The sequence below is a fragment of the Eptatretus burgeri genome, chromosome 15, assembly GCF_056783735.1.
Source record: "Eptatretus burgeri isolate ZD-2024b chromosome 15, Ebu_testis_v1, whole genome shotgun sequence".
NCBI classification, from domain to species: Eukaryota; Metazoa; Chordata; class Myxini; order Myxiniformes; family Myxinidae; genus Eptatretus; species Eptatretus burgeri.
In genome coordinates this window covers 51847612-51919700 of record NC_140975.1, presented here as the reverse complement: position 1 = coordinate 51919700, position 72089 = coordinate 51847612, and the positions used below count along the sequence as shown (strand labels likewise).

At 43.9% G+C, this 72089-nt stretch overlaps 1 long non-coding RNA gene across 1 annotated transcript; it reads left to right on the top strand.

The window, feature by feature from the left end:
• The first annotated feature begins 32327 nt into the window (after positions 1-32327).
• On the top strand, positions 32328-67464 carry LOC147012156 (uncharacterized). The gene is made up of 3 exons (XR_015051829.1): positions 32328-32486; positions 56586-56711; positions 65671-67464. It is a non-coding gene; the product is annotated as an uncharacterized LOC147012156 (long non-coding RNA).
• Positions 67465-72089: the final 4625 nt, after the last annotated feature.

Here is a 72089-nt window from a genome sequence, read left to right as displayed (position 1 = left end):
CTGCCGGATGGTACCGTCCAAGGAGGGACGAGGTACACGTGCAGCTGCATGACGTCACGGTCAGGTGCAAAGTGCGCGAGCTGTGAGTTGCCGCGCTGGTGCTGCGCATGTAGGAAAAAAAAAAAACACAGCAAGCCTCGCTTTCGGGTGAACAGGATTCCCGGGCAAGGGGTGGAAGACCCCCTTACTTGGGCACAGGATGGAAACTAGTTAGGGGGAAGGGTTAGCATAGCTAGACTGGCTCCATGGGGCAGGGGTAAGTCCTCATGGGGCCCGTGGAATGGATTAGGTAGAGGGATTTTAGCCAGATTTAGGTTGGGATATTGATTAATGGGATTAATTGGAGACAGTGACAGCCTTTGGATGTGTAGAGTTGACGTAGTTTAGCTACGTAGTGTTAAAAGGAACGTGCTTTAGTGTAAGGGATGACGTGGGAGCACGAGTTAGTTAGGGGATGTAGTTAGAAGGATGGCAGAGTTCAGCGATGAGTGTGTTGAAGAGTTGTTGGTGAGTGAAGTGGAAGCATGTGCTTTGTGAGTGAGTGAGGCCAGCGGGTCTGTGTGTATGGAGCGAATGGGGACTGCATGGTGCGATGAGTGATTGGGGGGAGGAGTGACTCCCGCCAAAGGGACCCCGGGGTCAGTGTAGAGTGAGTTAGCTGGGTTAGTCAAATTAACAAAAATGGAGGTTGTTTTGTTGTTGGTGGGAGTGTAGGCTCGAAACCCGTTTGGAGGGGTGCAGGAGCCCTGTTGACAGGCTGGGAGCGTGGCTGCGAGAGGTGAGTATCGCTGAGTGGGTACCCCGGGCACCAGGCTAGTCGGCCGTGGTAGGCCAAGGGCCCATGGGGGGCCGGGATAGCGTAGTGGGCACGGGTGCGCCTGCTTGGTGCGGGGGCCCGGGGCGCCATTAGCCGCGTAGGCAGTGTTGTGGGCACAGGGTGACCCTCGGAAAGGGGCCCGGGAAGCCAGCCTGCCACGTGTGCGTTTCAGGGGAGGTGCCATGGGAGGCACTCCCCGGTGTTAGGGAGCTGGTAGGCTCGGAGGCAGTGTAGTGCCCGGGGGTGCCATAGCTGGAGATTCGGCAGAGGGTCGTGCCTGCCAAGGGGAGCCACACGTCCCAGCCATGAGACCGTGTGAGGGCACGGGAAGAAAATTGAGGGGCGAGGCCCGAAATTGTGAGGACACTAACACAGGCGACGGGAATCTGGGTTGTTAGAACCAATAGTTTAAGCGAGAGGCGCTTGTTGAAAGCCCCGGGGTAATTTAAGAGTTAATGGTTAGGGTAGATTAGGAGATGTACCCCTCCGCACCATCCATCCCCTCGCTCTCGTTGTGGGCCGCTGGACCCACTTTGGTTATAGATCGCTGAACTCTGGGGAGGCCATCTTGAGGCTTGAGTTGGGCCTCGAAACAGGATGCTAGCTCTCCCTTGTTCCCCTCCGGGAAGGGAACGTAGGGGTTGGGAGTAGGCTAGGTGACAGGATAGGTTAGCCGAACAAAGACGATAAAGGGGGTTAGGGGACGATTTATAGTGGGGAAGTAAAAATAAAAAAATAAGTTGGGGCTAAATTGGGGTTTGACAAATTAAGGGAGTGGGTATAGACAATGACAGGCAAAGGCGATAGGTTGGGAGGGAGACCGTAGAGTAGGTCCGAGCCCGCCTTCCGAGTGGCCAGCACCACCGCACTCCCTCCACCAACCTCCACTGAACGGCAAAGGCTGGCCAGCTTCATCTGCTGGCTGCGTTGCTGCAAGGAAAGGCCGGCCCACTTCATCGGCAGCTGTTGTTTTGCTGCGGGGCCTGTGCCGGCTGGATCGTCTGCAGCTGCTGTGCTGCAAGGCCTGTGCCGGTCGGATTGTCTGCGGCTGCTGTGCTTCAAGGCCTGTGCCGGCCAGTTCATCTGCCGGCTGTGTTTGCCTGCAGCGGCCTTGTTCTGTGTGCTGTGTTTGCCTGATCACCTTTGCCATGCCATGCCCACTGCCCCTGTTCACCAGGCCCGTTCAATTTTGCTTTGCCCCCCCTTGTTCATTGCAATGTGCGCCAGGATCAGAAAGCAACAGTTTGCAAGCTGCAAGAACTGCCCTGTTGGCAGCTACAACACGGGCCTGCAGTGGCGGCCCGTGCACCATGTTTGCGTCCATCCATTCATCCATCCATTCGTTGTGTTCATTGCGTGTGCCACTTGAGCTGGCACGGAGACTGCGTTTGTGCAGCCCATGCACCGTTGTGGTTCACTGCGTTCAGTTAAAAAGGGAAGGCCTTGGACTGCGAGTGAGCAGCCGGCCACGTTCCCTGTCACCTGCATTGTTTGAGCCAGAGACTGCATGCGAGCAGCCTGGCTCCCTGCTAACTGCTTTCTTTTTGCAGAGTCCATTGATCCTGAGCCATGGTTTAGTGTAAAATTTGTAAGTTAAGGTTAAGATGTACTGTAAATATGAGTGCGCCCCCGGCATGTCTGTCATAGCGCCGGCAATTTTATTTAAGTCGTCCGTGTGAGTGGGTTTGTTTAGGTAGTTACTCAGCCCTCAGGTTATTTATTTTGGGGACACGAATACCATGAATGTCGCACTCAGGGATCCGTAGGTAAAATGTACTAGGGGAAAACTACACATGATGGCACACGAAAATTTGACGACTCGGAACGAGTCTGTAAAAAGGGGAGGGGGTAGTGTTGTGGTTGACGAAATTCGCATCCATCCATCCATTGGGCCCATACTCTGTGCAGAGCATTGGTGGTGCTTCAGCAATCTCGTTGGCTATTGGGCACAATCGTGGACAGGTGGCCACTCTGACACAGAGCACTCAATTTGCCGACCTCGGAAGGATTACAGGCAGAGTTAACTCCACCTAGTATTAATTCAACAGCTGAGCAGGATTTGATCTCAGGATCCTTGGGTCCCAAGCCTACCACCCTAACCATTAAGCCAACACCAGGCATATATATTGTTGTGGTTGACGAAATTCTCAAACCACCATTCAGGTCCCGTAGGTGAGATATCTCTGTAAGTATATGTGTAGTTAGGCCCAAAACCCGTTGTTTAGAGGGAATAAATGTCATTCATTCGGGCTGCGAGCCTTTTAGATAACCGTTTTTCTTTTACTATCTTTATTTTGGACCAGCCGCCATTACTACCACCACAACCACCACCAACCACGTCTCAACAGCCATCACACAACAACCACCAACCGCAACGCCGCTTCACAACAACAGCCACGACCCTTGCCGTCACATCTCGCTCTCGCAACCATCGCATCACCGCCATTCCCGCGCCGCTTGTGGGCACCGATCCTGGACTCGTACAGGGCGCGCACCGAGCAGCGGGTGCAAAAACACCAGCCTTTCCGAGAAATCGGATCAAGAATCATTCACGCCCACTTTTCCTCTGTCCAATGGGGAGCCAGCCAGAGGTGAAGGGTCGAAGGTGAAGGAGCGAAGCCCCGGGGGCTATAAAGGGCCGCGTTCGATCGCCGAAAAGGCAGTTGTTGAGGGAGTTTCTGAATCGGGAGAGAAAAAGAGTTTCTGAATCGCAGTTGGATGGAGTTGAGAAGAGTGGAGAGTGGGAGAGTTGGAGAGTTGTGGCGGCGGCGGAGGCAGTCGAGAGGGCGCTCGTGCCAGAGTCGGGGAGCTGCGGAGAGGGGAGGCCGGTAACGCGACCGAGGTCGCGGTGGAGTCGCTCGTCGCGGGACCCAAGCCAGCGAGATATCCTCATTCCCCCGAGCATCAACAACCCCCTCCTGTTTCCCCCCGCACTGAGATAGTGTGAGAAGGGGGCCCCGTTCCCACCCCATTCCAGGCAGTGACAGCGAGGCCCGCGGAGTCGGGGCGCCACCGCCATCTTGCGGCTCATCACCAGACGGGTAGGCTCGACGCGGTCTCGGCCCCAGGCCCGTCTGCCCCCTTATCGTTGAGGGTGGCCCCTTTTTCTTTTGCTTTGAGTATATGTGTTCTCGGCGCCGTCTGTGAAGTAAAACTGTATAAGTGTTGCCGTGTGCTCGGTAGTCGGTAGTAGATCTGCATTGTTACATTTGCTTTTTGTGCAGAATTGTTGTGTTTCTTCTACTTTTACATTTGCTTTTGGTGTATAATTGTATATGTGTGCTTTCCGTTTGCCGCGGAATAAATGTGCTTTATGTTGAACTTTTTTTCCCGTTTCGCTTCGTCTTTTCTTTTATTGAATCTCAATCTTACTTCACGTAAAGGGTTGGTCGTGGGCTAAATACGCCCGATAATTAATCGAACCGTCGAGGTTGACGATAACACCGCTCGGTTATCCCGATAGTACGGAACGGGTCGCTTAAAGTGGCCCGTGTCCGAAGTCGACCTGCGGCGAGGTGCGATCGCCCGGTCTACCCTCCGTGTGGGTACTTAGGTAGGTCGAATTTGGCGAGCAACCCTATCCCACGCGGGGGGCTGATTGGCACGATCGTGGTGAGGCCGAAAGGCCCACCCGTGACTAGTTCCCGGCGTTAGTCCGTGAGGGTCACGACGGGATTGTCCGTCCGGTGGGCGATGTGCCGCGATTCGAGTTACGTGGCCGCTCGCACGCCGGCGGGCGCGAATCCGCAACAACATATATATATATATATATATATATATATATATATATATATATATATATATATATATATATATATATATATATATATATATATATATATATATATATATATCGCCAATACTTTTCAATAAGCCATACAGGTATATTTACTCGATATAATAAAGGGCTAATGACATTGTTTTGTGAATTTCCAACTGATTACAGCTCTTTGTTTGTTTACTCATTATCCTTGCCACTCTGCTATTCCTGAGTGCTGTATGTGTGCTGTCGTGTTTGATCAATACTTTGAACCTCATGGCTATTCCTGCCAATAAGTGAAGGTTTATCGAGGCAGCTTGAAGCCAACTTGAAGTTTTTCCTTCATTCTGAGAAAAGCTTATTCCATCCACCAGGAAGGAAACCTATCACCAAAGAAACATTTTGATAACTAGAATGAGCATCCTTTCAATTAATTCCGAAGACAACTATTGCAGCATGTCCTTGGTATGCTTGAAAGATTTTTTTTCGGACATTCGCACATTCTCCAATTAGGAGAGCAGAAGTTGAAAACTTTCAAATCTGAAACATCCTTATTATTCATCAAAGTTGTGAGGCTTACAATGTTATTGGTGATGGGTGGCAGGATTCCATTCGTGCTTTCACATTCCATTTGTCCTTCCATCACTTTTGGCTGTTCACATTACGTTTGGAGTGATATCTAAAGAGAGAGCATTTTGCAAGTCAAGCTGTGACTATATCGGAAATGAATGTACTTAATCAGTCTGTCTCTATCGCAGGCAACAGAAAGGCACACTCTGTGCTTTAGCAACTGCATGTTCATAATTGGCATGCTAATTGCTGACGGAGGTGTATGAACATCTTTTCAGCAGAGAACATACAGTCACCACTCGAAGAGAAGACAAGCCGGACGGTAAGGTTCACAGAATAAAGGGATGTACAGAAGGGGGAGCTGGGTAACGAGAGAGAGAGAGAGAGAGAGAGAGAGAGAGAGAGAGAGAGAGAGAGAGAGAGAGAGAGAGAGAGAGAGAGAGAGAGAGAGAGAGAGAGAGAGAGAGAGAGAGAGAGAGAGAGAGAGAGAGAGAGAGAGAGAGAGAGAGAGAGAGAGAGAGAGAGAGAGAGAGAGAGAGAGAGAGAGAGAGAGAGAGAGAGAGAGAGAGAGAGAGAGAGAGAGAGAGAGAGAGAGAGAGAGAGAGAGAGAGAGAGAGAGAGAGAGAGAGAGAGAGAGAGAGAGAGAGAGAGAGAGAGAGAGAGAGAGAGAGAGAGAGAGAGAGAGAGAGAGAGAGAGAGAGAGAGAGAGAGAGAGAGAGAGAGAGAGAGAGAGAGAGAGAGAGAGAGAGAGAGAGAGAGAGAGAGAGAGAGATATATATATATATATATGACGTGTCAGCCTGCTGAATGTTTGAGAAATGTGTGCACATGGTTGACAGGTTGTAGGTGACCTGAAGAGCTGGCAATGACGGGAAAGTGACCATGATCCTATAGTTTAATAAGATGCTCGATGGATGTAAGGCAAGGAGTCACCGGCTTTGATTTAGATATATCATATGGGCTTCGAGTGAGGGCAAACCTCATTAACCACGGGATGTTCTTGATTGCTGTTAACGTGAATGTTTCATTTTCTGTCGCACTAAACTGCTCAGTACTTCGTTTGTCACCTGGATTTGAGGTACTATCCCAGATGTATTTACAGGTAAGGGCTCTTTCTGCCGGTACATACAGTTTAGGGGATTGCTACTGACTAGTGCTATAACGTGCAAGTTAATACAACCTCCACCCACCCCTTTTTCGTACACGTACACACACACACACACACACACACACACACACACACACACACACACACACACACACACACACACACACACACACACACACACACCTCACACACACACCTCACACATATGAACAATACAGACGATTACACGAGACAACACACAGGACTGTTAGATGAGATAAAATCTACCATTCAGTGCACTCTGGGTACCAGCAACGTCACAACAGTGCACTCAACAGGTCAACAGTGTACAGCCCTGTCACAATCGTAGGGCAGTGCACTCTGGGTACCAGCGAGGTCACGAGAGTGGGGGAGTGGACTCTGGGTACCAGCGATGCACTGCCTAACAAAGTACAATGGCACCGCCTTTCTCACCACACTCAGCAAGGCATTTCCTAAAGCCGCTGTCACACCTTGACATTTTAGCCAGCGTATGGCAACGTATCAAAATGTATGTAAAACGCTGGCGCACACTGAACTATTGATTTTTTTTTGCAGTTTTGGGCATATTCATAATGAGTTGGATGGATGCATAACGTATTAGTAACGTACACAGAACGTTTCGATAACATATAGATAACTTATACCAACGAATGCTTAGCGTGTTGTCGGCGTTCACAACCTATGCCCAACGATAGTCTAACTTATGCATAGCACGGCAGCGTATCGCCGACGATCACGTGGCATAGCCTATTAAAAGGCTGCGGCTCGACGATTCAAATCATAACCACACTAGACATCAAAGTGTCAAGCTGCTGTCACACCTTGACGTTTTTGCCAGCGTATGCCGACGTATGAAAAATTTGCCGAATACGCTGGCACACGTCGAATACGTTATGGGTAAGTTTTGTATATGTTAAGAGCATGCTGGCATACGTTGTCGTACGCCGAGTACGTCGACAAATTTTAAGCATGCTGAAAAATTTTCGACGTATGCCAGCGTATGACGCACACGTTCCGCTATGCTGGCCATAAGTTGTAGGCACGTTATGCGCTTGTTGACACACGTCGACACACGTTACTTGTAAGTTACTCATAAGTCGAAACACGTTGAGGTAATGTTTCGCGTACCCGAAACATTTCTAACCTATGAGTAATGTGCTTTGAAACTATGTGTAACGTATCTCCAATGCATATTGACGTACGTAGATGTATTTGACGTCTGCCAGACGACCACAGAACTTACTGAACGTGTTTCTAATTTACAGCTACCGTATAATGGTGTATTGACAGCATTTAGGGGAATTGGTATATACAAATGGGGTTCACACAGGAGGAACCCGTCAGTGTTCCAGACTCCATGGTTTTTAAATTTAATTTAATTTTTTTTCTTCGGCATGACGGTGATGTTGACACTTCGATTTCCAGTGCGGTTATGATTTATATTGTTGAGCAGCAGCCTATTAATTAATTATATTATATTATAACCACACTAGAAATCGAAGTGTCAACATCACCGTTATGCCGAAGAAAAAAACAAACAAACAAACAAAAAAAACCATGGAGTCTGGAACACTGACGCTAAACATTACCTCGACGTGTTTCGACTTATGAGTAACTTACAAGTAACATGTCGACGTGTGTCAACGATCGCGTAACGTGCCTACAACTTATGGCCAGCGTATGTGAAACGTGTGAGCCATACGCTGGCATACGTCGAAAATATTTGAGCATGTTAAAATTTGTCGACGAGCTCGGCGTACTACGACGTATGTCAGCGTACTACAACGTATGCCAGCGTGCTCTTAACGTATACAAAACTTACCCATAACGTATTCGACGTGTGCCAGCGTTTTAGACAAATTTTCATACGTCGGCATACGCTGGCTAAATCGTCAAGGTGTGACAGCGGCTTAAGGAGGAATTTCCTCCCCCCCCCCCCCCATGGATGCCAACATATGGTTGATTGTCCAAGCTTTTATCCTTTCAAATGCTGAATGTCAAGCAAGGAAGCAGCACGTACCATTTTTAAAGTCTTTGTATAACTCAGCTGGGGTTTGAACCACCGACTTCCCATACTTAGAGCAGATGCTCCAGCAATCACATCACCGAGGCTGGTACAAATGGCGGGAGGAAGGTTATGTGGCAAGGAATTTAGTCCTTTTCTATCACATATCCATGGCTCACAGGGTTTAGAGATACCAAACAATGTACCTTTCAATCTCGAAGATCGACATTTACTTTTTCTCTTATTAAATGGATACACACAATATGTAAGTATTTTTCATTGATATATATATATATATATATATATATATATATATATATATATATATATATATATGTATATATATATATATATATATATATATATATATAACATGGACACATCCAGCTCTTGTCCCAATTCACTGAGTTCGCTCCACACCACCACAACTCAATAACTACTGTCAACAACTACTACTGTTACTACGACTACTCTATGACCTCAATTATCCCCAACTTTTTTCAGGTTCAGCCGGGGAAAGTTTTTGGCCGAAGTTTTTCACAAATCGATTGACCAGGGCTGACGATCGACCTGAAGGTAACTTGGGCAGGAATTTTCAAACCATGCACTTATTAAATACGAATTTATACTTTGGACAGGATGCTGGTGATAACTTGCCTCCTCTTCATGAAAAACAGCGTGGGATCTTTCACGTCCACCAACAACAGGTGCTGGCAGACATGTCCTCTGCATCAACATCTCTCTGATGGACGACGACGCATCGTGATGCATCGCCTGCCTGCAAAAACACCCAGGGGTGCCTGTTTATACGTTATAGCTGGGTCAAGATTCTAACCGAGGCGAGACAGCTCAAAGGCGAGTCGGAGCATAACACTGCCAGCTCTGCATTAACCCTTCCAACTAAAAGTGTGTGTGTGTGTGTGTGTGTATACAGTGTGTGTGTGTGTGTGTGTGTATACAGTGTGTGTGTGTGTGTGTGTGTGTGTATGTGTGTGTATGTGTGTGTGTGTATGTATGTGTGTGTATGTGTGTGTGTGTGTGTGTGTGTGTGTATGTATGTGTGTATATGTGTGTGTATGCATCTGTATGTGTGTATGTGTGTGTTTGTGTGTGTGTGTGTATGTATGATGTGTGTGTGTGTGTGTGTGTGTGTGTGTGTGTGTGTGTGTGTGTGTGTGTGTGTGTGTGTGTGTGTGAGTTCCACGATGAGCCTTTGATCCATTAAAAAGGGGGGGGGGATAACATTTTATAACTGGAGAGTTCATAGACCACGACACCCCATGCAGTGTTAAGCCTGTACATGAATTTTAATAAAATTATGATTTTACAGATCGCTTTAAAAATCCAGAAGTTTAGCGTGACTGTGAAGTAGTCTTATACACCAACCACCCTTACACACCAACCACCCTTACACACCAACCACCCTTACACACCAACCACCCTTATACACCAAACACCCTTACACACCAACCACCCTTACACACCAACCACCCTTACATACCAACCACCCTTACACACCAACCACCCTTATACACCAACCACCCTTACACACCAACCACCCTTACACACCAACCACCCTTATACACCAACCACCCTTATACACCAACCACCCTTATACACCAACCACCCTTATACACCAACCACCCTTATACACCAACCACCCTTACACACCAACCACCCTTACACACCAACCACCCTTATACACCAACCACCCTTATACACCAACCACTATACACCAACCACCCTTATACACCAACCACCCTTACACACCGTAATAAGACAACGTTGAGTCGCATTTTCATGGATGGAGGCTTCATTGATCACCATAGGACGGAGCGTTAGTCGGTATCATTGACAGCCATACTGGCAAAGTCCTCTTCGCCCCGATGCTGAAACCTCTCACTATGAAAGCGATTTGAGTTCCACAGTGTTCAAGTATGTAATTCAATTTAAATAAATGTATAAAGAGGTTTAAAAGCAGATAATAAATTCATTCTGTTTTCCACCATTTTGTTCAGTGTATATTACATCACCCTATCCAACATGTTATATTAGTTTCTCGTGCCTGTTGTTTGTGTCCTTTATGACGTCCTTAAAAAACAGTAAGTTTCCTGTTTGTAAGGATTTTCAATCTCGTTTCACTGTCAGACAGGTAGACAGAGTAAATAAAATATTATCTTGCTCCTCTCTGCTTGCAATGGTGTGCGATCGGGATGGATTGAGAGCCAAAGTACGGGAAAACGACAAACTTGTCTTCTGATTCATGTTCCCGTTCGTGTAGAAAATATAACATTCAATTTAAATAAGTTGTTCCTCGATCATAAACTCATAAGGCAGATGGAGAAACGGATGGACGGATATGAAACAATTGCTTAACCCCGCTTTTCGCTTCACCTGCTCGGGGTAATTATAAAATGGAGTCACCTGGTTAACCTTTCAAGAGCTTCTCTAACAAAGGGAGATAGCACATTACAAAGATGAGGGATAAATCACGTGCCTGAAAAAGCTGAAGACATTTGATAAGAACCACAGTCACCTTGCGCCTATTTATTTATTTTTATGCAGCATGTGGCTGCTTGACTGCATCATTCTCCAGGGGCACATCTGTGCCACTGATGCAGTGCCCCCCCCCCCCCCCCCATTACAAGTAAGCAAGTACTCATTTTGCTGACCTCAGAAGGAAGACAGGCTGAGTCAACCCCACCTGGTATTAATTCAACAGCCAAGCAGGATCTGAACTCAGGATCTTAGGATCCCAAACCCACCACCGTAACCATTAAGCCAACACTAGGTTTGCCTTGTGCTAATCTGAGCAAACTGAGGCAGCCATATTAGCCACAAGAACACGAGAGAAACAGCAAATCATGTTTTAATAACTGCATGGTTTGAAAAGCATCATCTCAATATCCTTCGGTTGCTCTCCTGGATTCTTCTTCTGATGTTAGTTTGGATCAGCAGTCCTCGCTTGGGATAATTCTGCGAAAGGCTTGTGATTGAATAAACATGAAGCTTTTCGCTGCTTTTATCAGACAATGATCGATCTTCCAAATTCTCAACAGTCAGTGCTCTATTAAAGTGCTCTGACTGATGAGTAGGTCAGGTGATAAACTGCAGTATTTTCAAATTGCCTTTCAATTCTAAATTGCCTTTAAACCCATTAAATGTCAACCCCTTGAGGCATGAGCGATTCTTCTAAAGGAAGCTCACACTGTAATCATGTCTGGTGGAGAAAGGTGTATTGTGAGATGGTGCAAAAAACGAGGAATTATGGGAGGAGGTGAGATTAGTAGCACAAAAAGGTGGGTCAAACTTCGAGGTACCCAAACTGAAAGAACAATGCATGAAAATTGTTGTTCTCGCTTGTAATTGGGAGGATTCATACTTGAGGCTGTGCACACCACAAAACATCATCACCACAAGGAGAGCAATTAAACGAGAGGTGGGATTAAATGTCGGAAAATGTAAATTAATGGGATTAGGAAGAGCAACGGAGACAGATGTGTTCTTTTATAATGGGGAGATTCAGTAAATGAAGTTCAGGAGAAAGATTTTGGAATGATGGTACAGAAATCCCTCAAGGAGAGCCAGAACCCATCTAATTTGTCCGTCTCTTGGACATTCGTCGCAATCTTTCGTTTTTCATTGTTCTCCGTAGAGTTGCTTCATGGGATTTGAAAACGGGTGATTCTGATTTCTTCCACCGTCTGCTGCTCTCACAGATTATATTTACAAACAGGGTGCATCACCCATTCACCCTGAAAAGTCTGTCGCCATGGCACAAGGTGATGATCAGCATCCTGAGGTCCAAATATATTGTTGCGGTTTTGTGGAGTCCAAGAGAGATTCTTACATAGTTAGAGATAGTTATTTCATAGGATTATGGTATTGTTTAGTGTAACTGTCTCAAGTCCATGGTGATAGGTCTGCGTTGTGATTGTGTCGTTAGAAATCTGATTCCCTGCTTTCACGCCCTTGTCCTCACTTTGTCAGTTTCATTCTCCAAACTTCAGCGCTTGCATGACCTCTCAGCTTCTTTATGACATCACTCAGCTATATTCCCTAAACCGTATCCTGTCACATCCGGTATCATCCATGGTCATTAATTCTGACAGCGTGGGAAAAGTCGGATAAAAAAACCCAGACACATCCCCAATCGAGAGCACCATTTGGGAGAGGCTACCAGCAGCCGGGACTCGAGCACTCGAGGGACTCGATAGCCAAGTTCTCGAGAGGCACGACTCTGATCCGAATTGCTTCTTTCTGTCACTTTCCTTCATGCTTCACTTGTCCACTCCTTGCCACTTGCTATATTAATTGCTTCGCTATTTGTTCTTCGTTCTTTTCTGCATCTTCTGTCTCTGACCGTTCCTTATTCACCGAAGGTGGATGGACCGAAGGTGGATGGAGGTTATGTTTTTACTGCTGTCTATCTGTTTGTTTGTTACTTTGTGAATTTTTTTTTTCATGAAGTATGTTTGCCTGTTGTGTTTGTCTGTTGGGTCGCCGAAATAGGTGACCCTTATTGTCAGTAATTCTGTCTGTTTGTTTGGATGTTTGTTTGGATGTTTGTTCGTTTGTCATCAGAATAATTGGTCGTAAACGTAGGCGGATTTTGACCAAACTCGGGTGGTTGGTACATCTTATGACCTTGTGCTTTGGAAATTGTGATGGTTGCTAGGGACGCTTTTGTTCCCTAGCAACAACCGAAAAACCTTCAAAATTGGTACCGTTCACGCGAAATCAATTCCGAAAGCCATTATCCCACGTAGGGTTATGAAATTTGGCACGAATGATCTACATGTGATGCTCTATCAAATATATTCCGGTTTTTGTGATATGTGGAATACTTTACCCGCAGCGCCCCCGACAATTAGGGTATGCGCGAAAATTGGCGAAAATTGAAGGCCCCCTAGCGACCAGGTGAGTGCATCTATACGAATGAAACTTTGCAGGTTCATGGTACTCAATGAGTACTACAACTTTGCCTCAGGACATATTGACCGATTTCGCTTAAGGCCCGGTCACACCTTGACGTTTTAGCCAACGTATGCCGATTTTTGAATTTTTTTTCTAAAACGCTGGCACACGTTGAATACGTTATGGGTAAGTTTTGATAACATTGAGAGCACGCTGAAAAACACTGCCATACGTCGTTGTACGTTGGCTTTAAACGTTGTACTTTTTGGTTGTCCTCAAATTTTTTCATGCTTGAAATTTCACGACGTATGCCGGCGTATGACTCACACGTTCCGCTACGCTGGCCACAAGTTGTATGCACGGTCTGCGATCGTTGACAGACGGCAACACATGCTACTTGTAAGTTAATCATAAGTTGAGACACGCCGAGGTAATGTTTAGCGTACCCTAAACTTATTTCTAACCTATGATTAACGTGTTGTTGGCACGTTACGCGATCGTTGCCACACATCGACAGACGTTACTTTTAAGTTACTCATAGGCTGAAAGACGTCGGTATAATGGATCGTCCTTGCATCAGCGTCCACGGCCACGGCCAGGACACTTATTTGCAGCATTCTTCAAACTTTTCTTCGGCATGACGAGGATGTTCACACTTCGATATCGAGCTTGGCTATGATTCCAATTGTCCATCGGCAGCGTCTATTTAAAATAGTCGAGTTTGAGCGTTTTAACACGTTCAGAAGAAACGCTTCAAATTTCAAAACCCCAGCGTCAAAAAACAAAGGCGAGTGACAGCAATTTAAATCGTTCATTGTAAACAATGAAAATAGCTGAGTGGTACCGTTTAAAAGTCGTTGAGTGTAAAAAAATCCAATTGTTGAGCGCAAGCATCTACTTTCAATAGTGGAGATGCAGCCATTTAAATCGTTGAGTTTATCATTTAAATCGTTAAATCGTTAAACACAAGGACGATCCATCATAACCCACACCCTCCCCCTCACACTCACCTACTACTGCCAACATGAACAAACTACTACTAATACTAATACTAATACTGAAACTGATACTGATACTGTTACTGCTGACATGGACATCGACTCAAAAAGGAACTCGAAAACACTGTTGGGTTCCCCTTTTATGAGCACCATTTTTATATACTAATTCCCAAAACCGCTGGGAACACGTCTTTATATGGCAGTTGTAAGGTAGAAACACGTAATTTTTTTTTTTTATCGACCGGAAGACGTCATTGGAATACGTCTACATACGTCGATGTGTGTTGGGACTACGTAAAGAATTGGTTCAAAGCACGTCAAACATAAGTTAGAAATAAGTTTCCCGTAAAAAAGACATTACCGCGACGTGTTTCGACTTATGAGTAGCTTATAGGTAGCCTTTGTGGACGTGTGTAAGCGTCCACATATCGTGTGTAAAACTTATCCCCATCGCATGCGGAACGTGTGTCATACGCCGAGTATGTCGTAAAATTTTGAACATGTTTAAAATTTCTTGACGTACTCTACTTACTACGACGTATGACAGCGTACTTTAGCGTTCTACTCACGTATACCAAACTTACTCATACCGTATTTGACGTGCCCCAACGTTTTAGACACATTTTTCTTAGGTCGGCATACGCTGGCAAGATCGCCAAGGTGTGACCGCGATGTTGACACTTCCATTTCTACGGCAGTTATGATTCGAATCGTTGTCAGTCAGCCTTTTAATAGGCTACGTCACGACATCGTCGGCGATGCGTGCAACGCGGAAAGTTAGACTATGCCTAAGTTAGACTATCGTTGGGCATCGGTTGTGTAGACCGACAACAGGTTCAGCATTCGTTGGTATAAGTTATCTATAACACAACGAAACGTTCTGCGTCCGTTACCAATGCGTTATACATAAGACCAAGTCGTTATAAATACGTCCGAATCTTTAAAAAAAACATCAAAAGTTCAACGTAAGTCAGCGTTTTACATACATTTTAACACGTTGCCATCGCTGGCTAAAACGTCAAGGTGTGACCGGGCCTTTAGGTCAGGGGTCAAAGGTCAATTCGTGCAAAAATCGATAATATGCGACAGCTGGAGGTGCCTTCACGCCAAATGCTACTCCTCCTAGGGTTATGGTCGGATGGTCATGAAAATTCACACTAATCATCTGGAATACATTTTGCACAAACAGTTAAGCTGGATTTTCGATTTAGATCTTTGTTCACCCACAGCACCCCCTCGAACTTTGTGGATTTCCGATTTCAAACCGCATTTTCGGTACTTTTCATTCAAATGGATACCGAGTAGTTATCAGCAGATGGAACTTGGTGAGATTTGATATGCATAATCTTAAGGTGATTCCCTATCTGCTATATGACATCCATTTTGCTCTATATCTTGTAGTTTCCATGCTCGGCGACCCATCGCCACCTACCGGCTTGTCTGCCTGTCTGTCTGTTTGTCACACGATTTTTGGCAACAGTTTTCAAGCAATTGTTCTGAATTTTTTGTGTGTGTGTGTGTGTGTGTGTGTAGGTGACTGGCCAAGGACAGCAACGCTTAATTTTGTTGAAGATCCGAATCCGAAAATAATTTTAAAGTGATTCTTCACCATTGAGAGATTGGGCCAAAACTATATATAGCACAGCATCTCCAAAGTTTATGGATGGATTCACACGAAACTTGGTGGACAGGTTGGGAGTATGACCAGGAAGAATTGTTTCATTTTTGGTGAAGATATGAGTGCAGATCTTTGGACGAGAATTATTTAATTTTTAACTGATTCTTCACCATTGAGAGATGGGGTGAAAAACGATATTGCACAATATCTCAAAAAGTTATGCACGGATTCTACAGAAACTTTGTGGACATGTTGGATGTGTGAAAAGGACCAAATGATTCAATTTTGGTGAAGATTCGAATCCGGATCCGGATGCCATCATTTTTAAAAGTCATTCTTCACCATTGAGTGAATGGGCTAAAAACTATGCAGAGTCTGAGATCACAAAAAGTTGTGGATGAGTTGGTTAAGTGATGAGAATAAGTCGATTCAATTTTGGTTAAGGTCCGGATTCAGATCTGACCTATCAGTGGGATACAAAATTTAAACTGTTCAGCCTGGTGGAGGTATGCGCTCTAATGTGTGCCATTCCATTTCGCAAAGTGTTGCTCTTTGAGTGATTTTTCATTGGTTTGTTTGTTTGTTTGTGAACAAAATATCTCAAAAAGTTGTGGACAGATTTGGGCGAAATTTTGGGGAGAGCTTGGGTATGTGACGAGGACGAAATTCTTAGCTTTTGTGGAAGATCTGAATCCGGATCTATATCTGAGAATTTTTTTAAGTGATTCATCACCATTGAGTGATTGGGCTGAAACGATATATAGCACGATATCTCAAAAAGTTGTGGACAGATTCGTCCGAAATTTGATGGGTAAGTTTGTTCGGTGACAAGAACAAGCCAATTCAGTTTTAGTTCAGGTCCAAATCCAGATCCAGCCTCTCAATGGGATACAAAACATAAACTAATCAGATTGGCGGAGGTATGCTCTCTACCGAGTGCCCTTCTAGTCTTCCTTATTTCTTTGCCTTCTGTCCTTGTGCACCTTCACCTTCACATGCCCACATACACTGGCTGTGTTGCTGAAACCTTCACTTTAGTCATATGACCGAGGCATTCCACCAAGAGCCGCATACAAGCCGTGCCACGAGTGACGTCATTGGCCTGTGGAGCAACACCAGAGTGGCAGCTGTATGAGAAGCAGCAGCAGAGCAGAGCACTGAGGGTTCCAGTATCAGTCGGGATGTGGGAGCTTTAACCATCAGGCAATACCGGCCTCGCTAGGTTGGTGTGAGATGTGCAGGGGACTCTACTGTCCCCATATATCTCTTTATGCCCTCTCTCATCTTATTTGCCAATCCCCCATCTCTTCCTTCCACATCGGATGCATGAGGCCAGCCATACTGGACAGTGATAAGTGAATGAGTAAGGATCCAAAGGTGGGTATGTTGCATAAGGGTAAAGGAATGTCATACATGTTGTAAATAGTTTATTTGATTGACCCACTGTTCTGTAAGTACGTGATTGATTTGTTTACTAAGGGCATGTTCTGAAGAAACTCGTATCTTAACTTATACTGGCTGTTCCTTTGGTTACTTAAGACTGTTGAGGTGTTTGTCCAGTGCTGATTGGTTATCTTAAAGTTAGATCTCAGATGCAGTTATGCAATGTTGGTTCAGCTCCACCAACTGATTAGGGTATGTTGCGTGACTGCTGGCCCGTTACCCGCTCACACTCAGGCTTTTGCATGTGGGAACACGACTCTGGGCGTGGGATCCCACTGGAAATTCTGGGAAGACTGGTGATCATGATGTTTAGAGACATACTGTACACTTTGGAGTTATCCAGAGGTGACGTCCATCACACTTGTGTCAGGAGCGGGACCTGATGTCCGTGACACTGGTGTCAGGAGTGTGGATTGGACCCGAGGTGCGAGCAATCGTGCCTCAAAGATAAACTGCAGAATGCGCCAGGTGATTTTTTTTTTTTAATAGTAGCTATTATGAGCTTTTTAGAGCTAATTATAGCTATTCGCTATGTTGGGTCAAAACGGACAGCACCGGGAGGGCGCAGTCGAGTCATCCCGCTGCCTGATATTATTTCCCCCCCCTGCTCCCCAATCGATTAGCCCACTGTTCCCAATGAGGCAGAAGCTAATGTCATAGGACAGTAGGTCGGCGTCACGTGAGTCAGCAATTAAATGCCATCATGGCCACGTTTGGGAGAATGAGGGTTGGCATGCAGACAAAAGTGGACGTGGTGCAGGCTGAGACGATGACTGTGACCAATGACATGTGAGTTGGGAAGGCTGAGGCGAAGGACGGAATGGACAGGTTAAGGCATGGCCTGAAGGCTGCACAGGTTGACTTGTGCAGGAAACTCGATGCATGCTTTGGGAAGCGGTGAATGACAGAAAGTGTGGCATGTGCACAGCACGTAATGGCAGTCGATCAGGCGACGTGTAACATAGAAGGGGTAATAGGAACAGAACCACTATGGGTAACACAGGGGACATAGCGGAACAGATTAAACGAGAGTCAGAGCCACAGTGAGAGACAGAGATATTTAAAGTAAAAAAACTGGGAAAGAGACGGTGTGGGAATTAATAGCATGAGCCAGGAAATTAAAAAGCGAAATAAAACAAGCCCTGGCAAAGGAAATTGGGGGCACATATGGCGAGAAATATGTACAAGGTGTGCATGGCCTCAGACGTTTTAATGGTAAGTGAAATAATGCTGCAGGAGCCGGCAGAGAAGATCGATCATGAGGTGGAGTCAGCATTTGTTGGCAGCACATGGTATGAATGTACACACAAGGGTACAAATGGGGGAGTGTGGCTTTTGTAAAGGGACTGTCCACAGGGGTGTGTGTGCTGCCTGCTGGTTTGGTTACATGTGGCTGTGTGTGAATCCTCTGGCCTGCAGCACGGGTCGGAGAGGTGGAGATGATGCGGCCATCTCACGAGCTGTGTGCTTTGGCATGCAGCGAGCGGGTGTGCCACGTAGTCAAAGCTGCCTAGTGTGTGCTGTCCGGCACGGGTGTGGGAGAGGGTGATTGCTCGAGTGAGGACGAGCCACTGTCCAGACTCGTGTCAGCGGCCGCTGGTCAGAGATCAAACTGCCGGTCGGTGCACATTGAGCTACCGGTATGGGAGATCGAAGTTGCATGCTCTGTGCGTGTTAGCTCTCATGGGTGTGTGCGTATCTGCGAGTGTGGTGAATATGGGAATGAGTGCGGCACCGGTGTGTGAGGATGCGTTTAGAATGGGCGACGAGGAGAAAGAAGCAATATGTATGGTGAAGCCGTCAGGGATGGGCGATTTTACTTTAAATTTAAAACGGCTCCCACAGGGTTTCAAATCGGGTACGAGTTCGGTTTGGGGTGAGTGAGCTCGAGGTGGACGAGAGCTGCCACACGTGAGAGCATGCAAGCGTGCAGGCTCTCATAGATTAGTGAGCTTGCTGATTTTTAAATACTCTCGTCAGGCACAATGGGGTGCGGGGGTATCCTTGGTGTGTGTGTGTGTGTGTGTGTGTGTGTGTGTGTGTGTGTGTGTGTGTAATATGCATCATTATGTACAACATAATCTCATATAATCACGCATACCCGCGTATTTGGTATCTCTCATGGTGAGGCTGAGTCTTTGGGCCTGTCACTCTCTCTCTCACCGCAGGCAGGTCGGTGGTCTTTCTGTCTTCTACTGTCTCCTCTTCAGTCTGCCCCCCCCTGGCTGTCTGCAATAAGACCTCCCCCCCCCCCCCCCGCTGGGCCATCAAGGTCCGCCAGCAACCCCCTTCTGGTAAAACGACCAAAATCACGAATTGCTGCTCACCTTCACTCTTTCATTCCTCTTTTTTCCCGCCTTTGGAATAAACTCCCTCACTCGCTTCAACCCCATTCTTCCCTCCAGATCTTCAAAACAGTTGTTCACCACCATCTCTTATCTTCTCACATCCAAAACCTCGATCTTTTCTACCCCCGTTAATCCACCCAAACCCACCTCCTTCAAATTCCCTACTTTCCTTCCTGAAAGTCCCTGTAATGTCCATCTTGTTTTCCCCGTGTTCCCCGCCCCATCCCTCTCCCTTCCACAGATCTCCTAATGTCTCTGTTCCCCACTGTTTTGTCCTTCCCATTCCCGCCCCTCTTGTCTCATGCCCCCCTTGCTGAGCGTTGTGTGTTAGCTCTCATATGAGCCTCGACAATGTATACAAAAACAAACTACAATCACGCAAAATATGTATGTATATATGTGTGCACACAATCATGACTCATGTGTGTATGATTGTGCACGTTTGCGTGCTGCTGCCACCAGTCGTCATCTCCACACCTGTTCCCACTGAAGTTCAGTCTCACCTGTCTTTGGCGGAAGGGATTTAGCAAAGCCCACCAAGATGCGGGGCCGGGCCGCTTCGCAAACGCATGTCGAACGGCGTGACACCGGACATCAAAATGATGTCCCTGGTCCCACCGAAGCTGTTGTTTTTCACGTGGTCTTCTATTTCACTGAAGCTAGGTCCCACTCAACCATTGAAATAACACCAGGTGGGTTGACTCAGCCTGTCATCCTTCTGAGGTCAGCAAAATGAGTACCAGCTTACTGGTAACAAGGGCACATTAGCAGCACATATGTGCCCCCAGAAAATGATGCAGCAAGCAAGCACAGGCTGCATACGAATAGAGAAATCACTTATAAATCCATCAGGGATTCCAAACTCAGCGAAGATCTGTCCCAGGATCACAATAGTCATGCGTCTGGGAGAGGACTTGGGTATTATACAAATGATGAAACTTCAAATCATAATCTGTGAAAACATGCTGCTGAGCTGCTTCAAACTAGAAAAGGTCAAATGTAACTTTGCTCCATGATCTTAGGGGAATGTTATATTACCGTATCCTCATTTTCACCAATGCAGACATCATCTGACAGGTGAAGGGAGTGAATAAGGTGTGGAGGTGTGGGGGATGTTGGACAGATTTTATTTAGTAATGATCCTACGTGCCAAAGAGCTTAAGGCCACAGTTGATGTAAAGTGGAATTTATGGTGGAGATTTTAAGTTATATAAATATTTCAAAATCTACACAATAAAAGGGATCAGCCCTGAGATTAACAGCTGGGAGAAGTAATCTTTGGTAATAATTTCAGCCTTTTCATGGAAGCTCAGTCGATGCCACTGGCTATTATAGAATCATGACTGGAATCCAAACTTTCTTTCTGGAATGGCTTGTCCGTTAGCAAGCGGCTTGGCGAGCGGACCACAAGAATTAGCATCTGCTCTCCCCCCCCCCCCCACCCCAAGTACATCTCAGTATAAAAGGCTCCAATGAAGAGTCATCTTCTGCCAGAACACTACATATACTGTAGTTTTACATTGACTTTTGCACTTTTACAAAGCTTTAACATAGCTCAGGGAATATTCATCTTCAAAAAGTAACGACAACCGTGAGCGCACACACGCTAACCCTTACAGCCTTCACACTGCTGCACACTTTCAGGGTGTTTTTCTTTTCTTCATGAGAATGTAATTCAGCAGGAGTGAGTGTGGTCAGGTGATGCTCAAGATGCAACATCTCCTCTTCTCGCCTCTTGACCTCTTTCCCCAGTGTTTTACTCATTCCATATGAGTACTCCTGGCACAACAATCTCAACCGTCACTTCCACACATCCCACCAGACTCCAAGGGAGCAGAAATCCCCTTTTCTGTTTCTCCAAGCTTGCCAAAATTTGTGAAACACTGAAAGAAAAGCTTCATCCTGAATTAAGGCCTTGTTGAAGTGCCAGAGACTAGCACCGCGTCTTGTCTAAACTAGAGAAATCTCTATCTAGGCTAGATCATAATCTGTAAAATGTGCAAATTTGATACTGCAGTCACTGACCGATATTCCTGCACCAACGGTGAGACATAGATTCTGTGCAGTCGAGATTGCGAGATAGTGGTTCATGCAAAACTTGGTCGGAGGGCTGCTGTATGCGCCAAATGGGGACAAGGCGTACCGAGGGCGTGCCCCCCCCCCCCGGTGCTCTTCTCACCTGAGCCCTGGCCTGCAACAATATTATTAAATCACCTTCCCCAGAGCACCTGGTGTTGGCGTAATGGTTAAGGTGGTGGGCTATGGATCCTAGGGTCCTGAGTTCAAATCCCGCTCAGCTGTTGAATTAATACCAGGTGGGGCTAACTCGGCCTGTCATCCTTCCGAGGTCGGCAAAATGAGTGCCAGCTTGCTGGTATACTGTGTCAGAGCAGCGACCCATCCAGGATTGAGCCCAATAGCCAAGGAGACTGCTTAGGCAGCACCAACGCAATGCACAGAGTATGGTCCCAATCTCCTCCTCCATAGCACAACCAGTGATGAGGTGATAAGCCAGTGATTCTGAAGCTAAGCAGAATCCAGTGATTCTGATTCTGAGGCGAGTGATTCTGAAAACACAACAATGAAGTACCGGTACCTCGATATTTATGTGGCAACCCACCTGCTCACTTCCATTTCATGAAAGCAGGTGAAAATACTCAGGGATAATGTGAATAATGATATTACGGGGACTCACTCCCATGTTATTTGAATTTTTTTAAATACTTTTTTTCTGTTGACTTCTGATTCTATTACAATTCATTAATTGACTCACTGGAATGGCAGGTGACTACCTGTTGTTCCATGAGGTCCTTTCTTGTCCCATCTCGTGGACCTCTTCAGCTTGAGTTACTTTTACATATCACGCATGTAGTGGACTCAGCGACGCACTGCTGCGGCACATGCTCCCATACCTGACCTGACCTGACCTGACATATCACATCCAGGTTCCTGTGTATACTTCAGCCTTCAGGTATGTCCAATATTGATCCCCCTCCTTCCCAAATCCGTATAAGCGATAACTGTGAAAACACCAATTCCGTTAAGAAATTTTGATTTCACAGCTTCCAGGAGACATGTGAAATGGGGTTCTCATACTTACAGGAGAGCGACACTCCACTGAGCTACAGACAAAGTGTTGTCGGTTTTGAGAAGTTCTGAATGATTAACGATCCCCCCAGATTTAATATATGGTTTGCCTCGGAAATGTATCTCAAGGTTAACCCCAAAATCTCATGAGACCGACTTTGTTATCATAGCTGATTGTAGAAATAGATTGGTGTGTTCATTTCACAATCATTCCAGAGAGATATCGTTCGAATGAGAACTTGGTATGGATGAAAAGAAACTCTCCAACCTCCAAGTGCTAAACTGCAATCAAATCCTCTTTGGCTCATCAGAGAGAAAATGTTGCTGCTCGCCTGTTGGTGGGATGTGGATATATGAGATATAATGTGAAGTCCACTGCAAAGAGGAAAATATGGTTGACCAGAGCATCAGAGAGGTTATTAATGTTTTCAGAGCGGGAGAGCTCTTCGGCCTTGAGTGAGGCCGCACTGTTTACTTGCCCTGGCAAGTAGAGCCTGTCATAAGACTTGTTGAATAGTCGAAATATTTCAGACACAGCCCTGATTCCTTGCTTTCGATTTTTGGCATCTATTTTGGGTATCATTGAGAGAGAACCAGTGAACGAGAAAGGAGCAAACAATGTGTAATTGTCATTGTTTGAGAACTATAGCTACAACCGTCGACATGTCGATAAATCTATTTGTTCTTTGTTTCATCTACTTATCCTGATGAACGCTTTGCGTCGTCACATATTTCATTATACTCTAATATCCAAATGCAGAGTGTTTATGAATAATACTTATTACGAAACAAAAAGTGTAAATAATTGCTTATAAACATGGAAATTATGCATTTCTTTAGCGATGTTATTGTCATTGTTTCATCCCTCCTGATGTGACGTGACGAGAATCAATAAGCAACCTTTGTTTCCGATGATGTAATTGTGTATTGTTCTGGGAGGTTTGTTTATTTTGGTTACAAACGAATGAGGAATTGTGATATGAATCAAGTTAATTTAGTCCAATTCATCACATATCATTGCTTCTGTGTAAAAGTTTTTCTGCCCTTCATTTAAACCGTGGTCGTACGAAGCATGTGGAAGGGCAATGTAGCCAAACAGCTTGCCTTTGCTTCTTGAATAGCAAGTGGAACATGATTAAACTGTCGCTGTGTAAAGCCACTATATATATATATATATATTTATATCAATTGTAAAGTGAAACAAATGTTAAACTTAAAAACGTTGAATATCCAATTGTGATTTAAATCAAATTTACATTTTGCATGTTTATGTGGAAATTGCATCAAATGGAACCAAAGTGGATTTCCAAAAAAATTCCCAATTATATTTCTCATATCCAGTCATGTCTTTCTCAAGAGATCATTACAGATGCACAATACATGACTTACAATTAATTCTTTCAAACATTTTGCAAGAATCACCAATTTGCGTTTAGCTTGGAAATTTGAGTATATTTCCTTTGAATTGACAATTCATCAATGTATATGATTCTGTGGCTGCTCAGATGAGTCAATGAGATAAGAATGAGATAAGAAAGAGTAATAGACAGAGGAATTAAGCAGGTGGGGTGTGGGTGTTGACCCCAACCTCATCCGTACTTGAGCTGGACTGCTCATATGGTAACGAACATGCTGTGTGGTGTGGGTGAGACGTATGGTGTATGTGGGTGGGTGAGTGTGGTGTGAGTCCTGAAAAGGACTGTTGTGGACTCTGTTATTCCACAAAACCAAGATGAGTCAATGAGGTGCATGTGGTGGTAGGTGCAAGAGTGTAACATGCGTGAGTAAAGTGTGCAAGGAGATAAGTTAGCCCTGAGAAGAATTGCTGTTGATTGTATTGACGCTCAAGGGTTTGTAGTTGGATGTAACGAACTCAGTGTATAAGGTTATGCCAGTGAGGAGGTGGTGACCATGCCTGGGAGCATGCATCTTCATGCTTGTTAAATGATGTTTCCAATGCTCGTTCCATGACGTCCTCAATGCCCGTTCAACTGTCCCCCAGGTGTGGCACTTGGTGTGGTTCACCTTTAACTCCTTGGTTCTCCACTCTCACCACCTTCACTTTGACTCCTCCGACTCAACTCTCTTACTCTCTCTCCAACTGCTGCAGGAACATTGTGGTGCCTGTCAAGGCAATGAATGCTACTGTGGCAAACCGCTGGTGGTGTGGCAATGACATGGCAATGAGCCCAACATTGACATTGCCGAGTCGTGCCCAAATTTGTTTCACTTGCCATCCTTTAAAGGTAAAGTGTAATGCATGCGGGAAAGTGGGACATTTCTCAAAAGTCTGCCACTCTACCCAGAAAGACGTACGTGAGGTTGTAGTCCCTGAACTGACTGCTTTACCCGATTGATGCTATCTCGACAAGAGAAAAAATTCTCTGTCAGCTACAAATCGAGTCGTCACCTGCTGGGTATACCTGCAATGTGGAGCTCATCATCGATACTGGCTCATCAGTCACTATTCTGCCAGAACAGTTGTATCAGAGACATTTTGCTGACTGCCCTTAGACTGAGTCTCATGTCAAACTAGACATCTATTTGAAAGATGCCTTACTTGTACTGGGATGCTGACATGTCACTGTTTTTCATGATGGTGTTACAACTCCAGTCACATCATACATAGTTAAATCTGATTCGCCACTGCTGGGAATGGACTTAATCAAAGCTTTCCAATGCCACATTGTAGGTGATTCATACATGTCCTGTTAACTGAGCGACAAAACTGCAAAAACCTTCTTTGCTCCACTTCAGCCAGTTGACCTGTCCAAGGGATGCTGGCACAAAGTGGCAATATCCATTGTTGGACCATTCTAACAAAGCACTTGGGATTGCCGCTATGCCAACACCCTGGTGATTTATTACAGTAAGTGGCCTGAGGGGGCATTTACTTCTGGTGTCATCACAGAGGTTTTTCCTGCTTTCCAGTTCTCAGTTTTCAATTGACAATGGAATCTCCGCTGGGTTGTTCCCAACAATGCCCCACAATTCATGTCCATTGCCTTCTCTCAGTTCTTGGAAGAAGGAGAGATACAGCAAACTTGTTGCAGCATCTACTACCCTAAAGATAACGGCTCGGTATATCACCTTTTGAGTTGCTTCACTCAAGGAAGATGCGCACCAAGCTGAACGTCTTTCTGGTCGCCGGTGATTCCAAACTGCACCTGCGCGTGAGGGGGGCACTGTCATCAAAAGACAGACAAATAGCAAAGAGTACACTGACCAAAGAAGAGGAGCAAAGATTCCGACATTTAAACCAGGGGATCATGTGCGAGTAACGAAACCCGTGCGGGTAAGTACAGGGACTTCAAAATACAGTGACCCGAGGTTGATTCAGGAGAAAAAAATGGACCGAGCACCTTTGTGCTTAGTGATGGGGAAAAAAATGAAATGCATCCATCGCACCTGACTCTCTATCCAGAATCTGCACGAATGCCAACCAAAGAGGGAAATTAAACGAATGAAACGGTTGCATGTCCAGAGCAAAGTAAAGGGGTTTAAAGACCACCTGCCACAATGAAAGATTTTGAAAGATGGAATGAAACATTGACAGTTATGGCGCTTGGCATTGGTTGAGAACAAGCTAAGTAAATATTCAATATCCATGCACTACAAGGTGTTTCAAATAGACCTAGACAACTTTGGTTGTTAATATATTTAGAAACACAAATGATACAATGAAACCCTTTGGTTTATATGATACAGAAACTCATAAAGTTTTGTGCACACCATCAATATACTTCAATGTGAGCTCCGTTTGTCATGTGCAGGACTCCTTGGTGTTGCAGACATCTTTGACAAACCCCCACAGAAAAAAAAAATCGAGGGGCGTTATGTCTGGTGATCATGGGGGCCAGTCGGTTGGTCCGTCTTGGCCAATCCAGTGACCTGGAAATTTTTCTTTCAGGACGGCTCGAATGACTGACGCCCAATTAGGGGGATCTCTGTCCTGTTGAAAAAGATATCGGGTTGCAGGTCTTCAATTTGTGAGAAGGCAATTCCTTATAACATGTTCATGTAAATTATTGAGGTTTCTGTATCAGGTCAGGTCAGGTCAGGTATAGGAGCATGCGCCAGAGCAGTGCGTCACTGCGTCCACTTTCCGCCGGTACTCCAGCGGCCTCCGTCTGGCAATCCCCAGGCAAATGCCTGGCCCATCCCCATGTCGTTGAGATGCTGATCAAGCTGCTGCAACCACAAGGCATGTGATCATCCCATTGGCCTCCTCCACTTACGAGGCTCCCTCTCAGAGAATCTGGTGAGCAGGATCAGCATCAGAAAAACGAGCAAGATGTCCGTACAGCCGCAGATGACTCTCACGGACTATGCAGGTAACAAATCTTATTTGAGTCTCTCTCAGTAACCGCTCGTTGGACCCAAAGTCCAACCAGTGATAGTCAAGGATTCTCCGAAGAGAAGCTGGTACCAAAGGAATTAAGTCTCCATCTCAGATCCATGGTCAGAGTCCAAATCTCACATCCATAGAGCAAGACTGGAAGTACCAAGGACCTGAATACTCAGACGATCATCCTCCTGCACAGGTACCGGCAGCGCCACACCCCATGATCCAGTGAATACATGACTCCCCAGGCCCGACCCAGATGTCTGTTGACCTCTGGCTCACAGCAGAGACATGAATTTCACTGCCAAGGAAAGTGAATCTCTGCGACCTCAACATCCTCACCACAAACAGTTACAGACAGGACAGTAGCATCCAAGATGTCATGGAAAGCCTGGATCTTAGTTTTGCCCCAAGAAACCCATAATACCAGTGGCTCTGACTCCTCATTCAGCACCTCAAGGGCCCCCAAAAGGATATGTAGAGTCTATGCAAAGATGACTGCATCATCTCCGAAATCAAGTGTAGAGATCTTGACATTCCCAATCGATGCACCACAGCTTGATCTCTCCAACATCCTCCTCAGAATCCAGTCCATACAAGTGCTAAAAAGTGTGGGGGCCAGTACACACTCCTGACGAACTCCAGTAACAACTGAAAATAAGTCAGAGATGGTAGCATCACATCTCACAGCACTCTCAGTACTAGAGTATAGTTCAAACATCAGATCGATCAGTTTTGGTGACACCTCACGAAGACCAAGAATCCTCCAGAGGGCATCCCGATTCACTGAATCGAACGCTTTACAGAGATCAACATAGGTTGTGAGCAACCCCTGACGAAACTCTCGTCTGCGTTCGGTGAGGACATGAAGAGCAAGGATACGGTCAATCGTTGACCTCTTTGGTGTAAAGCCTGACTGCTCTGGACACTGGTGATCAAGCAGATGGTGTCAAATCCTATCAGGAATTATCCGAGCAAAGGCTTGCCCGGCACTGAGAGCAGCGTCACCCCTCGGTAGTTGTTGCAGTCTTGGCGATCACCCTTCCCTTTCCAGAGAGGGATAACAAGGCCCCTCTTCCAATCAGTTGGGATGATGCCTGTGTTCCAGGCAGAGCAGAGAACTGCATGTAATGACACGAGTGCAGCATTTCCACAAGCCTTGAGAAGTTCGGCATGGATGCCACAGATCCCTGGAGCTTTACCCCCATTTCAACCGGTTCACCGTAACCTGTGTTTACTCAAACTAAGGTGGAGCACAGTTGATTGGAAGGTCAGCAATAGGGATTGTAACACCTGATGTGGATTTCTACCCTCGAACCGCGTCGTGATCGAAAGGATTCTTTTGATTGTTGAGGGATCTTGACCTCCTCGAGGATTCAACGTCTAGCCGACTCAGTGTTGCATGTATCGGGATAAAATAAACCACAGAAGTCCAGTAATAATCAATGTCCACAAGGAGTTCTTTCTTCTGTACCATTTATTTGCTCTCCCTCAGATCATCTCCCCCTCCCCATATATCCATTCCATTTTATAAGCAGAGAGGCCTTTGATCGCAAGAACAGAATGCACAGCTTATCAGCCCGGTCACCTTGTACTTTCAGAAACCCAAGCAATGTCCAAAGTGTCAAAGAAAGACAAGATTATAAGTAGGTGGTAGGCCTTAACAACTAAATAGTAGAACAGTAGAGGAAAAACACAAACACTTTGACCTACTCAGACTGAGGCAAAGGTTTCTTGTCTAGAGAGTAATAATTTCCCCAACACACCCCTGACGTCCAACTCGACAGCTGGTGGATCAGCTTGGTACAACTGCTCAATGTAACTGGGCCAGTGGGCCTTCACTTCGGACTGCTCTGTCAAGAGCCTACCACCCTCTGCTCAAACTGCAGTACACCGAGGGATGGGCTTGGATGAACGCAATGCACAAATTTCCCTATAAGCAGGATGAGAATCACTTGACCACAGATGATGCTCTACCCCCTCACAGATTCCTCGCACACAGACCTCCTTGTCCACCCTTAGTGCACCTCGAGTTTTACACCTCAGCTCCCTGAACAGCTCAGCTCTGCCATTCAGCCTGGCCCTGCGACTCTGGGCAATGGTATTCAGTATCCCTTGAGAGACAAAATTCTTCTTCGCCAAACGGTGAGTTCCAAGACATCTATGGCAACATCAAGGACAGTGGTCTTGAAGGCACTCCACAACTCTTCAGTATCCCCCGAGGCACCCAGCCCTCCCTAAATCTACACTCAGCCTGTTTGCAAACTCCTCAGCTACCCTCTCATCCTTGAGCTTGCCAACATCAGGTGGTCACTATTGAGGAACTGAGCATTCCGGTAGATCCTGCAGTTCTGGTTCATCCTCCAGCGACCATCAATGAGCACACCGTCATTCTCCTTTGCCACACCGCCAGCATTGGAAAACCAAGTCCAGCGATGAGCTTGTGGGCGCTGAATCCATGAACTTCTTGGAAAGTCACAGAACTTAGTGCTGTTTTGGTTCTCACTTCCAGACCCATGGGTACCAACACACGTCTCATAAGAATGCCTATCAGTTTCAGTCGATGCATTGAAATCCCTCAAGACTAGAAGAGTATCTCGCTTGGGCAGCGATAAACCACAGACTCAAGCATGGCGTATAATTCGTCCTTCATGGTGAGATCACTCGCCTCAGTCGGAGCATGTACAGAGACCAGGGAAATGACACTGAAGGAGTGGCGAATCCTTAATCTCATAATACGCTCGTTGACCGGTGTTACCTCAATTATCATTGAAGTTAGCTTTTTGAACATAGCTGCAGCATCTCGTTAGTCATGGTAACCATCAGGGTGACCAGACCAATAGTAGGTGTAATCATCTACCATGATCTCGCCGCAATCCAGTCTCTGAACCAGAGAGTGCTGCAATGCCAATGTCCAAATGCTTTAGCTCAGATGATAACAGAGACAGGTGCTCATCCTCTCTTAGGGATCGGACCTTCCAGGCACCCACCCCAATGGACCGCCTCAGGCTAACTCAAGGAGACTGCCGTCTGGTGGATGACACCTCAGCACCACTCCGACACACTCTCCTGCAATCTCACCCTGGAATGTTACCCCGTGGTTTCCCTCCTATCATCAAAAATTGGTGGTCCCGAAGGCTTTTCCCCAATCCCGTAATCCGGTGAGCTGCCCTGCAAAGGGAAGCTGCACAGGAGGTACTCCCACAGAGTGGGGTTTCAATTTTTTTTGATGCTTCTGGAATGTTTTGCTGAGTGAAGGGTTTTAAGGTGGCCAGAGCGCAAATCCTGCCACCACCCTCCTAATAAGAAGTCACCCAACTGCAGCAGGACGTCTGCAGACACATTTTGGCACTAGATATGGATGCCCGTTGGCTCACAAGGAGCTCCTCCGCCCTTTGACTGCATCCTCCACAAAGAAGAACGGACCCATCAAGCGGTCATGGAGAAGGCCACACTACACATTGATGTTTGGACTGTCGCGTGTGTTCCGTGACCACGTGGTGGTTTTCAGAGTCCCAGATCCTCATATTTTGCCGGTTGACCTTTCCCGATGCATGAAAGCAAGCTTGGTTTGTCAACATGACCTTTTCCATGTAATCTTCATCATCCTCTCCTCTATGCGACTGAGCATTTACTAGACAAATGCTTAGCGTTTGTGTGTATCATATGGTTTGAGTTCCAGCAGAATCTGCACATTATCGGCATAAATCTTCAATTTTTTATGCAAAATCCAGTGTACAGTGGTGGTTGGTGCATCAAATTGATTTTCTGGGACTTTGTTGAAATGATTCACGCACTCGTTCAATGTCTGTTACACTTGTGCTTGGTCGACCGGTACTTTTCTGGTTCTGACAACTTCCAGTCTCTTTAAACCTCTTGTACCACTCTCTGATACTAGTCCACAATGGCAGATTCCTTTCATACCTTGTACGGAAATTATGCTGAACTTGCGTGTCGGATCTCGTCTCGATGAACCATTCCATGCACTGAGCTTTCTCCCCTGAATTCGCCATTTTCTTTTAAATTGAACAACCAGAGCTGAAAACACAGAAAACTTCATGAGTTTCTGTATCATATAAAATAAAAGGTATTGTTGTAGCATTTGTGGTTACTAAATATATTAACAACCAAAGTTGTCCAGGTCTTTTTGGAACACCCTCGAGTATTCGTGAAGAATTACAATTCCGTTCCTCATATTTAACAACATTATGAGTGATTGTTGAAAATGTTCTAAAACATAATGATAATTATATATTTAATTGATTCCATATATATATATATATATATATATATATATATATATATATATATATATATATATATATATATATATATATATATATATATATATATATATATATATATATATATATATATATATATATATATTTGATTGCATACAAAGTTAATGTGTGAAAGTACCAAGTAAAGGATCATTCCTGTGTTTGTGTTTTGTTCTACTGGTTGCTTTCCTTGTCATTTCAAGGTTCAATTCTGCGGTACTGAAATGTCTTCAAGAAAAGGGGAAATGTTGTGTCCTGCTATTGCATTGCTGATGTAAATGCTCATGTGAACTTGGACATGAGAGGGCGCTCATGAACGGGGCGGGAAAAGGAGCTGAGGATAAAGAATGAAACACTTTGATTGAGTAAAGAGTGGTGGGTGGTGATCGACAGGTGATTGAGTAAAGCCTGTTTATTGTACTTCTGTGGTCCGGGTCTGATTTCCGACAAACACTACAAACCTCCTTTTGCAAAGGTATACATATGGTTCATCCAAAGTGTCACAGAATGTCATTCCTGCTGCGGATTTGGTGCCTCTGCATCTCATATTCCCCCTCCCCTCTGTCCTTCCATCCCTGAGGTCATGGAGCCTTCAGGCGTTCCATGTCATTGTCACATCATGACATGACACTGACTCTCTGTGTCTGCTTCTCGATCACTACAGGAAGGTTGGATGTCTTGCAGTGTTCCATTGGCTCTATTCTGGCCTTACATTGCCATCCTCTCGTTTTTCTGCTTCCCCTGCATCTTCCATCTTTGATACAGGTATCACACTACAAACAGTTACCTTCCCACTCTTCCCAAGTCTTAGCTTATGAACAATGCCCTTTCATTCCTCCTCTTCTTTTTTCACATGTGGAACAATCTTCTTGAGTCTGTTATCTTGTGCACTTCTCTCCAGTCCTTCAAACTTTTTATCAACTGCCACCTGATTATGTCTTCTATTTCTATCTCGGAGCTTTTCCACACCCAGTGAGACTCCACACCCCTTTAAGTTGCAACTACTTTCCTCATGTTGCGGTGAGTCGGTAACATCCTTCTTCCAGGATATGCATTATGTTGTAAAAAAAAATATATAACGTTCACTATTTATACCTGTTTGGTCCATTTAAGAAACGAATCGGCAGCCATCTTTAGTGAAGTTCTCTTCATTCCAAGAATTCCAGGTTTGTCTGCCTAGGTTGCTTATTCACACCTTTCTGCATCTTTAAATTGACAAATGTAAAACCTCGACAGATTTAAAATGCCTGTCTATCTGCATTAATTGTTGTATTTAAATATCCGTTGACTTTCATGGCAAATACTCAAAGCACCTTTTCATGAGAGAGAGAGAGAGAGAGAGAGAGAGAGAGAGAGAGAGAGAGAGAGAGAGAGAGAGAGAGAGAGAGAGAGAGAGAGAGAGAGAGAGAGAGAGAGAGAGAGAGAGAGAGAGAGAGAGAGAGAGAGAGAGAGAGAGAGAGAGAGAGAGAGAGAGAGAGAGAGAGAGAGAGAGAGAGAGAGAGAGAGAGAGAGAGAGAGAGAGAGAGAGAGATGTGTGGAGAGCTATGTGCAAGTGACAGTTGCTAATGTGTATTGGCCGAGCACTTGTGTGCTACAATCTCCTGCAGAGCTCCTTGTTTCACATATTAAATGCTGTCTCATTACCACAGCTGGGCGGTGGCCCTCCATGAGCAGACGGTCATAGTTTGCCTCTAAGCATGCTTAATATATCTGAGGTCTAACACACTGTTTTGGTGTGTCACCTGCCTGTGACATGTAATATGTCATCTCTTCTGTCTGACAGTCTTTTCAGACAGTTTGGCTTTCATTATAGAAGTGAGTAGAAATAAAGGTCAGGAAAAATGTACACCTTCCAAATCTTTCAAAATTGCCTTAAAATTTATTTCCTTTCTTATATTGGTGAAAATTACACAAAAATAACTTTATACGTAACCAATATGCAATGGCCCAGCAGAATAACAGAGAGGTATACGCACACAGGTTTGATCTGTTTACCTTGGTTGGTATTTCATCCCAGATATAAATTGTGAGCGTGATATTTTGCATGAAGGGCAATTCATCAACATGTGTGCTGACCCTCGGATGGACGTTAATCCGGGTTGACGCACTGGCTGTTGATGGACATTAAATATCCCATGGTTTATTTTGACAAGAGAAGGCGAGTTATTGCCAGATATTTAAGGGGGCACTGCATCAGTGGTGCAGCTGCATCCGAAAGCTTTGAGTGGCACACATTCGGCCGGACCAATGTGCAATATTATTCCTTTTCAAAACAAAAGGGAGGTAAAGGTATATTGTCGGAGTCTGCAAATCAAAAATACTGGATGTAACTGTTAGTCAAGATTTGAGGGGAGTGAAAAGGATGGATGGAATAACTTTTTTTTAATTTAACAATTATATAGATTGCTTCAAATTAAAAGATCGAGGAAAGTGAAGAATGCAAATCTGTTCACCATAAGTCCTGCTTTGTTTCATCTTTGAAAATTAACAAACAAACAAACATGGTAATCATACTGCAAGCTTCATATTGTAAAGCAGGAAAATTTGTACTTTCTGTCCTCAACCCCATCCTCCTCTCTCTTTGTTTCCTTTACGTGATGAGAGATACAAGCTCATCCCTCTTCATTATTGTCTCTTTCCCTTTCTCCTGTCTTGCTCGCTGGGGATTTCATTGTGTTGAAGTACTAAAACAGATGTATAGCAGGAGGTTCTGGGCTAAATTGCCAAATTTATTGTGCCTGAAATTTCTTGCATGAAGGGTAATCAGTAAGTCCATGGACTTGACATATAGTCGTTAACTGACAAAACTGAAATCATGTTGTTTTTCTCCACTTTTCGACAGCATTAACAAAAAAAAAAAAAATTCTTCTAAATAATCGTTTTCCAACAATCACCCTTAATTTTGCTTTTATTCTTCGATTGCTTTTACACCATGGATTTATTGATACGATCGTAGATTCTCCTTGAAGTTACTTCTTTAATTGTTTGAGTGCTTCATTTTCCCAGTAGGCAATATGAAAATATGGTATTTTTTTCAGGCAAACTGAATAAAACTTGTATTGTTGATAAGGCAACGAAAGAAGGAAGCCATCGAGACAAACACTTCAATAGGAATGAACAATACAGATTATTGAACAATTGTACCACGATCGTGGCCAACAGCACTCTAACAGTTAAGCATGCATCCAATAATTTCAATTGAAGGGTTATTTTGTAATTATCCTGAAAAGAGCAGAATCAAGAGCCAGGCATGAGAGACCAAGGACAGAATGAGTTGAAAAAAGTGAAGACATTTATCATGGAACAAAACAGTGATATTCACTATTTTTTTTTAGAGAGGGACCACTTTACGTCAGTGGGAAGGCCACCACACCACCTGCAGGACTCCGTAATGGCTGTTCTTCGGCCCCGCCCCATGTACTCTTCTTCGTTGTGGTTAACTGGGCTGCAAGCATCATTGTTTGTATTCCGACATCTACTGATGTAGTTACGTTACTTTTATGCTTCACGTTGTAACACTCATTTGAAACCATTGGGTTAATTTGATAATATTTATGGCGGATTATGATGGAGTTTTTTCACATTTGTGTATTATCGACCACATGTCAGGGGCCACACTTCTGGCCATGAGGGGCCGCCAGTGGCTCGCGGGCCGTGCAATGAAGAACAGAGGAACAAAGGGTGCATGTAGTGTCATATTGTTATGCTTTTACAGATTATAGAGGGAAATAGGGTGGTGTCACTTACAAATTCAGAAAGTAGTAAAACATAATTGTTGATTGACCTGATCTCATTATAGTTTCGAAGAGAGAAGTCATATTTGGTCCATTTAGTACAAAGAGATGGGAATTTAACAGTCACATTAATTATTTTTTACAAGTATGGAAGTGTATAAAAGAGCAGGATGGACCTCTTCACCTTATCACATAATCTGAAAAACTTTATCCTGACCTATAGTGGCACCAAACACAATTGCAATTTATCAAATTATGAGCTTGGAAATAGATTACAAGCCTTCTATAAACACAGAATGCATGCATGCTACATCAAAGGTTGTTACACTTGTTCAAAATATTTGGCATTTTTAGTTTGAAACCCAAATATTTCTTTTTAAAGATTTTTTTTTCAGATATTGTGTGTAAAACATATGTTAACCACTTCTCTAATGCTCTGGAAAACCCTTTATTTTCACGGACGACTCGACATTGTATTGTACTGTACCCCCATCTCACCGACAGGCAGACAGCATCTATATAACTCTCAGAAAGTCTGGAATTGATTGCATCCTGGTCTGATAAATGAAGCATGTCATTGAATCATGGCAAATCTCACAATCTCACCTTGTCGCTCTGGAAAAATCGTCAAAATGACACACCTATCCATTCTCATGGTCAGCCACTGGAAAAGGTTCAATCTTCTGAAATTGCTGGCCTCATCACCAGCCATGATATTTTGTGGGCTGATCAAATAACTAAGCTAGCCGCAGGTGGGACATCCTCAATCATTCCAAGTCATTCTTTGAAAAATCAGAACTACTTACAACCCAAAAGGCCTTTGTCCATAGTATGATAGATGACAGTACTGCTTTCCCTATGTCCTCGGGTCCAAGCATCACATCTGTTTCCTGGATACTCTGAAAGCTAAAGCTCACCATTATTAGCCAAAGCACAAGGGCTGTTGTTTCCACATCGCAGACAAGTCGGTGGCCTGTTTTTATTTTTATTTTTTATTTTTACCACCTCTCCTTCAGTCTACCTCCCTCTCCTCTCTCAGCCCTCCAACATTCCCCAATTTCTCCAGGATGTACTAAAAATTTTTTTTCCAGTAACCCCTTCTTCAGCCTCTTGGTTCAACTCCCAAAATCCAGGCTTTCCAACCACCTCGACCCTTGTTGCTCTTCTCTCCCTTTTGTGTAATTGCCTTCGAGAAACTGTTTAATTGCACGCTTCCTTACAAAGCTTTAAGGAAGTGGTTGCATCATTTTCTGGAAACACACGTGTGCCGCTGATGCAGCGTCTGTTTCCAGTAAGCTGGTACTCTTTTTGCCAGCCTCAGAAGGATGACAGGCTGAGTCAACCAACCTGGGGTTATTTAACGAGAAAAAACAGGGGCTCAAACTCAAGAACATAAGATCATAAGCCAGATACCTTAACCATTAAGCCAATACCATGCTTCAAGGAAGTGCTGCACCACCATCTCATATCAGCTATCATCCCTACTCACAATCTTTTTGCAACTGTTAACCCCAACTAACTCAACCCTCCTATTTGCAAGTAATATAATTCCACGGGTTCCCTTATAAGGAATCTCAATGCAGGAGGCTATTAGGCCCATCAAGTCGACACAATGGTTAAACATGTATTCAATAATTTCAATTAAAGGGTTATTTTGTAATTATACTAAAAAGACCAGAATTATGAGCCAGACATGAGAGAAAGAACAGACCGATGGTTGGTTGTTTGACAATGCTCTATCCAATTTAAATTCTGTGCCATTTTAAGTCTTTGGGACGACTTGGCAAGGGTTTAAACTGCTGACTTCCCAGACTCAGAGTGGATGCTCTGTCTCTCTCTCTCTCTCTCTCTCTCTCTCCCTCTCTCTCTCTCTCTCTCTCTCTCTCTCTCTCTCTCTCTCTCTCTCTCTCTCTCTCTCTCTCTCTCTCTCCCTCCCTCTGTCTATATTGTTAGCTTATTCCCATGGTTACATCTAATGGGGGCTCTGTTGTCCCACTGTCACTTTTTTCATGTTTTTATCCTTATTCACCTCACTTTTCAATGAGTCTCAATTTGATATGCAAAAATATATTTGGTAAGATGGGTGCTGCTACAAATGGATATCGTAAAGGAATGTTCGCTTGCCTATGAGATTGAAAAATTGCAGAATATAAGTAGTTGTACATGATTGGACAGTATGTGCTGCCATACTACCCATGATTCTCAGAAACAATTGGTAGAATAGTCCAACAGCACATGGATCTGAGTAATCTATAAACCTGTGTACACAATTGACGACGTTATTCTCAAGCTAAAAAGCACAATCTGAACTTGTGATAAATTGAGTGTGGTGAAATATTGCACACTGCAAAGATTGTGACAAATTCAATATTCTTGAAACTGGAAGAAATTTGAAACAAAGGCTGACAGATATGACAGAGCAAGTGTGCTATTGGCTGCAGTCCAGCCATACATTTCACCTGGATGGGATCCTTGTCCTGGATTTGACCTGGATGGGATCCTTGTCCTGGATTTGACCTGGATGGGATCCTTGTCCTGGATTTGACTTGGATGGGATCCTTGTCATGGATTTGGCCTGGATGGGATCCTTGTCCTGGATTTGGCCTGGATGGGATCCTTGTCCTGGACACTAAGGAAAACAAATGTCTAAGGTTGGTTCTGGAGGTGCAGCACACCAAAAGCTGAGAGGGTGGACTTATTGGGGAGACCCTGGATATTCTCACATCGTATACCCTTCTAAACGGATGGTGTAAAGTACAGCTGGGCAGCATGAGGAAACAACAATGTCTGTGCCCCCAATGCCACGACTACGCACACACAACTCGCAATCATGATTGCACAAATTGCACAGCCTACACGTCATTGTTTCAAGTCGGACTCACAGTACCTTAAGCTGTTGTGCACAGGAAGCACAACTAGAAGAAAGAGCATACATTTCTACTCAGCTCGCAGGTCAAACGAAATGAGAAATGAATCAGAGTAGATGATCAACATCATCATTATCATCATCATCATCAGGTAACAAGCCCGATGCCAAAGCAGTTACGAGGCTATAATCCTGGTCAGGTCACCACTCCGACTCAGGAAGTCAGGGCAGCAATTTGGAATATAGCCATGGTGCCGGCGATAGCTCGTCTACTGTCCGCACAGGATAAATGGACATTACATGATGGACCTGAATATAATCTTTAATGCCCACCATTTAATGTCAGCAAAAGGGATGCCCAGTTTAACATCCATCCGTGGGATGGCACACATTGATGAATCTCCCTACCTGTGAGACACAGGGGTGACAGTTTTATAGCTGGGCCAAGATTCAAACCCAGGCAAGATAGATTAGAGGAGAGTGTGCATACCTCTAGGTCTAGGCCATCCTCCTCGAGAAGAGTGTGCATACCTCTAGGTCCTCCCCCGTGTAGATTATCAATGATCTTAAATGCATTTTATTTCTTAAGGTTATTAAAAATAATCACCCTTGATTTGATCCGAACACCAACATGTGAGTGGAAATGGCTGCATCGAAACAAAAGTGTAATCGTGCTGGGAAATGGGGTCTTTTGGCCTGAGAAAGGCTGCTAGGTAACAGATGAAACTGCTCGAGACTCAGTTTGTGTGCTCCTGTTTGGTACCAAACTAACAGGGTAAGTTTAAATATTACTTTTGGTTGGTTGCACCCACATTTAATTTTAACAATGGAAAATTTCAACCACCCCAAACCCTCAACTTCTCTTGTATAAGGTATATACAATATATTCTGAGAGGCAATGAAAGTGCATACCAAATTAAAATTGACTTAAAAAAAAAAAAAAAAAAAAAAAAATATATATATATATATATATATATATATATATATATATATATATATATATATATTGTTGAGATTCGTATAAGAGCTAACACACAGAACGTACAACAAGGGGAGCAGGAGAGGGAAGGAAAGAACAGTGTGGAACAGAGACATGAGGAGATCTGTGGAAGGGAGAGGGATGGGGTGGGGTACACAGGGTAAACAAGATGGACACCACAGGGACTTTCAGGTTCTTACACGACAGGGACTTTCAGGAAGGAAAGCAGGGAATTTTGAAGGAGGTGGGTTTGGGGTGGATTAATGGGGGTAGAAAAGATCATGGTTTTGGATGGGGGAAGATATGAGATAGTGATGAACAGCTGTTTTGAAGACCTGGAGGGAAGAGTCGGATTGAAGAGAGAGAGTGGGAGTTTGTTCCAAACGTGGGGAAAAAATAGGAATGAAAGAATGAAGGTGAGCAATGATTCTTGATTTTGGGAATTTGATTCTTGAAAAATATTTATTTCATATCATGTGAAAAAGGATCAAAATATAAGTCATAAAACATGCATGTTGGATGTTTGATTGTGTTTGAGTTATGGGTATTTGACTTTCTTTGCATATATTTGTGTACATTTGCTGCAACTGCTAATCATTTTTTTTTCTTTAATCTTGTTGGGTTTGTATTTAATGACCTTTCAGGTTCTGCACTCTATCAGAATATATGGTCATTTAAACTGAAGACAATTTTGAAACTCAAAATAGAAGTGATTAGTAAATGAAGGGTTGAATGCATTTCTAATCAGCATAACTTGTGTCAGATATAACAAATGGCAGAATAAAACCACAAAACCACCTGGGTGTATATTTAACCTGAACATGATTTATATATATATATATATATATATATATATATATATATATATATATATATATATATATATATATATCGATTATATTCAGGAAAATAACATAATTGATTACATACTGTAGCAACTCCTTATATTACATAAGTCCATCATTCCTTTGACTACAAAAACGGCTCCATCATTGTCATTTATTCCTTCCAACTGGTACCAACCCACTTGGCACTTTACATGCACTATTAGCCTGCATGTCTCATGAACACAGACTGTGAATGTCAGAAGACACTAAATGTCAGAAGGATTAATGGGGTCATGGTTCAGTAGCACTGGCGTTACAGAAAAATGTTTCCCCTTGACTAATTTACACCAAGGTATAGTTTGGGCATGTCCACATTGTATCATGGACATATTCTGGGCTAGGCAAAGTATAACCTTAAATAACACCTCTGGGCTAGCTAACAATAGAACCTCCAGATTAGGGTTAGAGCAATTTGTGGAAGGATACTGATAAGGTTGGATAGATTTAAAGGTTTACACCATGTGTTAAGGCTTTACAAAGAGCTATTCATATTCTTTATCCTATAAAAATAACTCAAAAGAAAAAAAAATAGATGAGCCTCAATGTTTGGTGCAGCATGGACCGCCCATCGACTGAAGGAAGTAACTGGAACGAATGGGATGGAGGGTTTATAAAAAACTCCACGCTCCATTGGCTGGTTATTGGGTGCTGCTGATTAGCTAGTGTGTTCTTGCTCATCATAATCCATTGTCCTCAGTGTGTTGAGAGTTGAGATTGTCGGTGTCTGCTTGTTAATGAGGGAGAGCCAGATATCGGTAATTGGTAGCCCATTTTCTTGGGGGACCATGCGATGTCGATGTGCAGGGTGTTCCAAAAAGACCTGGACAACTTTGGTTGTTAATATATTTAGAACCACAAATGGTACAATAATACCCTTTATTATATATAATACAGCAACTCATAAAGTTTTTTTATTTTCAGGTCTGGTGGTTTAATGTAAAAGAAAATGGAAACTCCACAGGAAAAAGCTCAGTGTGTCGAATGGTTCATCGAGACAAGATCCGACACGCAAGTTCAGCACAATTTCCGTACAAGGTGTGGAAGGAATCTGCCATTGTGGACTAGTATCAGAGAGTGGAACAAGGGGTTTAAGGAGACTGGAAGTTTTCAGAAACAGAAAAGTACCGTTCGACCAAGCACAAGTGTAACAGACGTTGAACGAGTGCGTGAATCATTTCAACAAAGTCCCAGAAAATCTATTTGATGCAGATCCAGAGAACTGGGACTCCCAACCACCACTATACACAGGATTTTGCATAAAAGACTGAAGCCTTATGCCTAAAATGTACAGATTCTGCAGGAACTCAAACCAAATGACAGACCCAAATGCAAAGCATTTGCCTTGGAAATGCTCAGTCACATAGAGGATGATAAAGATTAGCTGAAAAAGGTCATGTTCACAGATACCTACACTGATACATGAAAGCAAGTTAAGCTTGCTTTCATGTATCGGGGAAGGTCAACGAGCACAATGTGATGATTTGGGGCTCTGAAAACCCCCACTGGTCATTGAACACATGTGACAACCCAAAGGTCAATGTGTGGTGTGGCCTTCTCCATGACTGCTTGATGGGTCCGTTTTTCTTTGCGGAGGATACCCTGACCTCAACAATTTACATGAACATGTTGGAAGGATTCGCCTTCCCACAGATTGAAGACCTGCAACTCAATATAATTTTTCAACAGGACGGCGCTCCCTCTCATTGGGCCTTAGCCGTCCTGAATGAAAATTTTCCAGGTCACTGCATTGGCTGAGACAGACCAACCACCTGGTCCCCAGAATCACCAGACATAATCCCCCTTCATTTTTTTACGTGGTGGTTTGTCAAAGATGATGTCTACAACACCAAGGTGGCAAACCTACAGGATCTTCGTTCTTGGATCACAGCTGCATGCGCACTGGTGGACGCAAACATGCAGAGTGGAACATGGCAAGAACCCATGTGTACCACCTTGAGGACCTACGTTTGACGAGTAGAGCTCACATTGAAGCGTATTGATGATGTGCACAAAACATTTTGAGTTTCTGTATCACATGAAAAAAGGGTATCATTGTATAATTTGTGGATCTTAATATATTAACAAGCAAAGTTGTCCTGGTGTTTGTGGAACACCCTATATCTTCAATAGCTTCTCTGATTCTCCTTGTGTGCCAGTGGCTGATGGATGTGATATTCTTTCAGTCTATAGGATTTGGAGTTAGGGTGAATTTTGGAGTTATTTGGAGATACTAGTGGGCTTGTTGGTCCAGTGGACCGAATTTTCATTGTTCTTCATGGCATTGTAGCATACCTGCCTGCCAGACTGCTTGAAAATTAGTTTGCCTTTCACCTCACCCAGTTGAGCTTGGGCCAGGGCAGAGATTATACATTGGTTATTATTATTGACAAACGATACTATTATTATTATTATTATTGTTAATATTATTAGTATTAAATAATTCCAGCAATCTGTGTGTGTGTGTGTGTGTGTGTGTGTGTGTGTGTGTGTGTGTGTGTGTGTGTGTGTGTGTGTGTGTGTGTGTGTGTGTGTGTGACCGCTGTTTCTTGACAACCACTGGTCCGATCTAATTGAAACTTGCCAGGTATATTGCTGGGGACCTGAGGATGTGCCTTTTCAAGGTTTGATATTAATCGGACAAGTGGTTCCCAAGTTATGGCCATTTATTTACCAAACCAATGACAGGACACGTTGCTGCGTGGGCGTGGCTGGCTGGCTGCAAAGGCTGGTGCGCGGCCGGCCGACAATGACGTCACGTGCCGTGCCGTGCTAAGGCACCGATGGGGATTCATCGGTGCCTTAGTTACCGTGGCGTAGGAGTGGCAATGGTCAATGGCAGCGAATGTCATGGCAAGCAAAGACAGGGAGGTAAACTTAATATTAATTTGGATTTTAATTAACTCTGTGTGTGTGTGTAAGTATCACAGCAGTTGTTACTTCAATGCAAGCGATAATTCGTGGAATGATGTGAACATTCCGTACGGGCACGCACTACTTTTGGATAGTGATGACTTAATGTATTCTAATAATTTGTCGATTTCTTATGCGCATTTATAGATAAACACAATGCCCCAATCCAGTCGTTGTTTACGAGAGCGAAGGAACGGCCTGTGTGATTGTTTCTGGCTCACAGTTTGAAAGTTTTTTTTTTTTGGGGGGGGGGGGTTGCACGTACGGGCACGCGAGACCGAAGAAACGTCCTGTGTGGTTGTTGTTTCTGGCTCATGGTTTTAAAGTTTTTTTAAATTATTTTTTTATTTTTTTATTTTGCACGTACGGCCACACACGTACGGGCACGCACGTACTAGTTAGTATTAAATCATATATGTTTGGAAACAATGTCGTCATTATTTTTGTTATTTACTTTGTAATTAGAATGCCATGCCGCAGAACGACCTCTTAAGCTGCTCTGTACACGTTAACATGGTGTGCGTTCAAAACATGGGAATTATTCCAGGTTCTTTGTAATTAATAAGCCTAATCAACTCAGGAGATCAAGACAATCATGTCGGTGGTTCACATTCCACATCAGAAAACCACACACACACACACACACACACACACACACACACACACACACACACACACACACACACACACACACACACACACACACACACACACACACACACACACACACACACACACACACACACACACACACACACACACACACACACACACACACCTCATCCATTTTTAGCTCACCTGGACTTTCGTCAGGTGAGCTTATACAATCGAGTAGTGTCCGTAGCTGAGTGAGTGAGTGAGTGAGTGAAGCCTAAGTCACATTTGCCACGGCGGCCGTGGGGTCTACAAAATCTACGGCCACTAGCAATTATACGGCGGCCGCAGTATTTCCACGGTCACACAATGTAGCAGTCACATATGTTTTTATTTTTCAGGGAACCGCACGGCATATTTAGAAATTGTGGAGACCGAAAACGTGGGGTTGCCGTACGGTCTTTGATTTGATGTCGTACGGTGATCTTAAAGGGGCCCTGCGGCGGCCATAGAATTTTCGCCATAAACGGCGTAGGGCCACCCTGAGGCCACCTCAGAAACTCTGCGGCTGCCGCACGTTTCTGTCAATTCAGAGGGCGTACGGCCGCCGTATCCTCGCCGTAGAGAAAATGTTACTTAGGCCTTAGTGTCAGTCAATAAGTCCATAAAAACTTCAGGCATTATCGCTTGAAGCAAACACACGATTTCGATGAAACTTGACCACAAAACCTTATCACCTGTAATGTACCAAAGTGTATTGACCATGTCAAAATCTGTGCTCATGAAGGGGGTCTACGGGAGCGAGGGGGGGGGAGTTGACCCCCCAAAATAAGAATTTGCTGTCTCCTCCAAAACTACACACACAATTTTGATGAAACTTGTCCACAACCATTCATCACCCGTGACAGACCAAAGTTTATCGACCACATCAAGGTTATGCGCTCATGAAGGGGGTCTGCAGGGTAGAGTTTGACCCCCCCAAAATAGGTATTTGCTCTCTTCTCAAAAACTACACACACCTTTCGATGAAACTTGACCACAACCTTCATTACCTGTGAGGTACCAAAGTTTATTGACTGCATCAAAATCTGTGCTCATTAAGGTGGTCTATGGGGTGGGTGGGAGGTTTGACCCCCAAAATAGATACTTGCTCTCTTCTATGAAACTACATATATTATATTGATGAAACTTGACCACAACATTCTTCACCCATGATGTACCAAAGTGTATTGACTGCATCAAAATCTGCTCTCATTAAGGGAGTCCATGAGAGAGGGGGAGAGGGGGAGGGGTGGGGGGGTCTGATCACCAAAAGTAGATATTTGCTCTACTCTCCAAACTACCCACAGAATTTCAATGAAACTTGACCAGAATTTTCATCACCCTTGATGTACCAAAGTTTGTTCACGCCATTAAAAAAATATCAGGGTCGAAGGGGGTTTGCGGGGTTTTGAGTGACTGTTGCTCCTGATCCAGGTGAGCAACAGGACGCTTGGTCCTATTTTTTGTGGCAGGTGGAGTTATGGTGAATATAATGCAGAACATACCTGGGTATAACTTGAGCTATCGAAAAGATGTCCGGAGATATATATATATATATATATATATATATATATATATATATATATATATATATATATATATATATATATATATATATATATTTGGGTTGACTCAGCCTGTCATTCTTCCGAAGTCGGCGAAATGAGTACCAGTATACTGGGCCAGTGTATACCCCGGTTAAAATAGGTGTACCATATACCTGTGTTGTAAGAGGCGACCAGGGTTGCGTCAGGAAGGGCATCTGGCATAAAACATGTGTCAAATCACTATGCAGATCATACGGATGATCCGCTGTGGCGACCCTTAACGGGAGCAGCCGAAAGAAGAAGAAGAAGAGATATATATATATATATATATATATATATATATATATATATATATATATATATATATATATATATATATATATATATATATATATATATATATATTGTTGCGGTTGTGAAAAATCGCAAACCACCATTCAGGTCCCATAGGTGAGATATCTCTGTAAGTACATGTGTAGTTAGCCCCAAACCCGTTGTTTAGAGGGAATAAATGTAATTCATTCGGGCTGCGACCCTTTGAGATAGCCGTTTTTCTGTTCTATCTTTATTTTGAACCAACCACGTCTCAACCGCCATCACACAACAACCACCAACCACGTTCCAACCATCACACAACAACAACAATGCCAACAGCCACGATCTTTACCTTCACAACTCGCTCCCGCAAACATCGCATCACTGCCATTCCAAACGGCGCCATGGTCATAAACCATCACCATAAACCCTCCACCACCTTCACCTCTCTCCTTCTGCGGCCATTCCCGCACCACCTGTGAGCATCAGGCTCAGGTGTCTGTCAGGTATATATATGCATATATATATATATATATATATATATATATATATATATATATATATATATATATATATATATATATATATATATACTGGTAACAGATAAGTATTTTGACGGTTATATTTGTGTCCTGCCAACTCAATAAAACATCGTCTGAAATGACTTCAGGGACTAGTTTTGTGGTTAATGGTTCAAAGGAAATGTGAAGCGCCAATCTAACGGGAAAGTTACAACCAGAGGTTTGGCAGAAAACTTTCTCCTGCAGTCAAAGAGCAAAGTTCATGTTTATTCTTGCCAGTAAAGGAGTATACATTCAGAATACATGTTGATCTCAAAATTCGACTTTTCTTCTTTAAAGGAAACATGAGGAAAAACAGCAAGAGTTACCCATCCTCACTTTGACCAGGATTGTAATATCGAACAAATCTATCCACTGACCCATCAGGCAGGGATGATGCGTGTTTCTTGTCCTATGAAGAGTTAACAGGCTGTTTATTGCAATGAGATTTACTATTCAAGTGAAAGAGATGAGCTGTCTCCACATCTATTGCATTCCATGGCATTTTCTATGGTATTTCCTCTGACATTTTCTAACGGGCGCGTTGATGGCATTTTTAGTAATGTGAAATAATGGCCTGCATTGGGATGTTTATATGGAGCCATGAAACATATCCGATACATGGGGCAACATTCGAAAATGGCAAACCAAAATGAAAGATTCTGTTTGGCAATACACTGCGTTTCATTTAATGGTCTACAAGCTCTCCTCCCTTGATACTCCATAATTTCGTTTGAATCGATTAAAATTAGTGCAAACGCTGGCACAATTCCACAGGAAAGTCCTCATTGCTTCTGAAGAAATCCAAATGACCTTCACAGTGTCTGGACCAGCAATATTCAGTTAATGCCTCCCTCCATCAGGACCACGTGACGTAGCAGAAGAGCAGCACTCGTTCGTTCCGCAACTGCCTTGGCGAATGAACAAATCTTTCCATGGGGAGGCCCGATGAGGCCACTTGAACGCGTTAAATGATTCCTCAGAAGTCAAATGATCATCAAGGTTGGAGTGACCTTGAAAAGTAGATGTTAAAGTCTGCAGGAACTTCAGTCACACTCAAAACAATTAACAACAACAATTAAAAATACTGAACTCGTGGCCAACATACAGCACTTCATGATCATTTTCAAAAACCGGTTGGAGTTTGGAAGATCCAGATTTAAAATTTAAACCACCATCCACTTCACAACTGTCCAGCAAGCTAAGACTCAGGTCCTACGCATTCAACTTGCATTCTTTATCCAGGAATGTGCAGGTATCCTGTGTCATTGTTTAGTATATTTCCAGGGGAGCGGTGGGGGAAGTGGACATCAAGTGATTGCAATATGTAGATGAAAAGACCCCAAGTTTTTTTTATCATTTTGGAGTCATAGTGGAATCATTGGGTCTCTCCAGTTGCATAATGCAGTCAAGTGATTCCTCCTTCCTCTCCCATTGGCAGCATACTGAGCACTGAGCACAGGATTCCTTCACACAGATGAGGAATGCTCAATTTTTGAAAGCTTATACCTGAGGCAATGCTTATTCTTAAATTTCATAAAATGTAACATGTTGGTTTACAAACTTAATCTTCTTATTCTTTCTTTCTTTAATGGCCACAATTATTCCCGTATTCTTATGGGGTTGGCGAGGGGAAGTTTTTGAATCAAGTCTTTCATGAACCGGCTGGCCAGGCCTGACGTTCGACTTCGTAGTTCGGGTAGGAATTTGGAATTTGTTCATGGTACCGGCGATAACTCACCGACTCTTTGCAAAAGACATCATAAGATCTTTAACGTCCATCAACTATAATGCTGACAGATGGGACGTCCATCCACGGGATCGAAAACGTAAACTCTTTGGCCTGGCAGAGGTACGCACTCTACTGAGTGCCATTCTGGTTACCCTCTCCAGGGGAGAGTCTTGTTGGGTCTGTTTGTTTGTCTGTTTGTTTGTTTGTTTGTCTGTTTGTTTGTCCGCACAGAACGTGAGTTTGCTTTTCTCTGCAAACTGCTTGTCAGATTGGCACAAATTTTTCACGATTGCAGCAACTACTCATGTATAATGTTTTAATGATAATTATAACGTTATAGGTCACCTGATGTGGCATCCATGTTGGGAAAAAAGGGAAAAATATGGACCTCTGTATCTCCGAAACTGCAACATGGAAAAAATTGAAATTTCGCACATGGAAAGTACTATTCATGGGGAATAAGTATGATTTTTTTTATGATGTTATAGGTGCCTTCGCTATGATGTCATAATCGCATATGTAGAACACTACATCCGATCACGAGTATGAAAATTTAATTTTTGAGGGTTATCTCGGGATAAATTGGTTGAAAGAAAAAATTAAAAAAAATTTAAAAAGACGATATCAGTCAGATGGTTCGGCAGCCATATACATTATATATATATATATATATATATATATATATATATATATATATATATATTTTTTTTTTTCATCCACCCACTGGGATCATACACTGTACAGAGCGTTGGTGCTGCTTAAGCAGTCTCCTTGGCTATTCGGCACAATCCTGGATGGGTCGCCACTCAGACAGTATATCAGCATGCCGACCAGTCCTTAGCCATCCTCGGAAGGATGACAGGCCGAGTTAACCCACCTGGTATTAGATCAACAGCTGAGCGGGGTTTGAACTCAGGACGCAAGGATCCCAAACCCACCACTCTAACCATTAAGCCTACACCAAGTATGTATGTTTGTATGTATGTATATGTATATATATATATATATATATATATATATATATATATATATATATATATATATATATATATATACTGTATGTATCTCTGTATATGTATATGTATGTATATATATATATATATATATATATATATATATATATATATATATATATATATATATATATATATATATATATATATACTGTATGTATATATACTGTATGTTTGTGTGTATATATATATATATATATATATATATATATATATATATATATATATATATATATATATATATATATATATATATGTGTGTGTATATATATATATATATATATATATATATATATATATATATATATATATATATATATATATATATATGTGTGTATATATATATATATATATATATATATATATATATATATATATATATATATGTATGTGTGTATATATGTATATATATATATATATATGTGTGTATATATATGTATGCATATATATATATATATATATATATATATATATATATATATATATATATATATATATATATATATATATATATACATTCTGTTTTTCAAATCTTCTCCAAAACGGCTCAACAGATAGAGGCGAAACTTTACAGGTATAGCCGCCTATCCATGAGAAACAAAACGTTCCCACCTTCTCACGTCATAAGTCACATGGTTTGGCAGCCATATTGGTTTTACCCAAAAACCTTTAAAATCTTCTTCTCCAAAATGGCTGGAGAGGTTGAGCGGTAATTTCACACTCTTTCCCCAAGCTTTGGGGATACCAGGGTGTTCATAAATCATTGATAGGTCACATGGTCTGGCAGCCATGTTGGATTGACAGAAAATCTTTAAAAAAATTATTTCTCATGAACCACTCCATCAATCGACGTGAAACTTCACAATTATGACTTAGTAGTAATTGGCAATATGTGTTTTAAATTCCAATCTGATCGGATGCATGGTCTGGCAGCCAGAACTTTTTTCTTTTTTTGATCTGGGTTCTTTTTTCTTTTTCTTTTTGAATGAGGCTCACTTGGCTGCACCTAGATGGGTTTGAGAGTAGAGGAGTAGTTGCTGAAACCCCAGTCTTATCCAGGTTCCTCCTGATGACTTCATCTTTGCTTTTTGCTTGTTCGGGTTCCTTCTGATGACTCCAATGTAGGACTGCACCGATTTGGTTTTCAATTTGAATTGAATTTATTTTAATCTCATTCTGAATTCAACTGAATAATAGTGAACATCATGGGTCAGGGTCAGGTGTCTGATCAAAGCAGGGTCACATCAAAGGGAGACGTCTTGGTACCTGGTCATCACTGCCAGCAGTTCTAGTCATGCCCATTGTTAATTACGTAACACCAGTACACAAACGCCACACAATATACACTACACAAAACTACACAAACACCACTCAAAACAAATTGTGGCAAGGGTCTGCAATCTCTGATTGCTCTTTCTTGTTTCCTATTTGTTTTGACTTCTCTTGCCAACCACATAGATCGCTAATTTTGTGCTGAAATTAGTCATTATGTTCTTGGACAGCTAAGAGGTGAGTGTGCCTACGTCTTGGCTATCTTGCCAGCCCTAGTTTCATCACATACATCATGCATGTGGAAAATCAACGCTGTCTCTGTCCAATTTTGATTAAAAAAAAAGAACTATCTTCAACCAAAACCTTTGTTTCAGTGCCATTAAAAAGTAAAATTTAATTATGTCGAATTGGTGGTCATGGCAAAGAAACTTGAAATACTGTATTATGAATCTTAATCTGAGAATTATCTTCATATGTGCAGTGTGCTGCATATTGCTTTACTTGCAATAGTCTGTCAAATACTGAAACTGAATTTGATTTAATAACATATCATTAATCCACTGCAATAAATTTGAGGAAATTCAAGGAAAAGAAGCTCACGACATAAGACTACAGTGCAAACAAATTGCACACCAGTGAGTGATAAATACAACTGAGCACATTGGAAGGAAAATGGCCAATTGGGAAGTATGGAAAATTAGAAGAGTAAGATTTTAGAATGACAAAGGTGATTACCAGAGTAAGGAAAACTGGGGTTATAAAGATAAAGATATAAAGGAGGTTGGGAGGAGAAAAGTAAGGGGGAAGTATGGTGCATATATGGAGAGGCAGTCAAACATTTTGCCCTCCTTGCTTAGGTAACTAGAATGGCACTCGGTAGAGTGCGTACCTCCGCCAGACTAAACAGTTTACGTTTTGTATCCCAATGATAGACCGGATCTGGATCCAGACCTGAGCCAAAATCGAATCAGCTTGTTCTTGTCACATACCAAACTCATCCACCAAGTTTTGTCCAAATGCATCCATAACCTTTTGAGACAGACAGCCAAACAGGGGTGAATACAAAACCTCCGTCCACCCTCGGTGGTGGAGGTAATAAATGACTGCCTCCAGAGAGAATGCTGGAAAATTAATCACTGAAGTTAAATTTATAGTTTGCATTTCCAATTGTTGCATTTTTTTCAAGTAAGGAAATACTATTTTTTTGATATTTATTCTCATTTTTTGGAATATATAGATATTAATTCTCATTGTTTTTAAATTTATGTTCTGTTTTTACTTTAATTTGAAGAGATTTTGCAGCATGAAATGCAAGAACAAAAAGGGGGGATTTAAAATTATTCATTGTTTTTCTGAAGGATTCATCGTGATCTCAGATCGTACATAATTTTCGTATTTATCTCATGTACTCAGATTGAGTTTACTGCTGATTCTCTCTGAGCAATAGATGGAGGCCTTGAATCATTAACAAGAGGCAACAATTGCATCTCTGGGCATATCATGGCATTCAACAGTGTCTGGCATCCTGCAATGTTTTTTTTTCAGCTTTCTGCCTATGATATAAAATGCCAACCTCATTCCCAGCTCACTGACCTCCTCCACGCATACAGTCAGGGCAAAGCCTTCAACAGCATCTCTTCCTCTCATCTCCCAATGGAAGTTGGAGTGTCTCAAGGAAGAGTATTGGGCCTGGTTTTGTTGCTCAAATACATAAGTGATCTCCCTGATACCTATGAAAGTCCCCATTTCCTAATGTTGTCTTTTTTTCATAATCCAAAGCTTGTGGAAGAGCTCGTACTAGTACACTGAATAGATCAGGAAAGAACAGGTCAAAAGGAAGAATAGAGGGGGGGGGGGGTGAAACACCAACAGCAGAGTTGGAGGCCAAGATCGAGGCAGACTTGGACAAACAATGGGTGTGGGGAGGAATGGGAGGCAGGAGAGGATGCTTTGGGTGGACAAAATGGATACAGTAGGAAACTCTCAGGAGGGAAAACTGGAAATTTGGAATGAGGAGGGATTGGGTGGAGTGGGGAGGGGGTTAACGAGGGTAAAAATTATTAAATGTCAATTGGGGATGATGTGAGATGGTGGTGAACAGCTTTCCTGAAGACCTGAAAAGAGGAATGAGATTGATGAGAATTTGGAAGTTGATTCCACAGGTCGGGAAAAAGAGGAATGGATGAGTGTTGGTGAGCAGTAATCCTGGATTTCAGTAGTTTCACCAGAAGGGGGTTGATGGTAGACTGTGTGACCCTGCAGAAACCTAGAGAGGACAAAGCACAGAAAGAGCAGAGGGTGCAGGACTAAAAAGGAGATATGAGAAGACATACAACCAACCTGTCTGCAATGGCAAAGTGAGAGGCCTAAATACTCAGCTTCATTGGAGGAGATTCCGATAATCTTGAAAGCCTTGGTTTCCATGGCATCAAGCTGAGCAAGATGTGAGGCAGGGGATGTGAGGCAGGCAGGGGATTATGGCCAGACAGCCCAGAGGGGAAAGCAGTACTCCATCAAGCTGTGGATGAAGGCCTTATATGTGGATAGGAGAGAGCCTTGACTATGTACACAAAAAAAGAAGAAAGAAGCAGTCGTCTCCAGGACAAAGTGCAACTTCAAAACCCACTGGGTCATGACATCGGCCCTCATGATTAGCTCCCGGAAAACTGTCTCTGCCCTGGTCAGATGAAGGGGTGTTGAGCTGGAGACAGCCATTGGTTGAGCGCAGACGTGGGTTTGAATTTGAGACCTCTGAATGGCTCAGCACCAGAAAATACCCCGCCTCTTGATAGGTGAAGCCCTCGCACTCAGAACGTCCAACCAGGATGAGGCCTGAATCTCAGTGACGTCAGAATGGGCTGCAACACACGTAACAATTTCGCGAATGACTGCGAAAAGAAGAAATAGATTATAAAATAAATAATTATCAGAGAAATAACAGACATATATTAAACAGGGAAACTACAAAGGAACGAAGAGGAGCTAACTATAGACACACAGCCTTTAGCACACCAATGGGAAGTGACAGGATAGCTATTCTAAGCACATAGTAGGGATACAACTGACTACATTAAATAGTTATCTCACCTCCTTGGGGTATTTTCGTTACAATATAAAACAGCTATTGAACCGGTGTGTTCAGGACACTGTACTACACTTTGCTCAGTGCATTGACACAGAGACACAAAATGCTTTCTTGCATTTCCCACTGTGCTTGTGTATTAAATCGTTCCACATCGAGCCAGCATTAATCAGCATATAAAACGCCTCATGGATTTGTTTATTTTCATTTTAATGGGTCAGTCGGCTCCATTGGAAAAGGAGCAACGTAAAACCAAGTAATGTTTTTCGATGTTAATTAATCTTGTTGCTTCTCAGGCTCGGCTGTGAAATCGTGAGTGCATGGAAACACCATGAATGGTTTAACTCACCATCCGGCTATCCATGAAAATGGGTTCTCTGATTTTAAACCAATATCATAACTGACAATGTGAAGGAATAACGTTCATTTGATGGGTGGCTTGCTCGTGACGCATCACTGCCGCAACACACCTGCTGGCATCAATAGTTACCTACAAATAATAGGTGAATATGCATGTATGTGCAAGCATGTGTGGAGGAGGTATGTGTGTCATTGCGTGTTTACACATACCGTATGCATACATCGTCAAAAGTCTGGCAGGATGCCACAGAGACAGCACACTTACCTTTGAGCGGTGTCGCTTGGTTTTGATTCTCAGCCTGGCTAAATTGTCGGATTTGTATTTTACAGGCAGGGCATTGCATCATGATGTGAGCTGTGTCTCAGGTGGATGGGAAGCTGGGTGTCCCATCTGCATATGTTGGTGGACGTTAAAGATTCCACAGTGTCCTACACGATGAGTAGATGACTTATCACCACCACCCTGAGCAAATTATAAATTCTTCTCGTAACTGTCTCATCAGCATGCACTTCACAGGGATGGTGAGTTAGCCTATTCCCTCAACACAAGTCGAAGGAGGCCTTCATCCCGCAGTGAATTGAATTCGGCTAATCTGAACAAATGTACATACGACTGTATATACTGTATATTATATTGTGACGGGATATCGCCTCCGCATACAACTCCAAGAGGACGGCGTGTCTCAGAGAGAGCATGGACGCTGTTTTTGCAACTTTCAACTCTGGCCGGATCATCACGCACAAGGTTGGTTTACCGTGCCAGTGAGTTAAGCAATGCAAAAGGGGAACCGTGCCGGTGGTTAAGCAACAGACCCTAGTCAGTCAGCCGAGCTGAACCAACGTCATGTAACCACATCTGAGATCAAACTAAGACAATTAATCCAAGCTGGCCAAACGCCTCAGCAGTCTTCTGCCACCATCAGGACAGACAGAATAAGTCAGAACATAATTTCTTAAGGAAATGGCTTTTAGTGGCAGTAACAAAAGTATTTACAGTGGCAGGTAAACAACTATTTACAGGGAGAGAAAACAATAGAATGACATATATGTTCAACAATTAATCCCACGTTCCCAAATTGCTGAGGGTTCATGGTGCTAAGATCCATCTCAATATAGGTCTCATAGTGTTGAGATCCATCTCAATGTAAGGCTCATGGTGCTGAGATCTATCTTAATTAATGCAGGGCTCATGGTGCTGAGATCCATCTCGATATAGGGCTCATGGTGCTGAGATCCATCTCAATGTAAGGCTCATGGTGCTGAGATCCATCTTAATTAATGCAGGGCTCATGGTGCTGAGATCCATGTCAATGTAAGGCTCATGGTGCTGAGATCCATCTTAGTTAATGCAGGGCTCATGGTGCTGAGATCCATCTCAATGTAAGGCTCATGGTGCTGAGATCCATCTTAATTAATGCAGGACTCATGGTGCTGAGATCCATGTCAATGTAGGGCTCATGGTGCTGAGATCCATGTCAATGTAGGGCTCATGGTGCTGAGATCCATCTCAATGTAAGGCTCATGGTGCTGAGATCCATCTTAATTAATGCAGGGCTCATAGTGCCGGGCCTGAGAACCATCCCAATGCAGGGCGTCATGGTGCTGAGATTCCATCTTCAAGATGTTATCTCAAGCTGAGCACCTCTATGAGGCCTCATTTATCTGTTTTTCCTTTGAATGAATGTGAGGGGGGGGGCAAGGTCACAGGAACGATAAATCATCTCAGATCATCCCCAATCTAAAACCATGATCCTTTTTACCCTTGTTAACCTCTAAAATCCCACACCAATCTTTCCTCCTTCGAAATTTCCAGTTTTCCTTCCTGAGAGTTTCCTTCTGTATCCATCTTGCCCATCCTCTTCTGCCCCCCATTCCTCCTCACACCCATTGTTTGTGAAAATCTGCTTCTGTCTTGTCCTTCACCTATGCTGTTGGTGTCCCCCCTCTCTCTGCTGTTTTCTTTGTCATGGTGTGTCATGATCCATTCAGTTTACTTGCACTTCCATGATCCTCAACTATGTACACAAAAAATAATCCCTTACTTTTTTGGCCAAAATGCTGTTGGGGGGGGGGGCAGTCTGCCTGCCTCCCCCCCCCCGTCCCATTGCATACGCCAGAGGAACCCAGGCTTGACAGCTCAGAGGTGAGTATGCATACCCCGAGGCCATCGTGCCAGGCCGACACACAAGCGACATGTGTTGATTCTTCATGAGTTTTTCTCCAATTATGGCCAGAGATTGATTGATTGAATAATAGAAATTTATTGACAATGATTAATTCTATAGTGCTGGTCATATACTCCAAAATCATGTTGTGGGTGAGGAGATGCATGTGAAAACATGTCAGGCATCACCAACTAGCACCTTATTCACCTGGGATGGGAAAACACACACACACACACACACACACACACACACACACACACACACACACACACACACACACACACACACACACACACACACACACACACACACACACACACACACACACACACACACTTTGAGCTCCATTTTTCGCTGTTGAAATAACACCAGGTGGGCTGACTCAACTTGTCATCCTTCCGAGGTTGGTAAAATGAGTACCAGCTTACTGGGGTAAGGAGCCATTTGAGTATCCTGCATCAGAGTGGTGATCCGTCCAGGGCTGTACCCTTTAGCCAAATGAATACACCTCAACAACACTATGTGCCTCACTGTGTAACAGGAATGGTTATCGTGCTTAAATTCTCCGTCTTGGCAAGGGCGGATCCGGGGACGGAGATGGGGGGAGGGGGTACAGGGGGTGCGCACCCCCCCAACTTTAGACTTTCCACATGTTTTGGCTTCACTTTTACACAAACTGCTATTTTCACCCTAATTTTTGTCTCCAAGTGATGGAAAAAGACCCCCAGCTATTTCCAATTTGCAAGCACATGCAGTAGTACCTCAGTCGATGCAGGACCCACTGCATTGTTGTCAGCGGTGATGTGTATGCGCACTGTCAGGTTGTGATGAGTAATCTGCAAGTACTATCAGATGCTCCGCATGATCGGTTGGACGAGTCCACGAACACACTGTTGTGGAGCAAATTCAGGCAACACGTAGGTTCTTCAGCTCAACCGTTTTTGATGGCGTCTCCTGCTGCCCTAACTCCACAGCTCTCTGACATCACTCTCGGTTCTGCCTTGTCAGTTCCGGTTCATCATGCATTCATTAATATTCATGTAACACCCAGTACCACACACGCTCAACAGAGGGTGGGTGGGGGGGGGGGAGTGTCATAAGAGGTCCGACAAAAGAGGACGATTACCAACTTGTTTTTGTCTGTTAGTGCGACAGACCATACTAAAATTGTGGCATCATGTTTCCAATCGTCATGTGTTTCCGATAGCTTCTGCTCCAGCACAAGATTTTTCCCTTGAGGTGATGTCACATGCAAATATGGAAGCGAACAGGAAGCCGACACATCGCTCTCCATTTTACACCACTATTTCAAGAACCATGCTTCGAGTAAAGGGCAAGTCCAAGAATTTGCGCACATTACGTATGGGACATTCAGAAAGTTTAACCCCCTGAAAAACAATTAAGATAGCCATTGATTTCAGTGATTTTTACTCTAATGTTGGGCATCTGCAAGGAGAATACTCACAATAATTTATGTCATTAGTCCTTGGGATGATTATGTAATTAGAGAAAACATGGTACGTTACGCATGGGACCACAAGAAACGATTTTTCAAAGCAATATGTTCAAGTTCAAAGTTCTCTGAAAGTATGTTATCATTCACCAGAATGTTCATTATGGAGCAAGTTGAAACACTTGCTTAACTCGTCACAAATTATGTTCGAAAAAGTACACAGTAGTCAAGAAATATTCATTAATGCTCACGAAGGACGCGTTACATATGGGACATGTTACGTATGGGACAAAATTATCCATCGGCTTTTCATGCAATATTTACATTGTTGGTGTAAATTGCCTTTCATAACACAATCAACAGGCTTGAGCATATTTTGACACAAAGATCTAACATTTAACTATTATAAACTCAGCAATTCATGTCGTAGGATATGAAACAAAGTGATCATCTGGTTATTAAGTATTAAAAATGCAAAATGATTGTAAATTAGAATCATATTAACCATGGTTTGCAAGTACTTCTGAAGAAAATGAAATGCACAACTTTATTGCAGACACACAAAAATGTACTTATGATTAAACCCGGACAGGACACATCGGACAGATCTGTTTTTGTGTGTGCACAAGGAATGAAAATAAACAAAATAATTTGCATAGAGTAATTTGTTGGTAATTAATTTTTTTTTAATGCTCAAATAGATTTTTGTTTTGATTTGTCTCAGGACCTCAGGGATTTTGTACATTCAAGGAAAGTAATTGCATGTTGAGGTAAATATTTATCAACTACTGTAGACTGAAAATATCAAATCTGACAATTTCGTCATAATATGGACTACTTCTCGTCATATGCACAAAGGAATAGAAGGTATTAATTTTGGGTAAAAGGGAAATACACAACATGGCCAAAAGTATGTGGACAACCCTTCTAATTAGTGGATTCAGCTATTTCAGACACACTTATTGCTGACAGGTGTATAAAATCAAGCACACAACCATGTAATCTCCATAGACAAACATTGTCAGAAGAATGGGCTGTACTGAAGAGCTCAGTGACTTTCAACGTGACACTGTCATAGGATGCCACCTTTCCAACAAGTCAGTTCATCAAATTTGTGCCCTGATAGAGCTGCCCAGGTCAACTGTAAGTGCTGTTATTGTGAAGTGGAAATGTCTAAGAGCAACAACCTTCCCAGAAGTGGTAGGCCACACAAGCTCACAGAACAGGACCGCTGAGTGCTGAAGCGCGTAGCGTGGAAAAAATCATCTGTTGTCAGTTGCAACACTCACTACCGAGTTCCAAACTGACTCTGGATGCAATATCAGCACAAGCATTGTTCATCGAGAGCTTCATGAAATGGGTTTCCTTAGCCGAGCAGCCGCACACAAGCCAAAGATCACAATGCGCAATGCCAAGCATCAGCTGGAGTGGTGTAAATCTCACCACCATTGAACTCTGGAGCAATGGAAACACATTCTCTGGAGAGATGAATCACACTTCACCATCTGGCAGTCTGACGGATGAATCTGGGTTTGGCGGATACCAGGAGAACGCTACTTGCCCGAATGCATCGTGCCAACTGTAAAGTTTGGTGGAGGAGGAATAATGGTATGGGGCTGTTTTTCATGGTTCAGGCTAGGTCCCTTAGTTCCATTGAAGGGAAATCTTAACGCTGCAGTGTACAATGACATTCAAGACGATTCTGTGCTTCCAACTCTGTGGCAACAGTTTGGGGAAGGTCCTTTCTGGTTTCAGCATGACAATGCCCCTGTGCACAAAGGGAGGTCCATTCAGAAATAGTTTGCCGAGATCAGTGTCGAAGAACTTGATTGACCTGCACAGAGCCCTGACCTCAATCCCATCGAACACCTTTGGGATGAATTGGAATACCGACTGCAAGCCAAACCTAATTGCCCAACATCAGTGCCAAACCTCAATAATGCTTATGTGGCTGAATGGAAGCAAATTCCTGCAGAAATGTTCCAACATCTAGTGGAAAGCCTTCCCAGAAGAGTGGAGGCTGTTTTCGCAGCAAAGCGGGGACCAACTCCATATTAATGCCCATGATTTTGGAATGATATGTTAGACGAACAGGTGTCCACATACTTTTGGCCATATAGTGTACATATTCCAGTCTTTAATAGAAAAAAACAGAAACTTAGAGGAGCCTGAAATAATGACAAACAAAAACTCATATCTTCTTCAAAAGGAGGTTTCACCCCTCCTCACAAAACGAATGATCCCACGTTGTTTAGTCTGCCTTAAACTGGGTCAGGTGTGGAGGAAAGGTCTCATGAGAATACATGAATGCCCAAAATGTTTACTGGCCAAAGTATATTTGATATTTTTGCGATGTTGAAGTAGCCTTTCCCACAGACTGCAAGCAATGTCCAATACGTAACGCTATTGTCCCATGTGTAACATTTTAAAATTCCTTGTGAACTAATTATCTACTTATAATTTAACTTAGAAATACAGGATAAATGACCAATACATGATGAATTAGAACTTCTGAAAATGGCATTAAATTTTTTTTGGAGCTTTCAGTATAATCCAAAAAAATCCATGTGAAATTGTTATGAATGGGAATTCGCTTATTAAGAACAGGCCGATTTGCATAATTAATGAATGTGAACAATTATTTTCTTGTGTATTTGTTGGAGTATTCATGTTCATGTAAAAAATTGTTATAAAGTTTGGTTTAATTGACAAATCAGGTCAGGTATGGGAGAGTGTGTCGGAGTGGTGCTGAGGTGTCGTCCACCAGACGGCGGTCTCCTTGGGTTAACCTGAGGCGGTCCCTTCGGGTGGGTGCCTGGAATGTCCTATCCCTAAGAGAGGATGATCACCTGTCTCTGTTATCATCTGAGCTCAAGCGTTTGGACATCGGGATTGCAGCTCTCTCTGAGGTTCGGAGACCGGATTGCGGCGAGATAATGGTGGGTGGTTACACCTACTATTGGTCTGGTCGCTCTGATGGTTACCATACCCAAGGAGTTGCTGTAGCTGTGTCCAATAAGCTGACCCCAATGATAATTGAGGTAACACCGGTCAATGAGCGTATTATGAGAGTAAGGATTCGTCACTCCTTAGGTGTCATTTCCCTGGTCTCTGTTTATGCTCCGACTGAGGCGAGTGATCTCACCGTGAAGGATGCATTCTACGCCACACTCGAGTCTGTGGTTGATCAGTGCCCCAGACGAGATACACTTCTAGTCTTGGGGGATTTCAATGCATCGACTGGAACTGATAGGGATGGTTATAAGGTGTGTGTTGGTCCCCATGGGTCAGGAACTATGAACCAGAATAGCACTAAGTTCCTTGACTTTGCAAGAAGTCATGGACTTAGGGTGGCTGGTTCATGGTTTCAGCGCCCACAAGCTCATCGCTGGACTTGGTATTCCAACGCTGGCGGTGTGGCAAAGGAGATTGACCATGTCCTCATTGACGGTCGTTGGAGGATGATCCAGAACTGCAGGGTCTACCGGAGTGCTCAGTTCCTCAATACTGACCACAGGCTTGTTGTAGCAACTCTAAAGCTGCACCTTAAATCCTGGAGAATGGTACCATCCCAGCCAAGGCTGGATGTTGCCAAGCTCAGGGATGAGAGAGTAGCTGAGGAGTTTGCGAACAGGCTGAGTGGACACTTGGGGGGTCTGGGTGCTTTGGGGGGTCCTGAAGAGTTGTGGAGCGCCTTCAAGACCACCGTCCTCGATGTTGCCGGTGGATGCCTTGGAGCTCACCGCAGGGCAAAGAAGAATTTTGTCTCTCAAGGGACACTGGATACCATTGACCAGAGTCGCAGGGCCAGGCTGAATGGCAGAGCTGAGCTGTTCAGGGAGCTGAGGCTTAAAACTGTACGTGCACTGAGGGTGGACAAGGAGGCCTATGTGCAAGGAATCTGTGAGGGGGTAGAGCATCACCTGTGGACAGGTGATTCTCGTCCCGCTTACAGAGGAATTCGCGCATTATGTTCATCCAAGCCCATCCCTCGGAGCACTACAGTTCGAGCAGAGAGTGGTAGGCTCTTGACAGAGGAGTCTGAAGTGAAGGCCCGCTGGGCCGGTTACTTTGAGCGGTTGTACCAGGCTGATCCCCCAACTGTCGAGTTGGACGTCAAGGGTGTTACAATCCCTGTTGCTGACCCTCGAATCAACTGTGGTCCACCTACGCTTGTGGAAACACGGGCTGCGGTGAACCAGTTGAAACGGGGCAAAGCTCCAGGGATCTGTGGCATCCATGCTGAACTTCTCAAGGCTGGTGGAAATGCTGCACTCGTGTCGTTGCATGCAGTTTTGTGCTCTGCCTGGAACACAGGCATCATCCCAACTGACTGGAAGAGGGGCCTTGTTGTCCCTCTCTGGAAAGGGAAGGGTGATCGCCAAGACTGCAACAACTACCGAGGGGTGACGCTGCTCTCAGTGCTGGGCAAGGTCTTTGCTCGGATAATTCTCGATCGGGTTCGCCACCACCTGCTTGAGCACCAGCGTCCAGAGCAGTCAGGCTTTACACCAAAGAGGTCAACGATTGACCGTATCCTTGCACTTCGTGTCCTCACCGAACGCAGACGAGAGTTTCGGCAGGGGCTGCTTGCAGCCTATGTTGATCTCTGTAAAGCGTTCGATTCAGTGAATCGGGTTGTCCTCTGGAGGATTCTTGGTCTTCGTGGGGTGCCACCAAAACTGATCGATCTGATGTCTGAACTCTACTCTAGTTCTGAGAGTGCTGTGAAGTGTGGTGGTACCACCTCTGACTTATTTCCAGTTGTTACTGGAGTTCGTCAGGGATGTGTACTTGCCCCCACACTTTTCAGCACTTGTATGGACTGGATTCTAGGGAGGATGTCAGAGAGATCAAGTTGCGGTGCATCATTTGGGAATGTCAAGATCTCGGACCTTGACTTTGCAGATGATGCAATCATCTTTGCGGAGACTTTAGACATCCTCTTGGGGGCCCTCGAGGTGCTGAATGAGGAGTCGGAGCCGTTGGGATTACGGGTTTCTTGGGTCAAAACTAAGATCCAGGCTTTCGGTGACATCTTGGATGCTGCTGTCCTGTCTGTGTCTGTTTGTGGTGAGGATGTTGAGGTCGTGGAGAGATTCACTTACCTTGGCAGTGATATTCATGTCTCTGCTGGCTAAGAGTCAGAGGTCAATAGACTTCTGGGTCGGGCCTGCGGAGTCATGGATTCACTGGATCATGGGGTGTGGCGCTGCCGGTACCTGTGTGGGAGGACGAAAGTCCGAGTCTTCAGGTCCTTGGTACTTCCAGTCTTGCTCTATGGGTGCGAGACTTGGACTCTGACCAAGGATCTGAGATGGAGACTTAATTCCTTTGGTACCAGGTCTCTTCGGAGAATCCTTGGCTATCGCTGGTCGGATTTTGTGTCCAACGAGCAGTTGCTGAGAGAGACTCGGATGAGATTTGTTACCTGCATAGTCCGTGAGCGTCAGTTGCGGCTGTATGGACATGTGGCTCGTTTTCCTGACTCTGATCCTGCTCACCAGATTCTCTCAGCGAGGGAGTCTCATGAGTGGAGGAGGCCAGTGGGTCGACCACGTGCCTCATGGTTGCAACAGGTTGACCATCGTCTCAAGGAGATGGGGATGGGCCTGGCATCTGCCTGGGGGATGGCCAGACGGAGGCCCCTGGAGTACCGGCGGAAAGTGGACGCAGCGACGTGCTGTTCTGGCACATGCTCCCATACCTGACCTGACCTGACGGAGCAGCTCGTCGCTGCGTCCTCATTCCACCTGTACTCCAGTGGCCTCCGTCTGGCAATCCCCCAGGCAGACGCCTGGCCCATCCCCATCTCCTTGAGATGCTGATCGATTTGCTGCAACCATGAGGCACGTGGTCAGCACATTGGCCTCCTCCACTCACAAGACTCCCTCGCTGAAAGAATCTGGTGAGCAGGATCAGCATCAGGAAAACGAGCCAGATTTCCATACAATCATAGCTGAGGCTCAGACTATGCAGGTGACAAATCTCATTTGAGACTCTCTCAGCAACCGCTCATTGGACACAAAGTCCGACCAGCGAGAGCCAAGGATTTTCCAAAGAGACCTGGAACCAAAGGAATTAAGTCGCCATTTCAGATCCCTGGTCAGAGTCCAAGTCTCACATCTGTAGAGCAAGAATGGAAGCATGAAGGACCTGAAGAATTGGACTTTCACCCTCCTGCACAGGTACCGGCAGCGCCACACCCCATGATCCAGTGAATCCAAGACTCCTCAGGCTCGACCCAGACGTCCATTGACCTCTTCCTCACAGCCAGCAGAGATATGAATATCACTGCCAAGGCAATTGAATCTCTCCATGACCTCAACATCTTCACTACAAAAAGGTACAGACAAGATAGCAGCATTCAAAATGTCATTGAAAGCCTGGATATTCGTTTTGACCCAGGAAACCCGTAATTCCAGGGGCTCCGATTCCTCCCTCATTCAGCACCTCAAGGGCCCTCAAAAGCATGTCCAGAGTCTCTGCAAAGATGACAGCATCATCTGCAAAATGAAGGTCTGAGATCTTGTTATTCCCAAACGACACACCACAGCTTGATCTCTCCGACATCCTCCCCAGAATACAATCCATTCAATTGGTGAAAAGTGTGTGGGCCAGCACACACCCCCAATGAACTGCAATAACAACTGGCAGTAAGTCAGAGATGGTATTACCACAACTCACAGCATTCAAATTACCAGAGTATAGATCAGGCATCAGATAGATCAGTTTTGGTGGCACCCCACAAAGACATGGAATCCTCCAGAGGGCATACCAATTCACTGAATCAAACGCTTTGCAGAGATCAACATAGGCTGCAAGCAGCCGCCGCCGAAATTCTCGTCTGCGTTCGGTGAGGACCCGAAGGGCAAGGATACGGTCAATCATTGACCTCTTTGGTGCAAAGCCTGACTGCTCTGGACGCTGTTGCTCAAGCAGATGGTGGCGAACTACATAAAGAATTATCCGAGCAAAGACCTTTCCCAGAACTGATAGCCGCGTCATCTCTCGGTAGTTGTTGCAGTCCTGGCGGTCACCCTTCTCTTTCCAGAGAGGGACAACAAGGCCCCTCTTCCAGTCAGTTGGGATGATGCCTGTGTTCCAGGTAGAGCACAGAACTGCATGCAATGAGATGAGTTCAGCATTTCCGCCAGCCAAGGGAAGTTCAGCATGGATGCCACAGATCCCTGGAGCTTTACCCCATTTCATCCAGTTCACCGCAGCCTGTGTTTCCACAAATGAAGGTGGATCACAGTTAATTGGAGGGTCAGAAATAGGGATAGTAACACCCCTGATATCCAACTCAACAGCTGGTGGATCACCCTGGTACAACTGCTCAAAGGAACCAGCCCAGTGGGCCTTCACTTTGGACTCTGTCAAGAACCCACCACCCTCCGCTCTAACTGGAGTACACCGAGGGACAGGCTTTGTGGAACACAATGCACGAATTCCCCTGTAAGCAGGATGAGAATCACTTGGCCACAGGTGATGCTCTACCCCCTCACAGATTCCTCGCACATGTGCAGTTTTACACCTCAACTCCCTGAATAGCTCAGGTCTGTGATTAAGCCTGGCCCTGCAACTCTGGTCAATGGTATCCAGTGTCCCTTGAGAGACAAAATTCTGCTTCGCCCGACAGCGAGTTCCAAGACATCCACCAGCAACATCAAGGATGGTGAGGTTGAAGGCACTCCGCAACTCTTCATGATTCCCCAAAGCACCCAGACCCCCCAAATCCCCACTCAGCCTGTTCACCTCGGCTACCCTCTCATCTTTGAGCTTGCTAACACCCAGCCTAGGCTGAGATGGCTCCATTCTCCCAGATTTAAGCCACAACTTCATAGTTGCTACAAGCCTGTGGTTGGTGTTGAGGAACTGGGCACTCCGGTAGACCCTGCCTTTCTGGATCATCCTCCAGCAACCATCAACAAGCACATGGTCAATCTTTTTTGTCACACCACTGTCCGTGGAATTCGAAGTCCAGCGATGAGCCTGTGGGTGCTGAAACCATGAACCAGTGACCCTAAATCCATGACTTCGTGTAAAGTCAAGGAACTTAGCGCTATTCTGGTTCACAGTTCCAGGCCCATGGGGACCAACACGTATCTCATCACCATCCCTGTCAGTTCCAGTTGATGCATTGAAATTCCCGAAAACGAGAAGAGTATCTCATCTGGGGCAGTGATTAAACACACTCAAGCGTGGCGTAGAATGCATCCTTCACAGTGAGATCACTCGCCTCAGTCAGAGCAGATACAGAGACCAGGGAAATGATACCCAAGGAGTGACGAATCCTAAGTCTCATAATACACTCACTGACCGGTGTTACCTCAATTATCATTTGAGTCAGCTTATTGGACACAGCTACAGAAACTCCTTGGGCATGGTAACCATCAGAGTGACCAGACCAAGAATAGGTATAACCACTATCCAGTATAACCACTACTAGCCGTTATCTCTCCACTATCCAGTTTCTGAACCACAGAGAGAGCTGCAATCCCGATGTCCAAACGCTTGAGCTCAGATGATAACAGAGACAGGTGATCATCCTCTCTTAGGGATCGGACATTCCAGGTACCCACCCGAAGGGACCGCCTCAGGTTAACCAAAGGAGACCGCCATCAGGTGGACAACACCTCAGCACACCGATGACACATGACCGCATTCTGACCTGGGAAGGTTACCCATGGTTTTCCTCCTATCAACAAGGAGTGGTAGTTCCAAAGGCCTTGCCCTAATCCTGTCATCCAGTGAGCTGCCCTGCGGAGGGGAGTTGCACATGAGGTACTCCCATGGAGTGGGTTTTCAGATTTCTTTGCGTTTTTGTGTTTTGCAGATTGAAGGGTTTTGCGGTGGCCGGAGTGCAAATCCTGCAATGAATCTCCTGAAAAAGTAACCCAACTGCAGGAGCATATCCGCAGATGCAGTTGGCCACCAGATATGGATGGCCATTGGCTCACAAGGAGCTCATCCGCCCTTTGACAGGTTTTGCTTTTAATCCTGCTGGGTGTCCATATTCAAACACCTTCTTCACTAGGAAACCTGTTGGGGGAGACGATTTAGTCACCGCCAACCCGACTCTGGAACAGGTTAGTACAGGTTTACCTGGTACCTTTAGCAAGTCACAGATCTAATCTGGTCTGACCTGACCTGACAACATAAGCTTTGCAACTACATCAGCATTTCTAATTATTCCATACGTAACACCTAATTTGCATAAAGGTAAATGAGTTTTCGTGATTTCACACCTTAAACCGATGAACTTGCCTCTTTCTTTAAAAGATTAATAAAATTTCACATTCAGACATGAAAATCTCGTTGAAATTAGAGCTGTGGCATGAATATGAAATTCTGCCATCTGAGGGGACCTTCTCTTGGACTTGCCCTCCATCCCATTTAAAATATTTGGACTCAGCCAGGATTCGAACCACCGACCTCACAGATGAAGAATACACACTCCAACCATCTCATATTAAAAGTTTCCATATTGGATGCACATCCTCCCTCTAGGCTCCTGTCATTTTCTTGCCTGTGGTGGTTGAAGACTGATCTAAGAGATTCCATGGGAGAAAGTCGGATGGCATCTCTGGCCAGAATGAACATACACCATGACTTCCCCATATCCAACATGATGTGTGTGACATTTTCATATGGAAACACAAGCACCATCTATTCCAAAATAGCATCATTTATGAGTCATAAAATTATTCACACCCGCCGTCCTATCTGATCTCTTTTATGGGGAGAACCCTTGCCATAAGCTTTGCAAGCTCAGCACATGGCGGTGCCGGGCTTTGCCCAGCAAACAGATGGTCAACGCCATCATCTCACACTACAGGTGTGCATAGGCCTTTTTAAACTAAGGGTCGGCTGGGCTAGTTTGCGAGTCTGGCTCATTAATCACGAATCCGCTGAACTGTTGGGCCACAGAAGAACACAATGAACTGCAGAAAACTTCCAAAAGCACAGGAAATGCAGTTTCTGATGATCAATTTCTCAAAATTGCCTGGGGCAAGGACCCCAAAGCCCCACTCCCCACCCTCTCTTGAACCCTATGGTCTGGTGCATCCACCCCCCCCCCAGCCCCAATCTTGAAATTCCTGGTTCCATCCCTGTTTGGGTTATCGATATAACTATGTTCTCATCTCATCGTTAGTTGAGAGTGCTTGGATTTGGAAAAAGCAGTGCGCCTGTTTCAGTGAGCTGGTACTCATTTTGCCAACCTCAGAAGGATGACAGGCTGTCAACCCACCTGGTGCTATATAATGACACAACAGGGGTGCAAACACAAGACCCTAAGATCTTAGCCAGCCACCTTAACTGTGAATTCAACACCAGGCTTAATGTAGCAATGAAGAAGGTCCACAAAATTGCAGGTGAGACAGCCGACTGAATTTCCCCAGAGGATAACATGTTACCCCATTCACACGACACAAGATCAAGTTTTTTTTTTATTCTGTATTAAATTCTGATCAAGCACCAAACAGACATCTCAGAAGTGAGTACACCGTCAAACTAAATCCTTCGGTATCAGAAAAACTGGTCATTACAACTGTTATTCTGTGAATGTCCAGAATATCACCTTGTGCTGTTTTAGGACACCATATCGTATTTTTATGCTTTCAGATGTCTTGGTCATTTTCTTTTCAGCTAATCAGCAGATTTTTTTCTGCTTGAATAATGTGTAAAGTCCAGGTGTGTGTCATTAAATACGTTATGTATCCCTTTGCAAGTGCTTTGAATTAAGTATTTCTCTTTGGGGCAAATTATGCCAATTAACACTCGTGATGCTAGAAAGTAAGGCAGCTTATTAAGTTATTTTTTTTATCAGATTCCATTTGGTTTGTGTGCCATTCAGCACATGTGAAACACAGTGTTAAAGATATCACATATGCTGGTGAAACTGGCATCACGAGCATGTGGATGAGTGTGTGTGCATGTGGCGTGGGGGGGCTCATGCATCACAGTCAGTAAATGGTAAATCGAGACCTGATTCGGTTTCTGTACAATGATAATTAATCTTAAGTGTGCTGATTCAAATAAACACGTTGGTCTTCTTCAGTTGTATCACATAGCACTATCTCCAAAGTATCAAAACTAGAAGGGCACTTGATCAAGCGGATACCTATGCAACGCAATGCCTGATCCAGCGGAACATATCAGGGCCAATAAACTTTTGAAATATCATGCTATATATCATTTTTAGCCCTATCTCTCAATGGTGAAGAATCACTATAAATATAAAAAAAATTCTCATATCTGGATCTGGATTCGAACCAATTCATCCTTGTCACACACCCAACCTGTCCACCAAATTTCATCCGAATCCGTCCACAACGTTTTGAGATATTGAGCACACGAAAAAAATAGACAAACAAACAGACAGGGGTGAAAACATTACCTCCTTCAACCTCTGGTAGTGGAGGTAATTATGCTGTGTGAACCTGATAAAAAATTTTCTTTGCCATGTGGAGGGTAATTTAAAAACTCTCATCATGCTGTTCTCCGTGCTTGACTGGTGTAGAATGGCTGCTCAGTTGAATCTCTTTGTCCGTTTCTTTAATCATAGCATTGTTGGACAATGGCGCTAACATTCCATGTGAGCAGTGAGCAGAGTAACCACTCACCAGTTCCTTTGGTGCCTCAGCATCAATCTTGGCTTGGATATAGCTGTAGGTCTTGATCCAGTGAGAGAAAATGATAAACCCTCAAGACAACTGCCAAGCAATTAAAACATATGTAGTGTAGTAGATAGTAGAAAAATCGTGCAAATGATGATACAAGCATCAAATTTGGCATTTCTGTTCTGCAGGGTTTTCTGATCAAAACTGCCTGATTGGCCATTTGAAAATACAAATTTTGAAAAATTAGGATTTTCAAATGGCCAATCAGGCAGATTTGATTAGAATCCCCTGGAGAACAAATGTGCCAAATTTGATGCTTGTATCATCATTTGCACGCTTCCTCACCATCCGATGAAGATACGCTATGTGGTTGAAAAACTCATGACCGTGATGCACAAAGAAGCATGGCTTTTAGAAATTGTTACGATGAATTGAATTCAGTATGGGGTGAAGCCAGTCCTAAAACATCCGCAAAGTGTTTCATAAATTCCTTGAGTGTTGCTATTACTTTTGTAATGGGAACAAAAAGCGCAAAATAAGACATCAGAAATCCACGAGGACAAGCGAAGCAACATTAATTTGAGGACTTTGTAGACATTTAATCCAAGGCAAACCGGCTTTGGGCCACTTTGCACCGTCTTGTCTCGAGGATATTAGGTATTCAATTCCAAGATGGATTTCCATCGAGCAACTGGCATATTAAGGAGTTCACAGAGAGAACCAAGTCATCCAAACGATATGCAGATCACAGAAGTGACAGAGTAGAGGGAATGGCAGAGCTGTCATTGTGAGATTATGGGTGGGAAGGATGCATAATGCCTCATGAGTGGGACAATTCATGGCATTACTGGAAGAGTGTGTTTAATTTTTTTTTAAACTTCAGTGTTTCATGAGTGGTAAGTGGAAAATGAGATATTTTTTTTCCTCATTGCAATGTGTCCTTATTAAATTCAAGCTGTGGCCACCAGTTTTCCCAAATTGAAGAGGAATTAAAGAGAGAAAATTCAGAAGCAAACAAGTGGCTTCTGGAGAGCACATAGAAGAACATCCCAAAGCTTCTGAAGCTTGTCATTATGGTCAATAGATTAGTGTACTATCTTGGATAGTAACTATAAAGGATGCACAAAGAGCTGATGCAGGAGGAGACCATTTAGCCCATCAAGGCTGGACTACACCTACACCTACACCATATATCTATCTATAATTCCAGCAATCTGTGTGTCTGTCTGTCTGTCTGCGACTGCCGTTTCTCGACGACCGCCGGTCCGATCTCATTGAAACTTGCCAGGAATATTGCCAGGGACCCGCGGATGTGCCTTTTCGAGGTTTGATATCGATCGGACGAGCGGTTCCCAAGTTACGGCCATTTATCTGTCGACCAATGACAAGACACGGTGATATGACGTCACAATTAATGTTTATTTATTTATTCTTTTTTTGTTTTTGCACGACCGACGGTCCGATCTGATTGAAACTTGCCAGGAATATTGCCAGGGCCCCGCGGATGTGCTTTTCAAGGTTTGATATTAATCAGACGAGCGTGTTTAATTTTTTTTGGTGTTGGCCTGGTGTTGGCCTTATGCCTAGTGTTGGCGCAGTGGTTAGGGCAGCGGCTTGGGATCCAAAAGGTCCTGAGTTCAAGCCCCGTTGCGCCACTGAATTAATACACCAGGGGGTTGACTCAGCCTGTCATCCTTCCGAAGTCGGCAAAGTGAGTACCAATGTACTGGGCCGGTGTATACCCCAGTTAAAATAGGTGTTCCATATCCCTGTGTCGTAAGAGGCGACCAGGGTTGCGTCAGAAAGGGCATCCGGCGTAAAACATGTGCCAAATCACAATGCGGATCATACGGATGATCCGCTGTGGTGACCCCGAATGGGAGCAGCCGAAAGAAGAAGAAGAAGAAGATTAATCGGACGAGCGGTTCCCAAGTTACGGCCATTTATCTGTCGACCAATGACAGGACACGGTGCTAAGACATCACGAATGACATCACAATTGTTTATTTATTTATTTTTTTTATTATTTCTTTTGCACGATTGAAACTTGCCAGGAATATTGCTGGGGACCCGCGGATGTGCCTTTTCGAGGTGAGAGAGAGAGAGAGAGAGAGAGAGAGAGAGAGAGAGAGAGAGAGAGAGAGAGAGAGAGAGAGAGAGAGAGAGAGAGAGAGAGAGAGAGAGAGAGAGAGAGAGAGAGAGAGAGAGAGAGAGAGAGAGAGAGAGAGAGAGAGGCTGCACATACTGGCACTCACCTATGGGCACGCACCTACGGGCCCGCCCCTATGGGCCCATACTAGTTTAATATAATGGAGCTAATGCGTACATGGTGATATATATTTCTATAGTCGTCACTCGTTCTGGGTTGCTCGGTTAAAATCCGGCGAATCGAGTCAATGCGACCGTGCCAGTCACCCGCTTTGAAGACCCACCCTGCCAGATCCTTGTGTCCAAAGCCACGTTACCATGCAGGTAGGGGACCCAGAATCGGGCTCGTGTCATGCCGATCGGTGTCACGTGCCTTGATCTAATGTGGACAAGCAAACCTAAAGGCCAAGTGTTGCGGTCGTCTGGTGGTTCAGAGACCAAGACCTGTCAATCCTTAATGGGACTTATTCAAACCACTAAATATAGCCACCAAGACAACCAGAATTCACCCAAGGGAAGTCAGATTTAATAAGAAACATTTTGCACAGGGAGGAAATACAACAAGGAAGCAATCAACCATCAACAATAGAAACCCCTTAACTTATGACTGGCATACATGCCCATGGTACCAACAAACGAATGGGAAAACTTTGTATAAGCTATTTCCTTCGTACTTGCATCCATTCCACGAGAGAGAGAGAGAGAGACAGAGACAGAGACAGAGACAGACTTGACTTTTATGTCCTTTTATTACAAAAGTATAAAACAATTTATAAAGGAGAAACATTTTTCATAAGGACACAAAAGTTTACATATTCAAGAATACAATGTTACATCATGATTGCAAAAGTGATCAGTCTGTGATTAAGAGACCATTTTGAACAGTACAAAGTGCATCATTTAGAGTCCACACACACTTGAAAATGCACATTTTGTTTATGAAAGTGTAAAAAGAAAATTCCATTTTAATACGGGCAAAAACGATTCCTTTAAACAAGGCCAGAAGGTTATCAGCACACCCTGAAATATTTTCAATTTTCGCTTTCCTTGTGCGATAAATTGACTTCTTTGCTGTGGCAATGAGAAAATTGGCCAAAATCACTTCCAGTGGATTTTTTTTGGATTCAAAGCCAAAAATTAAAACTTTTAAAGCAAAGTTCAAAGAAAGCTTGGAGCACAATTCACAAAGCAAACCAAACAAAGGGATCAAGCGTGCACATTCAACATAAGCATGTGACAAGGTCTCGAGAGTTCCACAGAAGGGACATTGGTCAGGCATTTCAGGAGAAAAAACATGCAGGAGTTTATTGGTCGGTAATACCCAATGTGCCAGCCTCCAAGACAGGTCAGCAGTTTTCTTTGGAATAAGAACATGGTAAAAGGCTTTCCAGTTAGGTTGGAAGGGGTATTCTGGAGGCAAGTAGTTGTGCCACTTCCTTGACTGTCAAGTTCCTAAAGAAGGTCGAATTGCTCTCACACAGGC